We start from the raw sequence: 55202 nt of genomic DNA, 5'->3' as shown, positions 1-55202 counted from the left end.
GGGTACAGGAGTCAGACTGTCCCGTCCTGTGTGTCTGTGCAGCACTGGACACAGGGCGCTGGGCTCCTCCTGACACTTTCAGACCCCTGGGAGGAATGAACAGCTCTCTGCAGGTGATTGTATTTCCTCACCCAGGAGCTGAGGGCCTGGCTATTGTGAGGTGATATGGGGGCTGGGGGGGGTGACTCAGTGCTGGAGCCCCGTTCCAGGTGCACAAGGGCCATGCAATGTCCCGTCAGGGGGGTCAGAGTCCAGGGAGGGGTCGTGTCCCAGGGATCCATTGGGATGGGCCACCCGCTGGAGAGGGATGATTCCCAGTGGCACTGGGAGGGATTGTGGACGGAGGCCCCTTTCCCTTCCCGGCAGTGACTGGCTCCATTGAAATGATCTGTGACACTAGGGATGTGATCTGAGCAAGCCTGGCTCGTGCTTCGGGCCGGGTCTGGGGCCCACCTGTGGGTGCAGGTGGGAGAAGCTGGGCGGGGGGCAGGGGGAGTCTGAGGGCAGAGTTGAGGTTATGCAGTGGAGCCTCCCTGACATTAGTGGACCAAGACCAGCGTGTCTGGGACTCTTTCTTTAGGGAAGAGTAGAGGGAGGATTCAGGCTACAGAGAAGGAAGATAATTCTGCGCAGCTGATATTTATATTCGTGTTTCTATTCCTGTTCCCAGTCACATGCCACTTTCCATTTACACTCGGGTTGTAAACTCGGTGGGACTGAGGGAGGTTTTATGGTCTGTGTCTGCACCGTGCCTAGGACTATTGGAACCTAGTCTGTAATTAAGAATATAAGAAGGCCCAGACTGGGTCAGACCAAAGGTTCATCTATCCCAGTGTCCTGTCTGCCGACAGTGGCCAGTGCCAGGTGCCCCAGAGGGAATGAACAGAACAGGGAATCACTGAGTGATCCATGCCCAGTGGCCCATTCCCAGCTTCTGGGGACACTAGGCCCACAACCAGCACCAAATCTATCACTGCTGAGCATCATCATCCAGATCATTTACTTAGTTAATTATTAATAAGCAATGAAGTGTAGAGAGAAGCTTTCTCCTGGTTGTGTTTAAAGAAGTTGTGTGACGTGAATGCTACGTGTTTCTAAACCATCCCAGGATGTAATATTCAGGGATAACAACAAAAACAACAACAGGAATTTTTCCATTCCCACTTCCATTCAGACAGGTATCAGCATTCAGGCTGAAACACAGATCTCCCTTCCCATTACACTCCTGTCCCCTTTCATCCCTGCCAAATAGCCAGGGCCTGAGCAGGGGTGTGGGGCTTGTGAGGAACAGACTGTGAACTGCTCTGACATCCCAGAGATGATGGTTGTGATGTCCCTGTGCCACAGAGCAGGGTGATTGTTTTCCGTTCATCTTTCTCATTTTTTCCTTATTTTTAATTGATTGCTGTTTAATTACTTGTATTTGCTTTGAACTGTACGTGATGATCAGTGGGTCAGAGAAGCCTCCAGTGCAGAGAGAGCCCCCCGGAGTGGGGACACACTGGCCCCGGCCCTGAGAGATTACAGCAAGGTTGGGGGTCGAGCCCCCAGGAATCCTGGGCCCAGCCTTGTCGGAGTTACAAGGACTCTGCCCCACAGGAGGTGGAAGGGGAGCCCTGGAGGTCAGGCAGGGCTGTGGGAGCAGGAAGTGGGAGTGAAGACTCAGATCCTTTCACTTGCCCACTTCAGGGCGTAGTGTATAAGCCAGGGATGTTCCCCACAATAGTGGGACCATCCTCCGCTTACATCTGTAATAGAATATCTGGGACCGAGTGAATCCGCACCACACCATCCGCACCACCAACCCCGTTCCGCGGATATCTTCCACCCTCTGTGGCTTCTACGAACCAGGCGCGGGTTTCAGGTGTCCCTCATTTCAAATGGAATGGACTTACGCTGTCTCCTGATTGGTCCCCCATGCGCCATAACTGGGTTAGCCGTCTGGCCTGTGTCAGCATCACACCAGCTGGTGCACTTTCTCTGGCAACCGCCGCGGGGAGGTTTTTTCGCACTCAGGCCAGCTCCGCCGAAACTGTTGCAGGGGGGGTGCTCTGCACTAGTGTCAACCGGGCGGTGTCCCGTCCGGCTCGCAGACCGGTCACGCTTTGCAGCTACACCTAGGGTGCTGGGAGTTGGTCCCTTGGCGACTGGTTCGGACGTCCCGGCATGGCGCAGCCGCGGAAAGCCGCCTGGAGCTGCCCCTGGCCCTTTGGAACTGCGTCGCCGTCGTTCTTATGTTGCTACTCCACTGCTCCTGCTGATAGGGAGTCCTGGGACTCCCACCAAGTCCCTGGGCCGGGCTACCGGGATATATTTGAGGGAAATATAGACAATTAAGGGAAACAGTCGTTATCTCGGGCACTCAGCACACTGGTCCTCGGCTTCCACAACCACAAGGAGAGAGAAACACATGGAGAGAGAGAGAAAATACCTTCCAGAGCTGCTGCAACGAGACAGGGATACTAGCACGACTGCATTGGAGATTCCTGTCTGAATATCCGCAGATGAAATTCACATCTTTATCCCTTTCCTTAGCTCCCAACCTAGCTTTAACCTCAAGGGTGAATTCTAACCCTGACCTGAGCACTCACCTTCACCTTGACACTTCATGTGTATCTTAAATCTATGGTATTAACTCTACCCCCCAACTGACCAGTAACCTGAAATGGAACTTCTGAGCCTGCCTTCAAATGTTAGCCCTAACCCCACATGTACAGCCTGGACCTAATGCTAAATGCTGCCCCTCACCCTGACAATAAAGGCAAAACCTGACTCTTAATTTGACTCGTAACAGAACACAAACCATTATCCCTGTTGTTGTTTAAATACCCCAGAGTGGGGCCCAGGGATATAGCCAAGGCGGCGCCGGGATTCCCTGGGAGAAGTGGTGCCAGAACCCAGGCCCCAGGACTCCAGTGCTTCACCAATCCGGGGAAGTGACTCGAATCTGAAGCAAAGTGACCACGAGGGGACTCTGAGCCACTCTCCTTATGTCTGATACATACAGTACTTGTATGTATGTGTCCGTTTGTATGTTTGGGTTTATATGTGTTTAAGTGAGAGTTTTCTGAGTGTTTATGGATGTATCTGTGTGTGTGTGTGTGTCTCTGTGTGTATATATGTTTCAGGGTGTGATATTTGTGTCTTTGGGCTTACTTATTTGTGTATAGGTGTGTATTTGTTTTTTTGAGTGATTGTGAAAATTTATGTGTCTGTGTGTGTGTTTTTATGCTTCCTCTGTATGTTTACTTATGTGTTTTTGTGCAGCAGTGATTGCGTGTGTGTGCTTATGTGTGTTTGTGTATTTTTCTCTATGCGCGTCTGTTTTGTTTGTGTGTTTGGAGTAGGAAAAAATCGGAGAGAAGGAATAAATATTGCCAAATCCTTGTCTAATGCTCAGAGGAATTCCAGGGGGCGTGAGTTAAACCGGTTATGAAACTACCCCAATCCGCAGCTATTTATAGCTTGGGAGACTTTCTCTGTGTTGAGCGATGTCTGACCCACTGCCCCGCCTGGATTCTCAATGGCCCATTTCCATATCCAGCCTGACTGGGATAGTCCCGGCCTCCCGGCAGTGCTGTGGGGATAAAGGCGATAACCATATGTGAAGGGCGGAGATGCCACGGTGAGGGGCCCCACATCGGTTATAATGAACTAATCACCTTCCGCTGCGTTAATGCGCTAAATATCCCAGTTTGCTGAAAGGGCCAGAGCCTCTCTGGTGTAAATCTGGAGTAACTCGAGTCTAGTGGAAGCAGCTATGGTGACTTTACACTGGTGGAGGATTTCACCCCATGAGAAATTCGCTCCATCCGTTGGGTCTGATGCAAATCCCAACCAGGGCAAGAGGGTGAATCCCGTTGACTCTGATGGGCACTGGATCAGTCCTGCAATGCGATCAGGGCTGGCTCCAGGCACCAGCTGAGCAAGCTCATGCTTGGGGCAGCGGATGGGGCGGCACAGCTGCTTTTTTTGTTGTTGTTGTTCGCAGCTTCAGCCGCTTTCTAGGCCCCAGGGGAGCCAATGTGCCGGATAAGCAAGGGGAGAGCGACTCAGAACAGGACTCACTCCAGATTGGGGTTCAGAGATGAAGCGAGGGGATCTCTGCACCGCAGGCCCAGCGGAGCTCTGGGCAGGAAGGCAAGACACATTGTCAGGGAACGGAAGGGTTAAAACTGCCGGGAGGTTTGTGTTACATTCACCCGGGTGCCGGGTCTCCTGTGTGAGCCTGGGGCGATGCGTGTGTCAATGCTGCCCCCGCGCAGCTGCCGGGAGAAGGGCAATTCCACAACCTGGGTTTTTGTATGATCACAAACCGGTTTCGTGTCACTGTGTGTCTCTTGCACAGTAATAGCGGGCGGTGTCCTCGGGCTTCAGGCCGGTCATTTGCAGATACAGCTCACTCTTGGGATTATCCCTGGAGATGGTGAATTGCCCTTTCACTGAATCAGGGTATGCAGTACCCAAACTAGGGTTTATATGAGCGACCCATTCAAGTCCCTTCCCGGGAGCCTGTCGGACCCAATTCATGTGGGCGCCTGTGAAGTGAACCTGAGACTTTGCAAGAAGAGGGTGGAGAGAGTCTCCAGGCTTTTTTCACATCCCGCTCCGAGACTCCACCAGCTCCTGGGACCGGGCACTGAGAATAAAGACATGGTTAATAAATGATGGTATAAAACAGCAAATAATGTCAGTATTGTTCAACTCGCCAGTTATTCAGAAGGAAGGAAAATACCTTCCAAAAGCTGCTAAAGAAGAAATACTAAATAGGAGCAAAAATCCCATTTCCCTGGAGCTGGAGGGAAGCGTCTCAGGGGGACTGGCTAGTCACTGCAACAGACCCAGGGCGTGGGATTGTGTCTCTGGTGCAGCCATGGGCAGAGGGAAGACAACAGATTTAAACAGAACTGTCTCCCTCATTTGACTTCCCACCGCTTGATAAAAAGAATACAACACTCCTTCCCGGAACAATCACCCTGTCTGGGCCTGGGGATCTCGGACAACGGAGGAGAACCTGTAACCAGAGAAATAAGGATAGATAGATAGAAGCTATTGTCAAGCAATGGTGGTCTCCCTTGCCCAGGTAGTCCTGGCTCTGTCAGTGGGCTGGTACCAGAAACTGCTAGGGCAGAGGAGTGAACAGGGCAGGCGAGCATTTTCGAAGCTACTCCATCCCCAGTTTTTCCACGCTCTGCTTCTGGCAGTCAGCGATTTTAGGGTCCCTCGAGCATGGGCTGCGTCCTGGCCCTGACTGCCTATTAGCCATTGAGCCTCCACTCGAAATGTATCTCCTGCTGTTTTGAGGTCCCGTTTACCTTCTAGCCACCACAAATCAAACAGTTCTCGTGGGCACTGAGTTCCCTGGCTTAATGCGTGGGCCCGGCTGTGTGTGAAAAGCACTTCTTCTGTTGTGTTAACTCAGGCTGCTGATTGATTTCATCTGGTGACCCTTGGTTGTGCAGTTGGGGAAAAGGGTAAAATAACTGCTTGAGCCCACGTGGCTGGCAGCTTCTCAATGCAGACCTGCAGGGTCATGGGAATGAGAGTTTGAAAGCATGGGGAGATGACCACATTGCACCGTTCCCCTTTTGTCCTAAGGACTTGGGGGATTAACTTGAGGAGTGGGTCTCCAGATCCCACCCGGGCTGCAGGAGTCAGACGTGTCCCGATCTGTGGTGCTGTGCAGAAGCCGGCACAGGGGCGCTAAACCCCTAAGTTAGAGTTTCGGACCCCCTATTAATTTTCATCTGGTGACCCCTGGTTGTTGTGTATTTGGGGAAAGGGTAAATAACTATTTTTACTTGCCTAGGAGACCACGCAGCTGCGGATACTCAGTTGCCAGAGCCTTCAGGGTCTGGGGATTGAGGATTTAGAGAGCAGGGGAGATGAGTTGAGCCTCAGATTTGCACCTTTCCCTTTTCCTAAGGACTGGGGAATTCAACTGCGAGTGGGCTCCAGAATCCCAGCCCCGAATCGTCACAGAAGAGAGCGACGGACTAGAGCTGTTGAGCAGCAAGGACTGTGTGCACTGTGTGTCTTTAGACACGGAGCCTGATACTTGAATCAAGGCCCTGTAAAATTCATAGTATCACCCTCAGCATACAATTTGCTTGGGGCCTTGTCAAACTTGAACACCGATTTTCCTACCATGCGCACAGGATAGCAGCCGCTTGGTTAAAGGGGACTGGAAGACGGTTATTTAGTGTCCCTGGAGTCTTTGATGTTGAGAAAGTTGGGCGGTCATCACCTCCAGAGAGGTGCAGCAATATTGGGTCCCAAACACGGCCCTTGGCACTGTGTGCCACTGGCGACAAGCGCGGTCCATGTGTAGGCGAGAGAAGAAAGGAAAAATCCATGTTGCGTGTGGTCCTTCGGCTCATTTGAGATAAAGTATTTCCTTGGCATGTGTGAAAGCAGCCGGTAGTTAGGCACTGCAGGTGCCCATGGGACAGGAATTTGGCCTTTGGACACATTGGTACATTTCTCTTCCCCAACACTCCCCCTTTCTTAGCTGGGAAGCAAGTGAGATGGGGGGAAAACAACTGGTGTCCGTTCGTCTGCCCCGTTCTTTTTGGGTGGGAATGACCTGTTTTCTACGAATGGCGCAGTGTGCGACAGAAGACTCACAAGATCCGTGCCCACTCGTGTCCTGTGCAGTGCTGGGGGTGCCCCTTTCAGTGCGACAGCCCTTCTCAGGATCCACTCTCTATCTCGGGGTCAGGCGCCTCCCACCACCTCCTGGAGCCGCACCTCTGTGAGCCTTAGCACCTTGTCTGTCCGCAGTGTTGGGCCCCTCAGTGAGTCCACGTATATCTGACCCCCTAGGTCTCCTCACCCCTGAAGGGGTGAATCGCAACCCTGTTGTCTAGACCGAAGTGACTCTCAGCCAGCATAAACAGAGGGGTTTATTGAGAGTTGAACACAGCACAGGAAACTCTCAGGGCCTCAAGCCTGGCTCCTCAGCCCAGCAATATGCCCAGTCCCTGCCATCCAGGGTGGCTGCCTGCTTCCCCCCTTCAGCTGAGCCTCCAAATATCCAAGCGGCCCCCAATGCCTTGGCCTCAAACCCAACCCCTGTCCAATTGTCATTCTCGTCCAGGTAAAACAGGTCATAAACAGGAAGGCCTGGGTCTCTTCTCCTCTCAGCCCTCCTCTGGCCCCCCTCTGGCTGGAACCAGCTGGTCAGGTCACCAGGGTCCTCTCTTCGCAGCCCATTATCCTCCCACTGGCCAGAACTGACTGTGGACTCCTGAGTTGGAGCGTTTCGGGTCACCAAGTCACCAGTCACTGAGGTCTCCATCCTGCAGTCATCGGCGAGGGGTCCCCAAGTTCCCTCTCTGGTCCTCTGTAACAACAAACTCCCTCTCTCCTCACCTTGTTTACAACCAGTAACACCCGGAGACACTGAGTCCCCCTCCCTCTGCATGGCAACCCACAGGAAAAACACAGAAAACCCAAGAAAGCCCCCCAACTTCATCACACATAGCTATTCTGTCTCTCCAGTATTGCTCCTGGTGCTTCAGTTGAAAAATGTTGGTTGGTTGAGCCAGGCCGGCTCCAGAGGCTTTGCCGTCCCAAGCAGCCCATATAAAAAAAAAAAAGCCTGGATCTCCGATCTGCGAGGCAATTCAGCTGGAGGTCCTTCGCTCTGGCGGGAGTGAGGGACCCTCCACCGAATTGCCGCCGGAATACCTGAAAAGGAACTAGGTGCCTGACCGCGGATTGGAGTTGGCTTGCCACCTTTCGGCCCAGCAACCTTGCTTGGGAAAGCTGCATGCCTGGGGGAAAGCCGGCCCTGGCTCCAACACGTTCTTGGCGTATCTATAAGGTGCCCACAGGTGCCACTGTTAAGGTGCCACTTTGCTGCATACAGATCCAGACTAACACTGGGCTACCCCTCTGATACTGAACAATAATAAAGTATCTATGAAGTTGCTGCGCCTTTCAGGAAAGAGATAGCTGTGATGTGTGTGTCGAGTAGACAGCGAGCTAACTTTTCCGTGTGCATGTACTTAGCTGTTCATGTGTAAATAGAGGATGGAGCTGTCTTTCTAGGTTGTGAATCCCTCTCCCCCACTGTGCCCCTGGTTGTAGGCCAGTAGCTGTTGGTACAGAAGTATGATAGTAAAGTGTCCGTTCTCACTTCTTCCCGAAGCCTTTTGGATCCAAGGCGTGTAGAGCATTCGACTTACATCCATCTACAGGTGTGTGTCAAAACTTTTTCACTGCTGAGCAGATTGGGTCCAGGACAATCTTCCAAAAGACACCAGGAGAGGAAAGTGATCAGTGAAAAGTGATATGAATAGTGAATAGTAAAATTAAGAAAGGTCGGGTAGGTAGGATGCTGACTGCCTTGATGTGAACCTTATGAGGCCATTCCCAGCTGTGCAAAGAGGAGGGAGAAATGATTTGAAGCCCCCTTTTGCTCTTACATTCCTATTTGTCAGAGAGGGGAGTTGTATGTCGGATTTCATTTTTGTCAAATCAACTTCCCAGGCCAGTCCTGAGTGACAGCAGGGATGACTCTGTCCTCTACATGTAGTTTCAATTGTATGTTCAACGAACGTGAGAGGTCCAGTCGGGTCAAATGAAAGTTTCATATGATGCAAAGAGCATCGTGGTGGATGGGAAGGGGAGCCCCAGAGTCAGGTCTTTGTCTGAGGTTCTACTTGTCAGTATTAACCAGGAAGTGGAGCTGGTCAGCTTTGCATACACTGGATTGACCGAAGGGGTTTAAGCCAAGAAAGCAGGGAGTGTGTGGGGCCTGGATAGTGTATGGAGCGCTGGGTTGGTGGATAGCCAGAGAAAATCTAGCACAGGCTGGGAAAGGGTCTCTCTTTAATGAGATTGCCTGATACTTGGATCAGAGATGACACACACTATGCAGTGAAGGGCACCAGGGATGAACTAATTGTCTGGGAATTATGTACATAAAACCTGACTTTACCTCCTGGCCTGGGACCCTTCCTATTCCTGCGCCCAGTGGGGTATTGTTTATGGATCTGCAGACCCGCTGCAGCCCCTGGGATAAAGGAAAAGGGAATCTGCAGCTGGTGTTTTCTGTATTACCATTATAGGTTTCGGTTCACTATGTGCCTTGCCAGTAATTCTGGTGGTGTCCTCGTCATTCAGTTGCTCATTTGCAAATAAACATTATTGTTGGGATTGGCCCTGGAGATGATGAACTGCCCTTTGACAGCATACGTTGTAGTAATGGGAGAGGTGGCTTGAATTTGGGTGACCCACTCCAGGCCCTTCCCAGGAGCCTGAGGGACCCAATTCATGTAGTAATCACTGAAGGTGAACCAGAGGCTTTGCAAGGAGAGTCAGAGAGAGTATCTGGATTTTTTCACACCCATCCCAGACTCCACCAGCTGGTCATGGACACTTGGGAATATGGGACACGTTTAGAAATGGTGTTGAGAACAGTAAACAATATCTCCCCTTTCTCTGCAATGCGTTGAAGAGGGACAAATACCTTCCAAAGCTGCTAGAACTGAAAACCAAATGGAGCCAGCATCTCATTTCCCCTGGTGCTGGAGGTGAAGTTTCTCAGGAGGATTGTCCCATCACCTGCACGCAACAGACCCAGGGGCTGCCGGACTGTGTCTCCAGGTGCTGCCTGGGGCAGACAGAGGGACAGATTTTGAACAAAAAAACTCTTCTCAACTATTTGCATATTCCCTTCCTTATAAGACACAAGTTCCTGCCCTTTGCTTTACTCTCGGTCTTGAAGAAGAGAACTCAGAGGGCCCCTTATTCTGTGTTGGGAAGCGCCTGGGCTGGGGGATCATGTCTGTGCTTTTACCTAAAGGAGAAGTAAAATGATCTCACATCCCAAGATATCCTTCCTTGGCCTGATAGAGCGTGTTCTGGGCTCAGGGAAAAGCTCCTCTCATTCCTCACTTCCTTTGGGTTAGAGTGTGGGAGACACGAGTATTTGGCCTCAGGACCAGAATCTTAGAAACTGTCTGAGGACAAGGGGAAGCAGGTTCAGCTTTTTGTAGCCTGGGAGACCTGACAGTGACAATTGGCTGGTAGCTAATGCAGGGTGGGAATGTAACACAAGCCTTGGGGAGTCCTGGGCCAAATCTCATTCAGTGGGAGCTGCATTCTGTGACCCTAGTGCCCACCTGCCCCCCCACCAACAGGCCTCTGCTTCTCCCTCAGCAGCCGCCTCTCCCTGAGCTACCCCATTAAATCCAACCGTGTTCCTGTCTACAACCCTTAGTCACGTGACTGTCCCCAATGCCCTCAGTGCCAGCGCTGGGCTGAGTGATGTCATCATGGTCCGAGGGGCGGGGTCTGTTATCTCCATGGTGACTCTGTGACATTATGGAACTTTACTGTGAGTCGGGATGTCTCAGCTCCACCCCCTGACACAAGCGGAGAGTCTGGGCGGTGATTTCCCAATGTTACTTGGGTGAAAACAGTCCACGAGCCACTTTGGAAAGTCCCTGCGGTGCCACATTCCCAGATTCGGCGGAGCGGGGTTTGTTCAGCTGCTGGGTGATCTCTGCCCACAGCCCCGCCCGGCCTCTGAATGGCCCATTTCCATATCCAGCCTCCATCTCTCCGTGCCTCAGTCTCCCCTCTCTGAACTAGGGGCTGGGATAGTTCCGGCCTCCCGGCGGTGCTGTGAGAATAAAGGTGATAACCGTGTGAAGGGTGGAGACAACAAGATGAGGGGCCTCACATCGGTTATAATGAACTAATCACCTTCCGCTGCATTAATCCGCTAAACATTCCAGTTTGCTGAAAGGGCCAGAGCCTCTCTGGTGTAAATCCGGAGTAACTCTGTCTAGTGAAAGCAGCTGCGGTGACTTTACACCAGCGGAGGATTTGGCCCCAGGAGCAATTCGCTCTATCCGCTGGGTCTAATGCGAACCCCAATGCGCTTGTTCCCTTTGCACTGACAGACGCTGTCCTGTGAGTCTGACACCGAGACGGGCACCGGGGGAGCCAACCTGTCACGTCTGCGACGGGAGAGCGACTCAGAACAGGACTCACTCCGGATTGGGGTTCACAGGTGAAGCGAGGGGATCTCTGCACCCAGCGGAGCTCTGGGCAGGAAGGGGAGACACATTGCCCGGGAACGGAAGGGTTAAAACTGCCGGGAGGTTTGTGTTACATTCACCCGGGTGCCGGGTCTCCTGTGTGAGCCCGGAGCGGTGTGTGTGTCACTGCTGCCCCCGCGCGGCTGCCGGGAGAAGGGCGATTCCGCAGCCTGGGTTTTTGTAGGATCACAAACCGGTTTCGTGTCACTGTGTCTGTTGCACAGTAATAGCGGGCGGTGTCCTCGGGCTTCAGGCCGGTCATTTGCAGATACAGCTCACTCTTGGAATCATCCCTGGAGATGGTGAATCGGCCTTTCACTGAATCAAGGTAACTTGTACTACTCCCATCGTAGCTTATAGAAGCGACCCATTCTAGCCCCTTGCCAGGAGCCTGTCGGACCCAGCTCATGCCGTAGTCACCGAAGGTGTAGCCGGAGGCGAAGCCGGAGGCTTTGCAGGAGAGGCGGAGAGAGTCTCCGGGCTTTTTCACATCCCCTCCGGACTCCACCAGCTGCACCTGGGACCGGACACCTGGGAATAAAGACAGGCCATTAATATCGGTATAAAAACTGCGGTAACACAATATTCTTCTAACTCTGCCAGTTACTCAGAGGAGGAAAATACCTTCCAAAGCTGCTAGAGCGAAAATTACAAGGAGCAAAAATCCCATTTTCCCTGGTGCTGGAGGGGAAAGTTCTCAGGGGACTGGCTGGTCACTGCACAGACCCAGGGGCTGTGGATTGTGTCTCCGGGTGCAGCCTGGGCAGGGAGAGGCAGAGATTTAAACAGGAAAGAGTCTCCCTCATTTGCATGTCCCGGCTTTATAAGAGACACACACTCCTGCTGCCAGTGATCTGAGTGACTCGCCCTAGGGCTCCGGGTGCAGGAGTCAGACTGTCCCGTCCTGTGTGTCTGTGCAGCGCTGGGCACAGGGCGCTGGGCTCCTCCTGACACTTTCGGACCCCTGGGAGGAATGAACAGCTCCCTGCAGTGACTGTATTTCCTCACCCATGAACTGAGGGCCTGGCTATTGTGAGGTGATATTGGGGCTGCGGAGGGACTCAACTCTGGAGCCCCGTTCCAGGCGCACAAGGGCCATGCAATGTCCCGTCAGGGGGGTCAGCGTCCAGGGAGGGGTCGTGTCCCAGGGATCCATTGGGCTGGGCCACCCGCTGGAGAGGGAAGATTCCCCGTGGCGCTGGGAGGGATTGTGGATGGAGGCCCCTTTCCCTTCCCGGCAGTGACCGGCTCCATTGAAATGATCCGTGACACTAGGCTCGTGCTTCGGGCCGGGTCTGGGGCCCACCTGTGGGTGCAGGTGGGAGAAGCTGGGCGGGGGGCGGGGGGAGTCTGAGGGCGGAGTTAAGGTTTTGCAGTGGAGCCTCCCTGACATTAGTGGGCCGAGAGCGGCGTGTCTGGGAGATTTTCTTTAGGTGTGAGTAGAGGGAGGATTCAGGCTACAAAGAAGGAAGATGATTTTGCGCGGCTGATATTTAGATTCGTGTTTCTATTCGTGTTCCCAGTCACACGCCACGTTCCATTTACAGTCGGGTTGTAAACTCGGTGGGACTGAGAGAGGTTTTATGGTCTGTGTCTGCGCTGTGCCTGGGACTGTGGGAGCCTAGACTGTAATTTCAGGGCGGGCTCTTGATTTTTTGCCGCCCCAAGCAAAAAGATTTTTGGCTGCCATCAACCCCAGTCCTGGGCTCTCACCCCTCCCCCGCTCTTGTCCTCCTCCATCCGCACCCCCGCCACCCCAGCACTGGGCTCCCCCCTAGCAGTGCTGACTCTGCCTGCTACCCCCTGGCCTCCAGCTGGTCCTGCGCTGGCAGGGTCTGGGTAAACCCTCAGCCCAGGCTCCTTCCAGCCAGGGCTCCTGGCTCCAGGACTGTCTAGGACCCGGGAGGGCAGAGCCGGTGACCACCCTGGCAGGGGGCTGAGGAGCTGGGGCAGGGCAGCCCCAGGGGGAGCGGAGGTCAGGCCTTTCACGGCAGCTCCCCACCCTCTATGGCCCCGCTGCTGCTGCTGCTTCTGGCCGCTCTGCCGCCGTCCCTGGGGGGCTCGGGCTGCGGCACTGGAGGGTTGGTCACCTTGTGGCACCTGCAGGTGGCTTCATGTGCCGCACGGGGCGGCCCCCAACCCGAGTGTCCAGCCTGCCCGGCCCAGCCACAAGGTGTGGGAGCTGTTCCCCCTCGGGGCGAACCACAGCAGCCCCAGGGCGCCCGGCGCACGACGTGGTGCTGCTGCTGCCAGGGCCGGCTCTACGGGCTTGGTTTTCTCGTGCCTAGAGCCGGCCCTGGTTCCAGCTCCAAAAGTGGCAATGGGCACTTGTCAGAGCGGTTTTATGCTGAGATCTGGCCAGGGCCTCTGTGTGAAGCGTGCCAGAGCTGAAGGGAACGCCCTGGGACACAGGACTTCTCCTGTGATGTGTTGTGTTTTGTTTTGTTTGTTTTTTAAATATAAAACCCGTTTTACTTTCCTACGCGGCAGGGAGCTGGTGCAATCCGTGGTGTATTAAACCGCTCTCAATGTCTGCATGGAAACAGCTTCTCCTTTCTGTACCAGTCTCTGCTTTGCTCCGTGTCGCTGTGTCCTTTCTCCTCCTGACGCAGTAATAGGTGCCGGTGTCTGCAGCTGTCAGCGAGCGGAGCTGCAGGGAGAACTGGCTCATGGAGATGTCTGCGGAGATAGTGACTCGGCCTTGGAGAGATGGAGCGAAGCCTGTCTCCCCGCTATTGTGTGGGTACACGTACCCCACCCACTCCAGCCCTTTCCCGGGGGGTTGCCGGAGCCAGTGCCAATGGTAATGCTGAGTAGTGATGGAGAACCCGGAGACAGCACAGCTCAGGGAGAGGGTCTCTCCGGGCTTCTCCGCTCCTGGACCGGACTGGACCAGCTGCACCTGAGAGAGGACACCTGGGGAAACAGGATAAAATACAAGGAAAGAATTAGCAACTAAAAGAATCCATGGGTCTGTTCCTAATGCCCCTGCTGCCCCATAGACACTCACAGCTGGGGGTGGAGAACAGGGACAGGAAAAGCAGCAGAGATTTCATTCTTGTTTCATACAATTAGGTAAACTCCCTGACGGGCAGGACCTGGCAGTTCTAGGTCTGGGGGTGGGGAGAGACTGAGCCTCCTAGAACCGGGGGTTTGTATTTAAACAGGAACACACACACCCCCGGGCAGGGACTTGCATGCGGGTTCCCCGGGTGGGTATAAGAGCTGGCAGGGGGTGAGCGCTCAGTACATGGCGATGTCCCCTCAGGGACAGCTGTCCCCTTTACACCTGGAGAGACCCTGCGCTCAGCTCAGCGCACATGTAATGACAGGAGAAGGATCTGTGAGGGAAGGAAGCCAGGTCCTGAGGACGGGGCCTTGGGATGGACTCAGGAGAACCCACAGGTCTGGGAACTGGCAGATGGTCTCGCCGAGCTGGGCTACACTAATTGGAAGGCCTGTGTTTTGGGGGTCCTGTCTGGTGAACTGGGGACTCACACATCCCCTTCCTGTCTTAGGGCGTGATCTGAAGCCCAGTGAAATGAGCCAGTGTGTTTCCATTGAAGAGCAGGGGTGGCTACAACATGTGCTGAGCTGCTTGTCCCTGAAGCCATCTTTCCTCTCATAAGCCATGTATCTCGGGGATGATTTTCAGAGATAATGGGCACCTGCAGCTCCCACTGATTTCAGGTAGAGCTCAATCTGTGCTGAGTGAAGATGAATGAAATTTACTCCCCTGAGTACAGCTGGTGCAAGGGTGTTTTCACGCCCTAGAGGAAACTTCCACCTTGTGCCCCCCACAGCAAAACGCCTCCCCCCCGCACCTCTGCCTGCCCTGGGGAGCCCTGCAGTAGCTCCCTGCCCCAGCTCACTTCTGCTCCGCCTCCTCCCACTAGCACGCTGTTGCATTGCCGCTCCACTTCTCTCTCCTCCCAGGCTTGTGGCGCCGATCAGCTGTTTGGTGCCCCAAGCCAGGGAGGGAGAGAAGCAGAGCGGAGCGGTGTGCTCAGGGGAGGAGGTGGAGCAGAGGTGAGCTGGGGCGGGGAGGAGTTCCCCTGAACGCAGCCCCCACCTTACTTGCTGCAGGAGACTCTCCCCGCACCCCCCTGCGCCAGGTCCCACCACCGAAATGCTGACCACGGGTTTTAATGAACCACTTAATTTGAACAGTCCCTCCAAGATGTGCTGAGTGTTACTTTGTGGGCAGTACCCCAGGAGCCCACATTTGAAATCCAAGTATAGAGCCAATATTTATATCTTCATATACAAAAATGATACATGCACACAGAGAGCACAATCCTAACCAGCAAATCAAACCTTTTCATAGACATCCCACTCCACAACCTTTGTACAACATTGCCTGCATATATAGAACAGTGGTTGCAACAATCATCTATATGGTCACATTTTAATCAGTTAACATCACACACCCCTGTTTCCATATCCCCCTCCTGGTGACACATCAAACCTCTTCACTTAGTGAGCCCAATTTACCTGCCTGGGGATTCAGAAAGTGGCACAGGGAAGCGAGGAAGGATCATTCAGGGGGAAGGGCACCCACCTGGGACCCTGCATGGCCAGGCTCTGTTCCCTGCCCTGTCCGAGACTTCCTGTGCCACTTTGGGCAAGTCACGTGGGGCTGAATTTTTCTACATATTGACGCATGAAGCGTGATTTTCTAAAGCATCGCAGTGCCCAACTCCCCTAGGTGCACCTCAGTTCTCAGTCTGTGAAATGGGGATAATGGGACTTTCCTGCCTCACTGGGATGAAGTGAGGATAGATGTGATAAAAAGTATGAGGTTCTTAGATATGATGGTGACTGGGACAGGTGGGGGGGACGTATGTATCTAAGACAAACAAATCTGTTACTCTGGGTGTGCTGCAAAGATCACTGACATGGCTGGAATGAGTGCGGCCTCCCTTGCCTTCATTTGACCTTGGGCCATTTCCCGATGCAGCAACTGCTGGATATTCCTTCCCATAGGGAAACAGCTGGTCGAGGGACTTGATTAACTTGGACAAAAATGTCTAGTATAAGAAAAGCATCTCACATTCTTTTAGAGCCTGACGCAAAACCCTTCCCAACCCCAGGGAAACCATCCCACTGAGAGCAACATGAGCTATGTCAGGCCCTGTGTTCATAACCCTGAGGCCGCAAAGTTGTTACTTGTTTCTTGAAATGTCAATTGTAAATGTCTTCACCAGAGGCAATGGACTCATCACTAGAACAGAGCTAATTCTGGTGAAGCGGATGCTTCCTTCAGAGGATCAACAGCTGTGATTGATGCAGAAAACTCTCGGAACTATCAGATTAGTAGAAGAGTCCTGGGCAGATTCACTGGTGTGGGTAAAATACCAAACCTCGCTGATTATAAGAAGACTATTGATGGGTTTGAGCAATGAAGGATTTTGCCCAATATTAGTGAAGTCCTGGGGCTCAAAGACTCAGTATAATTTCTGCAGAAGTTGGGCAAGATAATCACAGTAAAGACGATGGTGATAGTAAAATCTATTTCCTATTCAGTGGTTTTCATCCACACATTTCAGAGCATTTTACAAAGGAGTTAAGCAGCATTATCCCCAATTTTTGCCCAAGGGGAAACTGAGGCAAGTGACAGTGAAGTGACTTGCCCAAGATCACCGAGGAAATAAATGGCATAACTGGAAATAAATTCTGTCTCTCTGTTTGGTGCTGAGCACTATGGGGAAGTGCTGTATGTGCACCTGCCATGCACTGCACAGTAACTGGTAGATAAAGGCAGCCGACCAGCTTTCTAAACTGGTTGAACTGCTCACTCCATGTTTGGTCAGACTCTGTTCTCTGTTAGGCACTAGAAATCTTGAATAATTCAGTTTAGTGCAGGGGATGAGTTCCAGATTTAGGACAGGGTTACTAAGAGCAGAATTTGACTAAGTCTTTTCAAATCCAGTGTCTGCACCTTTAATACAATTAGAAATTGTCTGAAAGCTTTTTCTGTGTGTATTTTCATGCATGTTTTCACGTGTACATAGTTGTGTGAATGCTTGAAGTTATGGATGTGGGTGTTCAGAGAGCTTGTGTGATTATGTGTTTGTGTGTAGGTGTTGGTATGGGCAGGGCTGGCTCTATAATTTTTGCTGCCCCAAGCAAAAAAAAAAAAAAAAAGGAAGCGAAAAGCCACCCAGACTGTGCTGCCCCAAGAATGGACGGAGTGCCGCCCCTTAGCATGTGCTGCCCCAGGCACGTGCTTCCTCCGCTGGTGCCTGGAGCTGGCCCTGCCACTGAGTAGCTGTTGCTGGACAATATGTAATAGTAATCAGCCACTCCAGCCCCTTTCCTGGAGCCTGTCGGATCCAGTGCATGGGGTAGCTGCTGAGATCGAAGCTGCTCATGGAACAGGTCACTTTAGTGGATTCTCCGGACTGGACTGGGTCAGAACAATCTGTGCCCGGGCCCCTGGAGACAAACAAAGTGGGTTGTTAAAAGTAATGTTTAAAAACAGATTAGAAAGACAGACAGATACACTAGAGAGAAGGAGACAGACCAGTATGTAGACCAGGGTTTCTCAAACAGGGGTAATCGCTTGTGTAGGGAAAGCCCCTGGCGGGCCAGGCCAGTTTGTTTACTTGCCCCATCCACGGGTCCAGCCGATCGCGGCTTCCACTGGCAGCGGATCGCTGCTCTGGGCCAGTGGGAGCTGCTGGAAGTGGTGCGCGCCGAGGGACTTATTGGCTGCCACTTCCCAACGCCTCGATTATATTTGTTGTCTTTCTTGCTGACCCAATAACTCTTGCATTAGTTATCCAGCATGAAACAGCTTCAACTGGGGAGAGAGAGGAAGTCCCACATACCATAACATTGTATTGCCTAGTGCTGAGGATACTCACCTGAGAAGCAGCAGAGCCTTGTTCAAATCCTCCCTTTTCCCCTCCAACAGAGGGAGAATTTGAACAGGGATCTCCGATATCCCAGATCAGTACCCTAACCACTGGGCTAGAAGTGACAAAGGAGCTCCTCCTTCTACCCCAACTTTTTGTGTGAGCTCACCTACCAGATAGGGCCCCTTAGGTGAGTTAGGTGGAGGAGCTCTGGGATGTATGTGTCCGGATGCCTCGTCTGAGGCCACAGTGCGCATGTCCAGAGACAGAAACTTGGGAACCCTACGAAGGCTGCAAGTTGAATTTAGATGCCTGCAGAGTTTGGGAGAAGCTAAGTGGAGGTTTAGAGAATCCTATTGGGGCCTGATTCTGGGATTTTGGCACCTATCGTGGTTAGGAGCCAAGGTCCATTTTTTGTATCTCGCCCCTGGCTGCTTTTGAATATCTCACTAGGTTCCTATCTGCATTTTTAGGCAAATAAATACCATTAAAACTCTGGCTCGGAGTGTTTGGAAATAAAGGACTAGGGCTGTCATCCAGCTCTGTGTGTGTGTTTTTAAAGTCTGGGTTGTAACTGTTCCTGTCCTCCATGGGCACCATGGAGTGATTACAATGGAAGCATGACACATAGCAATTCTTCTGGGTTCTCCTTTAGACAGTAGTAGTTTTTATCACACATTATTTTGAGATGCTGGAGAACTATGAATGTGCACGATGGCCCAGATTCTCATCTCAGGTATGCTGGTGTAAATACAGAGTAATTCCCCTTACTCCAGTGGTGTATCTGTTATCAGAACACAGCTCAGTATCTCAGTGATAAAAACACACTGGTTCAGATGCACCCCTGGTGTAACGACAGGGAAAAGAGACGAGGTACATCAGGGAACATTTTGGACCATGCTATTGAAAACTCACTGCAACTTACAAGCAATATTTCAGAGGACATGACACAATCAATGTTGCTGTTAATTAATACCTAAATGTTCTACCTGCAAACCCTTCATTACCAATGGGATATATTAGTGAAGACACAGTTTAGAGTCCATCAAAGGATTCTCATGTTGTGTTTATACATCAGTTATTTAAATTCCAAATTCCCCAGTTGCAAACAGGCTAGGACAAGATGCTCAGAACAGGCAGCTGGGCTTTTCACTGATATGAATCCTGGTGCTTTTGCTACTATCTAAATGCTGGTAAAACATGATGACAATTTCATAGCTTGGGCCATTTCCTAGTGGACTCATGTCAAAACCATAGCTCCAGCTCCAGGCTCCTGTGTGAAGCCAATAGGTGGGGCATTGATGACTTCTGGTGGAGTTTGACCTGTTCCTCATCATTAGTTTGTTTATCACTCCATACCCTTAGATTCGGTAGGAGTGACTATCAATAGAGTAGTTATAGAAATGTAAGTATATAGAGTGACTAACCAGCTAACTAACACCACCCCAAAAATGGACTACTTAAACACTCAAGCATATTCATTAATAATCAACCATTTTCTTTCAGAAGACATTCCAAAATTCATGTTTATTTATAGCTGAGATTTTCATAGAAAACAAAGGGAATTGGGTGCCCATTTGCCGTAAAAATCACTCAGAATTGGGCTTCTAACTCCCATAGGTCCTTTTAAAATCCAAGGTGGTTTAATGGGTAAACATCATATTATGTTTATTCACAGAGTTCCTCCAGATAACAAGAACAATGTAAGTTCTTCTAGAGTTATTTTTTTCTGGGTAGCTTTATTTATTATTTTAGAGCACACACAGGTATGCTAAAATCTTAAAAGAAAATTACTATTCCTTAAAAAATAAGTTTACAATCTCAATGTATGACACTTCGAGATACATCAAAACTTCAGCAATTGTATGATATACATAAGTAATAAAATGCTTGACATTTCTTACCTAGATGAGGTTTACATGGGCTTGAATCTATTTACCTCAGCTGAATGACTTTTGTTTTACATTGGTTTAAGCTAAAGGGGAATCTGGACTGTTGACTTGAGTGAACTTTTCATAGAGTCAAACATTTTAAGGTCAGTAGAGGCCTTTAGGGCAATACCATGTGTAGAATCTCAGCTGGTGTTTCCTGAATGAAACCCAGCAAGTTCAGGTGAACATGAGGATACTTTTCAGAGAGATACCCCATCTCTCTGGAAGGTGTTCCCAGAGATAATCCACAGATTCCAGGGCCAGAAGGACCATTGTGATCATCTGGTCGTATCTCATGTAGAGCACAGTCCAGAGAACTTCCCCCAAAATAATTCCTTTTGAACTAGAGCAGAACTTTTAAACAAAACAAAACAAAACAACAACAAACAATTTAGGTCAATGATTTTCCTGTCTCCATTATTTTCTCTTTGGAATCAGTTGTTTTTCATGACTTCCCCTTTGAGGTTAGTGTAGAAGGGTTTGGCCGGAGCTTGTCCCTCTCTGGGGTGGCGGGGAACAACACCACCTCACTACATCCATCTGGTTACTTCGTGGAACTAGTCTAGAGCAGTAAAGGCAAAACAATGGTTACTTACACCCAGTTGCTGGGCAGTAGCGACTCCTACGCTCCTGTTCTTGGGCAGGGATGGAGCAAACTATCAAGCAATAAGCCCAGGCTTTGGGTTAGAGGGGACAGCAAAGAGTCCATGGCTCATGCCCACATGTAGGGCTGAGCAAACAATTAAGTTGAACAGGCTCAGGCCCTGGGTCAGGGTGAGGCAGTGCAGAGTCTATGGCTTGGGTCCTCGGGCAGGGCTGAGGAAACAAGTAAGTTCAGGGGCCCAGGCCCTGGGTCAAGGCAGGGCAATACACTATACTATGAAATTTGGTCGATTTAATAGAAGTTGATTTTTTAGAAATCGATTTGATACGGTCGATTGTGTGTGTCCCCACTAAACGCAGTAAGTCAGCGGTGTGCACCTACAGTATCGTGGCTAGCGTTGACTTTTGGAGCATTGTATTGTGGGTAGATATCCCACAGTTCCTGCAGTCTCTTCCGCCCATTGGAATTCTGGTTTGAGTTCCCAATGCCTGATGAGGCAAAAACATTGTTGCAGGTGGTTCTGGGTATATGTTGTCTCTCCCTCCCTCTGTGAAAGCATCAGCAAACAATCATTTCTTGCCTTTTTTCCTGGGTTGCCTGTGCAGATGACATACCACAGCAAGCATAGTACTGCAGTGCTACACAGAAGCATCCCCTTGCTTTGCCATGTGGATGGGAAATGGTGCAATGAGACTGCTAACCGTCAGCGTCATCTTGGGGGTGCTCCTAGGCCGACCTCAATGAGGTCGGTCGGGGGCAACTGGACAAAAATGCGAATGACTCCAGGTCATTCTCTTCTTTAAGTTTCATTTAATTGAGATTCAATCCTGCCGGGAATATCACGCCAGCTGGAGGTTTCTGCCCCAGGCTGCTCTCCCAGCAGGCAGCACCAGGCCGTCACACCTACCCCAGCCTACCCCTTGCTTCCATGGCTCATGAAGCCTGGAAAGTAGTAAGGAGCAATTCAACTATAGGCTGAACAAGTGCAGAATGGTGGTAGAATGTGCCTTTGGACGTTTAAAAGCTCGCCGGCACCATTTGCTGACTAGGCTGTTTGCAATTAGAAGAGCAGAGCAAGGTGCGTTGCGCATCACAGAGGCTTTGAAAACCAGTTTCATGACTGGCCAGGCTTCAGTGTGACAGTTGTGTGTGTTTCTCCTTGATGAAAACCCACCCGCTTTGTTGATTTTAATTCCCTGTAAGCCAACTCTGTAAGCTATGTCGTCAGTCACCCCTCCCTCCGTGAGAGCAACGGCAGACAATTGTTTCGCGCCTTTTTTCCATGCAGACACCATACCACAGCAAGCATGGAGACTGCTCAGATCACTGTGGCAGTTATGAGCACTGTAAACACCACGCGTGTTATCCTGCAGTATATGCAACACCGGAAACTTCAAAAGCAGGCGAGAAGGCGACGGCAACGTGGTGACGAGAGTGATGAGGACATGGACACAGACTTCTCTCAAAGCACTGGCCTTGACAATTTGGACATCAAGGTGCTAATGGGGCAGGTTCATGCCGTGGAATGTCATTTCTGGGCTCAGGAAACAAGCACAGACTGGTGGGACCGCATAGTGTTGCAGGTGTGAGATGATTCTCAGTGGCTGCAAAACTTTCACATGCGTCAGGGCACTTTCATGGAACTTTGTGTCTTGCTTTCCCCTGCCCTGAAGTGCCAGAATACCAAGATGAGAGCAGCCCTCACAGCTCACAAGCGAGTGGCGATAGCCTTGTGGAAGCTTGCAATGCCAGACAGGTACCGGTCAGTCAGGAATCAATTTGGAGTGGGCAGATCTATTGTGGGGGCTGCTGTGATCCAAGAAGCCAATGCGATCACTAAGCTGCTGCTATCAAGGGTAGTGACTCTGGGAAATGTGCAGGTCATAGTGGATGGCTTTGCTGCAGTGGGATTCCCTAACTGTAGTGGGGTGATAGATGGAACCCCTATCCCTATCTTGGCACCAGACCACCAAGGCAACCAGTACATAAACCACAAGGGGTACTTTTCAATGGTGCTGCAAGCACTGGTGGATCACAAGGGACGTTTCACCAACCTCAATGTGGGATGGCCGAGAAAGGTAGATGACGCTTGCATCTTTAGGAACTCTGGTCTCTGTGAATGCCTGCAGCAAGGGATTTACTTCCCAGACCAAAAAATAACCATTGGGGATATTGAAAAGCCTGTTGTTATTCTTGGGGACCCAGTCTACCCCTTATTGCAATGGCTCATGAAGCCGTACACAGGCAGCCTGGACAGTAGTCAGTAGTTCAGCTATAGACTGAGCAAGTGCAGAATGGTGGTAGAATGCATTCTTTATTAATTAATCACACAAATGAGGGGATAACTGTCAAGGTAGCTCGGGAAGGGTGGGGGAAGAGGGAAGCACCAGATGGGATGGTGGAGGAAAGGAGGAGGGAAAGACAAGGCCACACTGCACTTCAAAACTTATTGAATGCTAGCCTTCTGTTGCTTGAGCAGTCCTCTGGGGTGGAGTGGTTGGGTGGCCAGAGGCCCCCCCACCACGTTCTTGGGCATATGGGTGAGGAGGCTATGGAACTTGGGAAGGAGGATGGTTGGTTACACAAGGGCTGCAGAGATGACCTGTGCTCCTGCTGCCTTTCCTGCACCTCAGCAATATCCCGGAGAATATCAGTTTGATCCTCCAGTAGCCTAAGCATTGCTTCCTGCCTCCTCTCATCACGCTAACACCACCGATCATCTTGATCCCACCATCCCTCCTCCTGCTCCTGCCACCTGTCCTCATGTTCATTTTGCACTTTCCTGCACTCTGACAGTTTCTGCCTCCAGGCAGTCTGCTGGGCTCTTTCAGTGTGGGAGGACTGCATGAGCTCAGAGAACATTTCATCGGGAGTGCATTTTTTTTGCCTTCTGATCTTCGCTAGCCTCTGAGATGGAGAAGATATGGGGAGCGTTGAAACATTTGCAGCTGTGGGAGGAAAAAAAGGGAAAGTAGTATTTAAAAAGACACATTTTAGAGAACAATGGATAGACTCATTCACAGAGAACCAAGCTATTAACATTACATAGCAAATGTGCTTTCTTTACAAGGTCGCATTTTGCCTCTTATATTAAGGGCCTCTGGTTTGGTGTGAGAGATCACAGATGCAGGGCTGGCGGGCAACAGAATTCGACTTGCAGGCAGACAGAATAAACCACAGTCTTTTGGCTTCTTTAACCTTCATAACATGTGGGAAGGGTTTCAAACCGCAGCGTCTTCATTTCCCACACCAAGCACCCATTGGGTTGGCCATTTAAAATGGGTTGGCCATTTAAAAGGAGGGGCTGCGGTTTTTGGGTTAACGTGCAGCCCAATCCCAACTAACCCCTCCCCCCACACACACAAATACCCAATTCTCTGGGATGATAACTTCACCCCTCCCCCCACCACATGGCTAACAGCAGAGATGATTTCTGTTCAGCCACAGGCAAGCAGCCCAGCAGAAACGGACACCTCTGAATGTCCCCTTAATAAAATTCCCCTATTTCAACCAGGTGACCCTGGGAGTATATCCAGGAGAGCTTCACTGAGATGTCCCTGGAGGATTTCTGCTCCATTCCCATACACGTTAACAAACTTTTTCAGTAGCTGTACTGGCTGCCAATGCTTCCCAAGTCTTCAGGGTAAATTAGTCATTAAACATGCTTGCTTTTAAACCATGTACAATATTTACAAATATTTACACTCACCAGATGTGCTTTCTCCACCTTCAAGGTCGGGGGGCCCACCTTGGGTGGGTTGCGGGGGTATTGGCTCCAGGGTGATAAACAGTTCCTGGCTGATGGGGAAAATGGTTTCTCTGATTGCTTGCTGTAGGCTATCTTCAACCTTCTCCTCCTCATCATCTTCCTCATCCTCCAAATCCACATTCTTATTGCATGAGAATCCATTGACGGAGTTTACGCACAGGGTGGAGCAGTTGTAGGGGCACCTCCTAGAATGACATGTCTGGGGCTCTGCCCCAGAGCGGCCGTTGTGCTTGAGCTCCTTAAGTTTAATGCGGCTTTGCTGGGGAGCCCTCTTACAGCCTCTGACCTTCATGCCCTTGGAGATTTTTTCAAATATTCTGGCATTTCATCTTTTGGAACAGCGTTTGGATAGCACGGATTTGTCTCCCCATACAGCGATCAGATCCCGTACCTCCTGTTTGGTCCATGCTGGAGCTTTTTTGCGATTCTGGGACTCCATGGTCACCTGTGCTGATCAGCTCTCCACACTGGGCAAACAGGAAATAAGATTCAAAAGTTCGCGGGGCTTTTCCTGTCTACTTGGCCAGTGCATTGGAGTTGAGAGTGCTGTCCAGAGCGGACACAATGGAGAACTCTGGGATAGCTCCCGGAGGCCAATATCACTGAACTGCATCCAGACTACCCCAAATTTGACCCAGTGAGGTCAATTTAAGCGCTAATCTCCTCGTCGGGGAGGAATACAGAAATTGATTTTAAGTCAACAAAAATGACTTTGTCGTGTGGTTGGGTAGATAGAACTAATGCTGCTAAATTCGACCTAAACATGCAGTGTAGACCAGGGCTTCAGAGTCTGTGGCTCAGGCCCTCAGGCAGAGCTGAGCAAACTAGTAAATTCAGGGAAGCCCAGGCCCTGGGTCAGTACAGGATGGGGCAGTACAGAGTCTATGGCTCAGGCCCTCAGACAGGGCTGAGCAAACTAGTAAATTCAGGGAAGCCCAGGCCCTGGGTCAGGATGGGGCAGTACAGAGTTTGCGGCTCAGGCCCTCAGGCAGGGCTGAGCAAACAGTGAAGCACTAGGTCAGGCCCTGGTTCCAGAGGGCCTGGGGAGAAGGGAAGATGCGACTTGCACATTGGGTGGCAGGGACATGCAAGCCCACCTGCCCCACTGCGTCCCAGCCCGAGGCCCTAGCAGCAGTAGAATACCCGCTGCTGTGTCAGTGGGGATCCAGGCCACAACATGTTGACATGGGCTCCGGGTGTGCTTCAGCCAGACTAGGGTTGTCTGCCCCCGGGCTGCTTCCTACCTCCCCCTCCAGAGGTACCTGCACCTGGACTGTGTCTTCCAAGGAATCAAGCAGCTTGACAGCTCCCCAGGGTAGCAGGCTTAACAACTTCCCTGGGGCCTGGTCGCATCAGGGCTCGGCTGGTCTGGCCAGTCCTCGGGTCAGTCGCAGACTGCAGGAGTCTCCCCACCAGGAGCTGGGCCACAGGCGTCTGGCCTCTCCAGTGGCCGCGGCTCTAGTGAGCTCTGGGTTGGGCTTTTGTACTTCCTGTCCTGCACCCTGACCTCTGGGGAGCGGGCGCAAGCTCCACTGGCTCTGCCCACTATGGTGTTCGAAGGGGCTTGTCCCTCTCTGGGGCAACAGGGAACCACACCGCCTCACTACAGTTAGTAATAAAACTACCCTTGTACTATTGTTTTTCCTTTATAAAAATAAATATTCACTTCCTTTATACAATAATTTCACATTTCCCGCCAGCAGAATATCAAAGGAGATTACATCATTTCATATGAAGGAAAAATTACCAAGAAGGAGAGATGCTAATTTCTGTGAAAAGGAATAACAACAAAATACACCAAGAAGTGCAGCATGATTGAGACATCCAGGAAGGAACCCAAAGCTCAGTTTACCGAGATAATTGAAGACTATGAATAGTACAAGAGAATGGAAAGTGCAGTGCAAAGACTGTAGTCTGGTCTCAGAAAAGGTGATGGAAGGGTTAGGGTTAGGGTATGGCTGGCAATAGATCATCTGTGTGAAAGTGAAAGCAGTGCAGTTTCAATGAAATAATCTGATTTAGAAATGAAAAATTCCTGCTCAGACATCCACAGTGTCAGGCAGAATAGGCTTGCTTGTTCAATCCAGTGGGAAAGTCAATGAAGGTAGATGGTGTGACACTGCTGACCGTATTCTTCACAGGGATATGGTTGTGACATGATTAAAGCATAATCATGATGCATTTTGTGCAAGATGGGTCATTGAAGGTGTCATTGGAAAAGTTATGATTTGCTGAATATGATTATCCTATTTGTATTCCTGTATCATTTTTGTATCTGAAGTTATGAATGTTGACTGCGTATCTCTATTTCAAATGTAGTTACATCTGGGTAACATCCACTGGTGAAGATGCTTTCAGTCTAGAGAGCTGGTTGGGAAAGGGATTTTCAGGGTAATGAGCCATTAGGGAAAACAATTGGCCTTAGGAGAAGCTTATCTTCCACCTGGTGAGCCTTCTGAGAACACTCCAGAGAGCCTGTACGTAATGGTAGCCATAACTCTACCAGGGCAGGTGACCAGATCATGTGACTCTGGATTCCATCTTGGGACATCTGTATTTTTTTCACAAACTGGTCTGGTAATGAAGTTTAGAAACAAAAGGTTCCCATCCTATGCTAAAGCTATATAAGGCAGGGAGCAATATCAGGCCACACAAAAGGACTCCTGGAGAGACCTGAGGAACAAAGACTGAACTGAGGGAAGTGCTGGACCCAGGTTAAAGAGATTTCTAGCCTGCATATGGAAACCTCGAGAAACCTAGGCTGCAAAGCAAATGCAGCTTGTGCCTTGAGAATCTGCCAGACTGCTGGTATCATCAGTCAGGGTGAGAAACTGCTCATTCATAGTCAATCTAACTAGTAGGTTAAGCCGAGTTTGATGTTTTAATTGCTGGATATCTGCTTTGATCTGTTTCCTATCCCTAATGGTCACTTTTGTAGTTAATAAACTTGTCTGTAGTTTAACTTAAACCAGTGTGACTTTAACTGAAGTGCCTGGGGGAAAATCTCAGCTTGGTTAGCACAAGTGTGCATATTCCCCTCCACAATCAGGGAGAGGGAACAGGGTAACAAATTCATACTGGTCAGTGTTTTGACCAGGGCAGGGTGGTACAGCTCTGGGGTCCTAGGCTGCGAAGCTGGTGGTTATCTTGTCTGTAGCTTTTCTACTGTTGGTTCATGCAGCTGCTGATCAGAGACCCTGCATGTAACTGCAGCTGGGTGGGTCCCTACCTGTGTGAATACTGGAGGAAGTGTGAGAAAGAGCCCAGACTGGTGGGTCAGCGGGCTCAGTGGTAGCATGCCGGGGGGAACCAATCACAGATGAGTTATAGCAAAACATGCCTAAGACAAGGGGTTCTCAGACTGGGGGTAGTGAGGTGATTAAATGGGGGGTCAAAAGCTGCCAGCATCCATCCAAAACCCCATTTTGCCTCAGAATTTATAAGGGTGTTTAATATATTAAAAAGAGTTTTTAACGTGTAAGGGGGGTCACACTCAAAGGCTTGCTGTGTGAAAGGGGTCAGCCGCACAAAAATCTGAGAACCCTGCCTAAGACAGAGCAATGAATGGTTCTCAGGTTTAAAACATAAGAATGGCCAGACTAGGTCAGACCAAAGGTCCATCTAGCCCAGTATCCTGTCTGCTGACAGTGGCCAGTGCAGGTGCCCCAGAGGGAGTGAACAGGACAGGTGAATCGTCCAGTGATCCATCCCCTGTTGTCCCATCACCTTTTTAATGCACCATGTTGTTACTTGCTGAGATAAACTTGAACTTGGCACTGGTTATCTGGGATCTTGAAGGATATCTGATAATGAACCAAAGTGCGGGAAGGGATATTTATATTATTCATCAACACTAAGTAAAATTTGTATTGGTTGCAATGTAATAAGAGAGAATGGATCTGTTGACTGGGTTTGTGCACCATAACCGATCCATCTCCCCACCAGCCAACTTCAATCACCGAGCCAGCCCCCCTTACTGGGTGAAGTTGTTCACCCTGTTAGGAGATGCAAAATCAATTCTTATCTCCCTATGCTTCCCCAAATAAACGCTCCCAGCCAAAATCCTTTGTATCTTTATAATCAGGAGCCAGATCCAAAGTTCCCTTGGGTCCCGTTTAAGGGAAAAGACTCTCAAGTCCTTGAACAACAACGCGGATCATTTCAGGCCCAGAAGGGCAAAGCATCCCTTATTTTTCTCATGTCTCTAGTGGTAGGATTCAATGTCTCCCCTGCCCCATTCTCACAATACACTATCATAGCTACATTGCGTTGTCTAACAGTACAGCAATACAGACATTCTTCCCTGTCCCCATTCCCAGCTTCTGGCCAAACAGAGCTTATGGACACCATCTGCCAGCCTGGGTTAACAGCCATTTAATGGACCTGTCCCTGTGCATTTATTCTCGGTATGGTAGTTGAGTGTGTATTTTATTTTTACCATGTCGAGTTTTATTGCTTTTAAAAAATTTTGAAGCAAAATAGTCTCTGTTCTCATGTCTCATCTATCTGTGCGCACTTTTCGGTTTCCTTTTTTCATTCATGTCCATTGCGCACACTCATATAGACATAGATTATGTAAGCGGGGGAATGGGTCCCGCTATTGTGAGAACTTTCTTGGCTTCTGCCACTATCCTGGTGAAGTGGGCTACCGAAAGATCTGAGTCCTCGCTGCTCCACTTCCTTTCCCAGAGGCCTCTGTGCCCTTGAGGACTCCCCTTCCACTTTCCTGTCTGGCAGAGTCTTCGTAACCCCAACAAGGCTGGGCCCAGGATTCCTGGGGAACTCAACCCCCAACCCTGCTGTGGTCACCCAGGACAGGGGCTAGGGTGTCCCCACTCCGGGGTGCTCTCTCTGCACTGGGCACCTCCCTGACCCACTGATCATTTCATACAATTTAAAGAAAATGCAAGTTGTTTAATCGACAATTAATTTTAAAAAGAATAAGGAAAAGTGGGGAAGGTTAAAGGAAAACACATCACTCCCTCTGTGGCAGGGACCGTCACAAACAGTGTCTCTGGACATCAGGGCACTTCACAGTCTGTTCCTTGTAGGTCCCAGGCCTCCGTCTCAGGCCCTGGCTGTGCTGCAGGGACGCTGCGGGTTGGACACTTTATCTGGCGGTTTCCACACACCCTCAGGCTCTAAGTGGCAGGACTCTTCTTCCCATCATCGCCCCCAGCCCGTCGAGGTTACAATCCCCCCCAAGTCCAGCCTGCAGGGCCTCTTGGCTGAGGCATCTCCTTGTGCTGGGCCCTCTGCCCAGGGTCCCCCTCGCTTTCCCCAGCTCTTCACCGCACCCGGCTCCGGACTGCTCCAGCCTCGGCTACACACTGCCTCAGCACGGCTGCTGCTGCTGCTGCTCTGCCTTCAGCTCCCTGGACTGCTTCTCTGGCCCCTCTGGCTCTGGGCCAGCTCTGCTCCCCAACTCAGCTTGAGGCCCTTCTTTCTCCTTAGCTCTGCCCCGCTCTGTCTGACCCAGGCAGCTCCAGCTCACACGGAGAAGGGGACCCCCCTGGCCTTCTGACTCCCTGATTAGCCTGCGCGCCCTGTCAATCAGGCTGACCTGGAGCATTGGCCTCTCCCCATTGTTCCTCAGGACTGTCAGTCTCAGGCTCCTGATTTCCCATCGACCCCTCCCCTTTTAGTGCTGAGAGCCAGCAACCAAAACACCCCAACTGAGTGTTAGTAGGGGGGCAACAGTCCCCTTACATTTATACGGGTGCAACCGAAGGCAGTGGCTGAAGAGATCAGAAGGTACGATTATCGATACATCAAGAAATGTGTAGGGGAAAAGCAAGGAAGAGATTTCAGACTTATTCACTCTGATATCTTTGCTTTAACAGCAAGGATCTGCTACATATCTTTAAACATACACCTCTACCCCAATATATCGCTGTCCTCATGAGCCAAAAAATCTTACCACGTTGTAGGTGAAACCGCGTTATATCAAATTTGCTTTCATCCAACGGAGTGCTCAGCCCTGTCACCCTGGAGCTCTGCTTTACCGCGTTATATCCGAATTCGTGTTATATTGGAGTAGAAGTGTATCTATATTTTATTGCGCATAACATTTGGATAAATAAACAATCTCTCTCTCTCTCTCTCTCTGTATTTTTAACTCATTCTCTCTATATATCTCTTTCTTTTTCTCCAGTTTTTCATTTTTCTCCAAGCACATTCTCCCTTCTGGATAAAAATGACTCTCTTGTTTCTCTCTTCATGAGTTTTCATTTTTATTTCACTTACATTTCTTTATCTGCAGATGGATTCCAATCTCAGTTGCACTCGTGTAAATCCACATGAAGCTGATGCAACTTAACCTGGTGTAATTGTATACAGGAAACTCCCCGTAGGTTGTGTTTAGGAGCAGTTATGGTGGGGTTTTGTATGTCTGTGTCTGTTTCTCAGATGCATCTATAAAATGGGGCAAATTTGTCTTCAAATCTACTCTGATAGAGGACAGCTGGATAGACCTTCATGCAAACCTCAGCCTCTTTGGTGTTTCAGTATGTGCCTTATGGGGTGTGTTTACACTGCATGTGGCAAGTGTAATTCCCTCTCTGGCAAACCTACACACTCTATCTTTGACTGAGCTACTGAACTTTGTGCTAAAAATAGCCTCCACAGCAGAGACTAGCTGCCCAGGGCCATCCCAAAGGACTGTGTGTTCTGCCGTGTTCTCACTGCTAATTTTATCCTGCTAGCTTGATGACCAAATCTAGTGTATGTACATCTATCCAAGCTGGGAATTACATCTCCCAGCTGCAGGGGAGATATATCCATGGTTGAACTCTAAATATTTTTCACTTCCAATCTATTGATTTTTTGTTGTCTTCTAGATTTCTTGATATGATATGATTCTTGATAGGATAAAGATATTTCAAAATCCCAGCCTAAAAGTCTCTCTTTAAAGTTCAAGAGAGATTCAGGGAGGTAGAAGGGTTATTTCTGCAATTCAATAGGGTTCTATGCTCTTGGTTCACCTATATTGGAAACTTAGCCTCTTAATTATAGGAGTCTTCCTCTGTTTAGTGACAGCTTCACTTTTCCAGTAGAAAGATGCCATGGTACGCGGTTACCCGATCTTGGTTTCACCGAGTGTAATCGACAGCACAACCTGACCATGTGCACTCCATCAATACTTAATGATTTTCTTCTTCTAGATATATATTATGGGAAAAGGAGAAGGAAGAAACCAAACACCCATCATGGAATTCATCCTCTTAGGATTTGGGAGTGTCTGTGAACTGCAGCCCCTTCTCTTCCTCGTGTTTCTAGTGATCTATGTTGTGACTGTGGCGGGGAACATCCTCATTGTTGCGCTAGTTGTGACTGATCAGCACCTTCACACCCCCGTGTACTTTTTCCTGGGGAACTTGTCCTGCCTGGACATCTGCTACACCTCAACCATCCTGCTCAGGCTTCTGGCCAATCTCCTGACTGGGGACAGAACCATTTCTATTAAGGGCTGCATTCTGCAAACATATTTCTTTGGTATCCTGACAACTACAGAATGTCTGCTCCTCACAGCAATGTCTTATGATCGGTATTTAGCGATATGCAATCCACTCCGTTATGCAGTTCTGATGAATAGCAGGATTTGTTGCCAGCTAGTGGTAGGGTCCTGGATAAGTAGCTTTCTAGCCTGCACCACAATAAATATTTTCTTGTTCGAATCAAAGTTTTGTGGTTCAAAAGAAATTGACCGTTTCTTTTGTGATTTTTCACCAGTGATAAAGCTGTCCTGCGGTGACACCCAGACTGTGCAACTGCTGACATTTATTGTCTCTGCCCTAGGGACACTTGTGCGCTGTCTACTGGTCTTGATATCCTACTTTCGCATCATCACCACCATCCTGAGAATCCCGTCCACCACAGGGAGGCAAAAGGCCTTTTCCACCTGCTCCTTTCACCTCATTGTGGTTATAGTTTACTATGGGACGCTGATTACCGTCTATGTGATTCCAACAGACGATAATCACAAGATCCTACACAAACTATTCTCTGTCTTCTACACAATCCTGACTCCCATGATCAACCCTGTAATCTACAGCCTGAGAAACAAGGAGGTCAATGAGGCCCTGAGAAAAGCAATTCTTAAACTAGTTGCATTCAGAAACAGGCATGGAAGCTTAAAGGACAAAGTTTAACATGTAGTAACTCCTCGCTTAATGTTGTAGTTATGTTCCTGAAAAATGCGACTTTAAGTGAAGCAATGTTAAGTGTATGCAATTTCCTCATAGAAATTAATGTATATAGGGGGGCTTAGGTTCCAGGGAAATTTTTTATTTTATATATATTATATGCATTTATATTATACTCTCTGTGTGTGTATGTGTATATATATGTATATGTTTTAAACAAACTGTTGAATATTGTACACAGCAATGATGATTGTGAAGTTTGGTTGAGCTGGTGGAGTCAGAGGGAGGGATATTTCCCAGGGAATGCCTTGCTGCTAAATGATGAACTAGCGCTTGGCTGAGCCCTCAAGGGTTGACACATTGTTGTTAATGTAACATCACACTCAACAAGGCAGCAGGAATGGAGGGAGAGGAGACAGTGTGGCAGACAGAGACACACACCCTGTGGGTGGGTGGGAGAGAGAGATGCTCATTGCTTTGTTAAGTACGCTGACCCCACTCTAAGTACATTGCCTTTAAAAAGATCCAGAAGTTGAGATAATAGCAGCGGCCAGCAAACTCTCTCCATCCTGCTGTACTGTCCTGTACAGCCCTGTACTGTCCTCACCCTGCTCTATGTGGAGAAGGGGTAAGCGGGGGACAGGAGCATGGTGGAGGGGGACACCCTGACATTAGCTCCCCTCATCCCCCCTTCCCTGCACAGCAAGCAGGAGGCTCCTGGGAGCAGCTTCAAGGCAGAGGGCAGAAGCAGCACATGGCAGTGGGGGGGAGAGACAGCTGGACTGCCGGTAATTGCTAGCCTGCTGGGCAGCTGCTGCACAGAGAACTTAGGGGAGTGAGGAGCTGATAGGGACGCAGCCAGTCCCCCCTGGTTCCAAGCCCCCTGCCAGCTAGCTACAAGGGGCTGCTCTTCCTGCAAGCAGTGGACAAAGCAGGCAGCTGCCAAACAACATTATAAGGGAGCATTGCACAACTTTAAACATGTTCCCTGATTGATCAGCAACGTGACATTGAAACAATGTTAACTGGGATGACTTTAAGTCAGGAGTTACTGTACAGTAAAATAGAGATGAATTGATATAGTTTTAGTCATGGCCCATTTGAGTCCTTGAGAACAGGATTACCCCTCATTCACCTTACTTCATCTTTCTTTCTGTTACGCTGATACTTTTTCAGCATTAATCTTTCATGCATTTAATACACATTTCTTTATACAAAACTTGATACTGTAAGAGATATTCTTTATGACATTTTTTTTTCCAGAAACACATTTCAGTAAAGCACTCTGCTTCATGCATCCAGACATTCATCCATACATGTATGCTAGTGCCCAAATTCTGCAAGGAGCTTAACATCTTTTGAGTGGTTCTGGGTCTCTTCCACTCCCACTGAAGTGAATGACATTCATTCTCCACTGGTTAGGATCCTCTCTTGTCAATTTTCAGAGTGGTAGCTGTGTTAGTCTGTATCAGCAAAAACAAGGAGGGAGTCCTTGTGGCACCTTAGACACTAACACACTTATTGGCATAAGCTTTGGTGACTAAAAACCCACTTCGTCAGATGCCATAGAGTGTTGAAATACAGTAGCCATATTGTACACAGTAATGAAAAGATGAAGTTGCTTACCAGAATGGGTGGTCAGTGCTAACGAGGCCAATCAATTAAGGTGGAAGTGGCCTATTCCCAACAGTTTCATTACTTATGTAGGTACTGATTAAGGCCAATGCATCAAAAGCGGATGTTATGCCCATTTTCCAATAGTGACAGAAAGATGTGAGTATCGAGGGGGCCATGTATTTGGATCTGTAAAAGCAACAAAAGAGTCCTGTGGCACCTTATACGACTAATAGATGTTGGAGCATGAGCTTCGTGGTGAGTACCCACTTTGTCAGATGTATCCTGATTCAGATGCATCTTGTCATGCTCCAAAACGTCTATTAGTCTATAAGGTTATGCCACAAGACTCTTTGCTAGAAGGTGTGAGTATTCAGCAAGGGGAAATTACTTTTTGTACGTGACCCAGCCACTCCAGTCTTTAATCAGGCCTAATTTGATGTGTCCAGTTTGCAAATTCGTTCCAGTTCTGCAGTTCTCATTGAAGTCTGTTTTTGAAGATTTTTGGTGAGAATTGCCACTCAAGGCTGTTCTTGAGGTTCAGGGAGTATGAGAGTGCTTACCACTGGTTTTTTGAAGTTACAGTTCTTGATGTCTTATTGTATCCTTTATTCTTTTGCAGTAGCAGGACTGTCTGGTTTTGGGCCAATGTACTTAGGCAGAGGGCATTGCTGGCCACATGATGGCATATGCACATTGGGTATTGTGACAGTCGTGAATGACCCGATGGGGGCTGATGTGTTATGCGTCCTATGATTTATGTCCTTGAATAGATAGCAGACAGAGTTGAACAATGCGGTTTGTTGCAGGATTGGTATCTAGGTAGTGTCATGTTGTTGTGTGGTGTGTAGTTGCTGATTGAATATTTTCTTAGGTTGGCAGCTGTCTGTAACTGAGGACTGGCCTGTCTCCCAAGGTCTGTGAGAGTGAGGGAGTGTTCTTCAGGATAGGTTGTAGATCTTTAATGATGTGCTGGAGAGGTTTTAGTTGGGGGCTGTAGGTGATGGTTAGTGGTGTTCTGTTACTTTCTTTGTTGGGCCTGTCCTTTAGGAGGTGACTTCTGGGTACCCTTCTGGGTCTGTCAATTTGTTTCTTCACTTCAGCAGGTGGGTATTGTAGTTTTAAGAATGCTTCACAGAGATCCTGTAGGTGTTTGTCTCTGCCTAAGGGATTGGAGCAAATGTGGTTGTATCTTAGATCTTGCCTGTAGACAATGGATCATGTGATGTGGTCTGGATGAAAGCTGGAGGTATGTAGCCCTAATTCATGAATTCATTTAACTCAAATTAGCTGAATATTTTCAGCAAAAATCCATCAAAATCTTTCAGGATTTAGATGCTGGGCACCAATCCTCCCCTTTATAATATTTAACTTTGTGGTTACAGCATCTCAGTGTGTGTGTGTAAGACCCACGTTCAATATCCCCCCACCTGACTGGGGGGAAGTCTTCAGTTTCCCACACTGCAAACAAGTGCACGGACCTATAGAATAGTCTCTGCACAAGCTCTCTCTCTCTGTCCTGGAAAAATGGTCCCATTGGATATAAATAATTAAATAGTCCTTGGAACAAGGAGTTAAACTTTCATCTCCCACAAGCAAACTGTCTGTCTTAACTACCAGACTAAAGAGTCCTCCTTGGACTTGTTTTCTGGCCCAACGACTATTCATTCTCATCATGATAGTCAATGAATAGTCATTGGACTAGGAAAAGCAAGTGCGAATGACTTCATACCCTGGTAGTAAGGCTTTTATTTTCCAGAACTGCCAGAAAAATGAAAAATCAGTGTTTCACTGCACTCTAATTGTTATCTTCTGTCACAAAACAGCAGGCAGGGCAGAAATACATGCTGAATGGGTTTTCCAGCAAAGGCTGAGTGTCTTGTGGTTAAGACATAGGTGCGAGAGACACAACTCTTCACTTCTTTTCCTAGATCAGCCACATACTGCCTATAGGCCAGAAACTTTGTCACAAACTAATTCATCCTTATGCAGAGTGAGGTGTGTTGAAAGCTGTATTAAAATTAGAAGCTGTCACTCCATGTGTAAGGGATTTTTTTTCTGGTCCCTCTTGCACGCAGGGACCTTTGTATGGAAACCTATGTCTCTAATTATTATGAGTCATTCTGAGCTTGCCACCATAGAGTTATGACTCTCTGTTGTGGGGAGGAGCCTACTTTGTCCCTCAGTGTTTGTGTTCTTGCATCTTATGGGTCTGAATTCTAAGAAATAAAGTGATGTTACAGTGCAACCTTCAAGCAAGACTGTTTTACGTTTTTATCTAACTGTGAACATAACACAGAGATGGTTGAAAAAAGAGGTGGGAAAATGGGATTTTTTTCCTCATTTTTATTTTTATTTTTTTTATTTCATTTGGCTGATATTTTTCAACTCTGTCATTGTCACAGACACTGGAGGAGGGGTTTTAAAGGCACAGACAGGAGTTGCGCATGAGGAAAGACAATGGGAGATAGGTGCATAGATAGATGAAAACTTTGCTGGGTATGGAGGTGTGATGGAGCTTGTCTGTGAGCAACCTGGAGACCTGTGATATTAATGGGAATAGGACACAAGTCTCCTGAGTCCTGGCCACTGTCTCTCATGACAAACACCAGTGTATCAAAGGAAAGAACGTAGGCTCAGGCTGTCAAATAATTTCAGCCCCTTTGAAAATCCCACCAAATCTTGGATGAGGGCAGGATCTGTGGGGATAACTTTTAAATCACCTAACTTTTCCTAGCTGAAAAAGGTGGATAAATCTTGATTCTCTTCCTTTGCCATGTGCTTTTCAAACAATGAATGAAAATTGCACTATGGGAGATAAGGCAGCAATTTTAAAACCACCAAGAGTATTTGGATGTTCACAACCAGCTCAGTGGAAGTACAAGTTAAATATAGTGCCCATCTTTAAAAAAGGGAAGAAGGAGAATCTGGGGAACTATAGACCAGTTGGCCTCACCTCAGTCCCCTAAAAAATCATGGAGCAGACACTCAAGGACATCATTTTGAAACACTTGCAGGAGACGAAGGAGATCAGAAACAGTCTACATGGATTCACCAAGGGCAAGTCATGCCTGACCAGCCTGATTGCCTTCTATGATGAGGGAACTGCCTCTGTGGATATGGGGAAAGTGGTGGATGTGATATACCTTGACTTTAGCAAAGCTTTTGATACAGTCTCCCACAGTATTTTTACCAGCAAGTTAAAGAAGTATGGATTAGATGAATGGACTATAAGGTGGATAAAAACCTGTCTAGATTGTCGGGCTCAGTGAGTAGTGATCAACAGTTCAATGCCTAGTTGGCAGCCGGTATCAAGCAGAGTGTCCCAGGGGTCAGTCCTGGGGCCTGTTTTGTTCAATATCTTCATTAATGATCTCAATGATGGGATGGACTGCACCCTCAGCAAGTTCGCAGATGACATTAAACTGGGGAGAAAGGTAAATATGTTGGAGGGTAGGGATAGGGTCCTGAGGGACCTAGACAAATTAGAAGATTGGGTCAAAAGAAGTCTGATGAGGTTCAACAAGGACAAGTGCAGAGAGAGGACCCCGGTGACCTGACCAGCCAGTTCCAGCCAGAGGGGAGCTGCGAGGAGAGGGGACTCAGGCCTTCCTGTTTACGACCCTGTTTACCAGGAGAGAAGACAATGGACAGAGGTGGGGCTTGGGGCTGGGGATATCGGAGGCCCAGCTGGGAAGCAGGGGGGCTTGGAGCTGGCAAGGGGAAGCAGGCAGATCACTGGATATGCTGTGCTGAGGGGGCAGGCCTGAGCCCTGAGAGTTTCCTTGCGTGTTCAACTCTCAATAAACCCTCCTTATTTTATGTGTGAGATTCACTTTGGTCTAGAGAACAGAGGACATCAACCCTTCGCGGGGTGAAGAGGCCCGGGGGTCCAAGTGCGTTGGACTCCCGGAGGGGCCCACGGTAGAGACAGATGTTGCTAAGCTTCAGAGAGGTGCGCTCCAGGGGTGGAGGGGCCTTGATCCAGAGAGATGGACTCCGAGAAGGGCTGTCTCACTGAAAAGGGGCACCCCCCGGACTGCACAGGGCAAGAGTGGGCACATCGTTGAGTCCGTGACAAATCCGTTGCTTTTTAGAGACAAATTCCCTATCGAGTGTTCCCCTGCCACTAACTCCTGTCTGCTATCCCTCTGCTCTTGTGAGATCCTTGGAGCAGCCATGATCTGCGGACATGGCCTGATGCTTGAGGGTGGGGTAGGGGGAATATTCCTGTCTCTATTCTAGGCTGATGGGGTGACCTTGGGAGAGACACACATCCCTGTGCCTCAGTTTGTAGGTATAAAATGGGAAAACAAATTTTGACCCTCAAGTTGTCAGTGCTTTACGATCTAGGAATTGGAACGCACTGTAAATAGTAGCTTGGTGGTGTTACTACTCATGTCTTAAATGTTCTTTGTCCAGAGGCAGGAGAAAGCACATCCACTCTAGAGAACCTCCACGGGGGATATAAGCTGGGGGGAGATTTCCCTGTGTCACTGAATCAGAGAGACGTCCCAACACCGGCTAAACTTTGCTCTTCACAGCGTAATGTGCTAGTCAGCATAAGGGGGTCACTGGTCCAGTCCCTACTTCCGTGTTGGACGATCCCAGCCAGCGCCGATAAGAACACGCAGCTATTCTCTCTTGCGCAATGCTCTCTTTTGTTAACACTTGCGTGTGTTTTGTGGACGGAGTGTAGTTCTTTACTGGGCATTTTCAGGCGGGAATGAAAGCTCACGGCACATGGGCTGGTTGCAAGCCGACACTTGCGTATAAGTAATTTAAGAGTTCGTGCAGAGCAGGACTCGAGTCTCCTCCTGAATCCCAGAGAGAGTTCCGAACCCCGGGCTGTTAGTTGACTCGCTTTCCTGCTCTCTCTGCCCAACACATATCCCCAGCCAGTCACCTACCGGGATTTCGCCTTACTGGTTCCGCTTTGACGGGCCTCGGGGCGAGCTCGGTTCGCCAACCCGGGAACCTCAGGTGCTGATTCGGGCCCGTTTCATGGGCTTGTCTAGCACTTGCGCTCCCTAGCCGGGGACGCGGGCCACCGGGCACTCGCCGGCTCCTGCCCGGGAGCGGGGCCGCCGGCGTTGCAGCGCTCGGCCGGGGTCGCTGGTGCCCGGCCTCGCGGGCTGTCCGCGCGGGTAGTTGGGTCCCAAGAACTCGCCAATGCGCTCCGGCCGGGGGAGCGGGGCCGCGGAGTTGCGAGCGCTCCAGCCGGGGGATGCTGGGCCACCGGACCTCGCCTGCAGCTCCTGGTCAGGTCAGCTGGGCTCGACTCACGCGCCTCAGCAGGGGCCTAAGGCGGCCTCGACCGGGTGGCCGCCCGTCGCGCGCTCCCAGCTGGGGTGCGGGGCCGTGGGGATATGCTGCCTCCGCACGCCAGGTGCCTGGGGCCCTGGCAGCCTTGTCTGGCCACGGGCTTGCACGCTTTGGCTGGCCCGGGGCCCAAATTTGGGGGCATCCCGTTAAGTCCGTCTGGCATTCACTTTGGCTCTGACCCCAGGGGCCGGTGCCCACTTTACGGCGAAACTAGCCGTTGCCTAGGACGTGCCCAGACTTTGGGGCGCGCACAAAGTGGTGCCCCCCCCAACTTTTTTTACTGGTTGCAGGCCGCTGCTGCCTGGACGTGGCTGCGCTGCCGGCACGCACGCACGCTGCCTGCCCACCGGCACGCCCAACCGGTGTCCCCGTCGGGCGCCGGCGGTCACCGCGCGCCTGTGCCGGCCGCCCGGCAGCCCGGCGCTCCCCCCCCGGGGTCGGGAGCCGCCGCCGCGACCGGCACGCCAGGGCGCCCCCTCCCCGGTCACGGACGCCCGCCGCGCGCCTGGCGCCCAGGGCGCCCCCCACCCCGGGTCCAGCGATGCGCCGCCGTGACCCGGGCGCCACGGGCGCTCTCCCGCCCTGGGTCGGGGCCGCTTGCCGCGAGCGCCAGCACGTCCCGGGCGCCCCTCCCGGGTCCGAGCGCCCCGCCACCGACCCGCAGCCACGGGCGGCCCCCCGCCCCAGGTCAGCAGCTGCCGCCGCAGCCCGGCAGCCCAGGGCGCCCCCCCGCCCCCCGGGGTCAGGGAGCCGCGGCTCCAGTGGTCCTGCCGCAGTTGTATCTGCGGATGGTCTGCCGGTCCCACGGCTCCGGTGGACCTGCCGAAGGCATGCCTGCAGCAGCTCCGCCAGAGCCGCGAGACCCGCGCGCGGGGCGGTGAAATGTCCCGGCGCCTAGGGTGCCAGAAACCCTAGCGCCGGTCCTGGTCTGACCCTAAACACACGTTGAATGAAAGCCTGCGGCATTTGGCTGTCTAGCTGCCCAAAGCTCCTCCCAGAATTCAAACCTGTATTCTAGTTCTAAAGCTCCGGAGGGATTACAATAGAGATTTGGTGTCCATATCTGAAGGGCAGCTTGGAAACCGACAGCCTGGCTGTCAGCGTGGGGTTTAAATGACATGTTTTCATGTCAGTTCTATCAGCCTGGGATATTGGGAGCTGGAAAGGGGGTGGGGGGTGATGAAAGCAGGGTGCAGTGGAGTGAGGGGCACAGAGGGTGTCATAAATATAAAGGGAAGGGTAACAACCCTTATGTCTGCAGTAACATCAAATCCCTCCTGGCCAAAGGTACAGAATCACCTACCTGTAGGGGGTTAACCAGATCAGTGAACCTAGTTGGCACCTGACTAGAAAGACCAAAGGGGGAAAGAAGATACTTTCAAATGGGATGGGGGATGTTTGTGCTTTTTTTGTGTGTGCCCTTTCAGGACAAAGAGAGCGAGACCAAGGCAGGATAAAACAGCTCCAAGAAGATCCTGAAATGATACTTCTAAAATTACAGAAATTGTAAATAATAGCAAGGAAATGTGTTAGATTATCTTTTGGTTTAGCTTGTGAATTTTCCCTATGCTAAGAAGGAAGTTTATTCTTATTTTGTAACTGGGAAGCAGAGTCAGAGGGGAATCCTCTGTGTTTTAAAATCTTTTTATTTGCCCTTTAAATTTATCTTCCATCCTGATTTTGCAGGTATGATTCTTTTACCTTTTTTTTTAAATAAAATTCTTCTTTTAAGAACCTGATTGATTTTCAGTGTCATAAAAAAGCAGAGATTTGGTCTGTGCTCACTTTATTAACCTATTGGTTGGTGTATTCTTCTCATGCACCCCCCCCAGAAGTGGGTTAAGGGGCTTGGGGGGATATTTTTGGGGGGGGATGGAGTTCCAAGTGTCCCTTCCCTGAATGTTTGTTTAAATCAGTTGGTGGTGGCAGCAATACCGTTCAAGGACAAGGAAAGGAATTTGTGCCTTTGGGAAGTTTTTAACCTAAGCTGGTAGAAATAAGCTTAGGGGGTCTTTCATACAGGTCCCCACATCTGTACCCAATAGTTCAGAGTGGGGAGGGTACCCTGACATGAGTTTTCTCCCATCACATGTCAAACTGGTGTTGAATGTGATTCTTTATTTGTACACACATAATAGACTGCTCCCTTACCCTGCCAATGCTTTCCAGGGGAGAAGATACCTTCCAGAGCTGCTACAAGGAACATTAAATGGAGACAAAGTCTCATTTTCCTTGGTGCTGGAGGGGAAAGTTCTCAGGGGACTGGTTGGTAACTGCACAGACTCAGGGGCTGTGGATTGTGTCTCTGGGCGCAGTCTGGGCAGAGGCAGAGACAGATTTAAACAGGAAACTGTCCCCCTGATTTGCATATCCCACTCCTTATAAAACACACAAACTCCTTCCCTAGGTGATCTTACTTCTTGTCCTCCTATCCTGGGCGGCGGGGTGGGGGGGGAGGTTAGTGTGTTGCACTCTGACCCAAATCCCTTTTAAATCAAAGGAGTCACTTGGATTTGGGGTAATTAAGTGATTTGGGAACCTAACTCCAAATCACTTTCTCTAGGATTTAGGCTGCTAATTTTAAATCACTTCTGAAAGTTGGACTTGGTTCCAGGTCACGTAAACTGTTGCCCATTTCTACAATGGGAATTATATTTCTCTACTTTAAGATTTGCTAATGAATGTGACACACAAATACTGAGGTGAGGCTGGCCTTAAAATACCTGTTCTAGATTAAATTAATCATGTGGGAATATTGGCTATTGACAAACAACTGGATTTGGCAGCAGTTTTGATTTCAGCTATTCAGCTCTAATTTTTTTTTAATTAAAGTTAATGTTTAAAATTAAATATACACAAGTTAAGAGGAAGATATGGGGTCCAGCTTGAGTTACGAGGGATTACAGGTATCGGGTACAAGGATGAAGAGATACATACATATCACATAACCAACATAGACCCAGATTGGGGTGTAGGAGTTTTTAAAGCTTCAGTGGATAAGTGGCCTCTGGTATGCCACGCATGGAATGTATAGTCCAAGTCAGTATCAGTGTAGCGCAGGGATCGGCAAACAGGTTTGGCCAGTTGTGGCTCCCACTGGCCGCGGTTCACCGCTCCAGGCCAGTGGTGGCTGCGGGAAGTGGCATGGGATGAGGGATGTGCTGGCTGCTGCTTCCCGCAGCCCCCATTGGCCTGGAGCAGTGAACCACAACCAGTGGGAGCCGTGATTGGCTGAACCTGCCAGTAAACAAACCGGCCCGGCCCACCAGGGTGCTTATCCTGGAGAACCGCATCCCAAAGGTTGCCAATCCTGGTGTAGCGAATAAGTACATGGGTGGAATGCATCCCTTGGTTCGTCAGGGAAGGAAGTGGGTTATTTCCCTGGTTGGCAGTCTCGATTACTCAACCTGGCATTGACGGTGTCCCATGATGTTTTCTGTGTAGATGTCTCTGGATCACCTGATGGTGTCAGATACCAAGAGCTGTCTCATGAGCCAGTCGTAGCATCACCTGACTCCACATGCTATCAGTACTAGCTCATTGTGGGGCTCCCATGAGCCCAGGGCTCCCAAGATCAGGGTGTGTATCTGTACCTCGCAGCCCTGGGCTCTCAGGATGTCTACCAGCAGGGTGTATTTCAACGCCTTCCATGCTCAGGCCTCATGGAAGGCCAGTGACCTGTTTTCAAATGGCACCATGACATCTACCATGAGGATCTTCTTTTCTGCATCCATCATGTTGATGTCGGGTAGCAGTTAGCTGTCTGTCCCGGGGATGGCGTAGTTGACAGTGATCTTCCCCAGGGACAGCGGGATGGCTTTCACTAGCCGGTTCTCGATGGCTTGTGGTGGTGCCGCCAGGCTCCGGAGTGCTATTTGCTTCCACACGGGATGTGGGGTAGGATCTCATTGGTATAGCCACACTTCCTGCAGAGCTTGTTCCGGTTGCCATGGCAGATGGCTCCATTGAGGGGAATACAGTTGAGTCGGGCCCTGTGGATGAACTGCTAGTCGATGAACCCGGTGAAGTTGCTCCCAGGGAGGAAGTGGTTGCTTGCATCTCTCTTGCTGGACACCTCAAACACCTTGCCCTGGTCTGGCTTCTGCTTGAGGTTCTCGGCATAGTGGCAGTGGATGGCATCTTTGAGGGTTCCTTCCACCATTGTTCTGGTGGTTGGGGTGATGATGGTGTGATCCTAGGTCTTTAGGAGCAGCACCAGTATTCCCAGCTCCTGGCGCTCCTCATGCCACTTCCAGTGGCAGACGAACGTCTTTCCTAGGTGTCTTGAGGTGCTGTGGGTGAGGGACTAGAGAGAGGACAGGTCTCCCCCTGCTCTCCCCAATTCAGCCTCCAGGGAGCCGCTGAGGTAAGTGGCGATGTCCTGCTCAGAAGGGGCCCTGGTGATGCGTTTCCTGACCACGTCCCTTATGGTTTCCCACATGATGCTCCTCACCATTGGGTTCGGGCATGTCAGGAGGCGGAAGGTGTGGGTGATCACAGCCACATTGCACAGGTCACCCATCTGAGGTACGTTGGTGCTGCCCTGCTTGTGGGAAATGTAGATGATGTCAATGCTGGACCTCTGGGGAAAGTAGAGCCACTTCTTCACCAGCTATCTAATGGTGCTGTTGGCCTTGTTCAGGGGCACTTGGGCCATGGCCGATCCCATGAGGACAAGGAGATGCAGGGGATCAGAAAGGTTTTCTGGGCATTGATCTTTTGCCAGGGGACAAACAGGAAGGAGTTAATTTGTGCCACATTCCCCAGGATCTCTGCGATGGTGTCTTTGGGGGTCTGTCGAAAGCGGACTTCTGTGGGTATGCTCAGATGTTGGTATACCTCTTCCTCCTATGGGGATGCCGTGAGCTCACCCTAGATCAGGAACCATGATGCTTGGATCAGAGCCCTGACACCACCACCAACGTGGAGGGAGGCGCACAGACTTGTGGCTATGTTAGTGTGGTAAATGAGGGTGGGAGCACCCTTTTATGGACACTCAGCCAGTCAGCTATAAAATCCTTCTTAGTATTGGTATTCTACTTGCCTTACTTGTAAAGGGTTAAGAAGTCTCACTGAAATGCTTAGGTAAAAGGAAGTGAGTTGGCATCTGGCCAAAAGAGCCAATGGTAAAACTAGAAACTTTTAAAATTGGGAAATGCAAACAACAAACAAACCAACCACCTTCCCTTGTGTGGGCCATTGTTCTCTCAGCTGGGGAGGCAGAGCAGCAGTTGTAAGGAGCTTGGGCCAGGGATGAACATTCCTTAGCATTCATACCTGGAATTATGCATTTGGAACTACAAATATATAAAGAGAATGACAAATGTTAGCTAGATGCAATCAAGTTTGTCTCTTTATTTTGGGCTTGTAGATTCCTCTGTGCTAAACACAGGTGCTTGTGTTTTCTTTTACACCCTTTAAGCTGGACCCCAGGGAATCCATTCATGATGTTTAATCTTTTTTCTAAATGCTCTTTAACATCTAGCAGCAACCTGATTTTACAGATGTGTTTTACTCTTTTTTTGTATATATAAAAATGCCCTTTTAAAGAACATGATTGGATTTGTGACTCTTAGGAGGTAAAGAGGTCCGTGTGCATGTTATTCAGTTAGCTACTAAGAGGAACACAGAGGTTCCAGGTTCAGCTGGTGGCAACAGCTGATTTCCTTTTCTCTTTTATTTCCTCAGCTCTTTCCCAGAGGGGAGGGGGGATGAAAGGGCTTGAGGGTACCCACAGGAAGGAATTCCCAAGTGCACCTTCCTAGGCTCTCAAGGGGGTCCTGCATTTGCGTGGAGGCAGGGATGGGACTCAAGGCCAGGGGATCTGGAACCTTGGGAGTTTAATACAAGCCTGGAGTGGTAAGTATTTTTCAAGGCCTTTACAGGCCTCACCTTCTGCAGTCGGGGTGCTGGAGCAGGGAATCAGCCTTGAAGCCAGTTAGTTAGATAATGTTTGTAACCACAGGTCGCTGAGGGACTTCAGGACTCTCCCTTTTCAATTATGCACACGGCAGCCTTGGAAGGCCAAGATAAGGCTAATGGTTACAGATGTTTAGGGCAGGTGAAAACCATTCCCCATTAGTGATTCCCGTGTAATCTGTGCTGCCAAAAGGACTCTCCAGGGTTTGCCCCCAGTGCCTCTTTCTTGGCCTCTCACAGCACAGGACTGACCCTGTCTCTGTGTCTCCAGCGGGGGCTCTGTGCACATGCAGGGAGGATGGAGAAGGCCAGCGGCATGGGGATCACATACAGAATAAAGGCGAATATCTCTCTACAAGCTTTACACGGTTTTTAATATTTGACCATTTTAGATGTGGCTTCAGGTGTCACTAATACTTTTGTCCCTTTTCTGCCTTGGTCTAAGACGTCACTAATAACATTTGCTTTGCGTTGTTTAGATTAAACTGATTTAGGGGAGAAACCAATATACAAGAGAGGGGCAGAGGAACATTCCCCTGTGGTTCGATTCTCTATAACTGCTCCTTGCAATGTTTGTGCAGCTGGTGTTTACCGCTGGAGGAGGTAGGAGAATGGACTAGTTTAGTGCCTGTTCTCATCCACTGTGACAATCCCCATCTCCCAACGGAAGCCTCCTTTGTCCATTTGTTAACTATTTAAACAAGTAGCCACCTGCTTTTCCCTGCGGCTGCCCTCGCCTTGGCAGCGGGATAGGGTGGGGGGAGTGGGGAATTTGGTCAACGCTGCCTCATTATTTCCCTTCAAAGTGCTCCTAAAATCCTCCTCTGCCCTGGAGCATAAGGAAGTATTGACAACAGGCTGATGTTTTGCCGAGAGGTCCCTGCCGACCAATATTCTCTCATTGGTTCCTTTTCTCCCCTCCTCCATGTACCACTCCCTGCCCATCTGTTGTCTCTTGTCTTACAGGTCATAAGCTCCTTGGGGCTCTGACTGGCTGTTTGATCTGTTTGTGCAGCGCCTCGCACACTAGAGCCCTGGTCCATGACTGTGACTCCTAGAGGCCATCATGCAAAATAATAATTGACTTCACTTGGAGCAGTAGGAGCAGCTACTCCCTCATGCCGGAGAGAAGCAAATAAACGATTCGTACTAATCAGCGCTTAACTGTTTTTCTTTCCCAGCCTGTGTTTGCCCGAGGCCAAGGAAGACAAAAGCGCAGGAGAGAGAACCTGTCCCCTTCTGCACGCGTGTGTTTCAACGATTGTGTCAGTCTTGGTGCAGGGAGAGGAGCACAGGGAGGCGGGCCGGCCTGTTTGCTGCCAGGGGCTCCCTGCTGTGTGTAGCGCCGGAGCGCCACCTGCTGGCGCTTCTTTTCCCGTTTACACCGGGCGAGGTTTGTGTCTGAGCTCAGCCCGGCTTCTCCTCGCCGTGTCTCTCGCACAGTAATACAGGGCGGCGTCCTCCGCTCTCAGGCTGCTCATGTGCAGGTAGAAATTGGAGCGGTCCTTGGAGGCTGTGAATCGCCCCTGGACTGCCGGGGAGTAGCTCTTGTCAGACGATGAGTAATAGGAGATCAGCCATTCCAGCCCCTTTCCCGGAGCCTGTCGGATCCAGAACATGTTATAGCTGCTGAGATCAAAGCCGCTCACGGTACAGGTCAGTTTGGCGGATTCTCCGGGTTTCTTAATCTCCGGGCCGGACTGGGTGAGAACCACCTGTGCCCGGGCCCCTGGAGAAAACAAAGCGGGTTGTTAGAAGTAATGTTATAAAAGCAGCAGATTGCGACACAGACAGTTACCCCAGAGAGGAGACGAGCGCTATGTGGAGATTCATCTAACACTCCGTAGTGTGGACTCCCGGCGGAGCTCAGTGTCTTCCCACGCAGGACGGATTTATTCTACAGCACTCCCGCGTTTAGCACACACAGCTCTACTGACTCGCTTAGAGAGACGTTTCTAGACAACTTGGGAAAACCCTCAGCCCAGGACTGCAGCGCGATCTCAGACCGACAGTGAACAGAGAAACAAAACCCACGGCGAGAGCGCCGAGCAGGAAAAACGCAGATGTCAGCGGACCCAGCGCATGGTGATGAATGGTGGGAGCGCACGCCGGCTTAAGTCCCTGATTGATTGCGGGGCGTTGGCTGAGATTGCCAGGAGTCGTGGTTAAGTACGGAGTCGGCTGTGCAGCTTTGCATAATTTACGGGGGGCCGGGGGGTTGGAAAAAAAAATTAAAAGGCGCTGAACCAGAAGCGGGCAGCGGGCGAGAAGGGCCGATGGGGCGTGGCGCAGTGAGGGTCGGGGGGTGACCTGACATAGTAGAGAAGAGACCGGACTCTGAGCCGGAGAACAGGGGTTAGGTGAATAGACGAGGCGGAAGAAGGATTCCCTGTCCAGGCTTGGGACTCGAGCTACACCAATCTGAGAGCGGTGCGTTCTCACCCGCCTGTTTTGGCGTTTTGGTCCTGGGTCCCAAACCCCCTTCTCACAGGCCTGTCGAAGCCCCTTTTGCGTGAGACCTCTACCCGGCCCCCAGGACAGCAAGCTGAAAGCGTGGGACATAAAATAGGCCCCCTCAGAGTCCTCTTCTGACAGCTCCAGGGCTTCATAGTTCTCTGCAAAGTGCACGCGGGTGTTTTATGGGCTGTGAATCAGGGACCCCGGGGTCAGTTTCGTCTCTGCTACAGACTACTTTTGTGACCTCGGGCCAGTCACTTAGGCTGAGATTTTCAAAGGAGGCGGAAGGAGGGGGATCAGACAGGGGGTTGTGGTGCAGGAGGGGTGCGGAGCTGAGGGGGCTCAGGCAGCGGGGGTTGGGGGAACAGGAGGTGTGTGGCAGGGATTTGGGCTGCAGGGAGTGGAGGGGCTCAGGGCAGGGAGCTTGTGTGCAGGAGGGTGGTGCTGGGAGTGCAGGAGGGGCTCAGGGCAGGGGGTTGCGGGTTGCAGGAGGGGATGTGCTCATGCCAGAGGAAGGGCTCAGGGCATGGGTTGGGGAACAGGAGATGTGCGTCAGGAGTTGGCAGGGGCTCAGGGCAGGGGGTTGTGTGCAGGAGGGAGGTGGGGAGTCTGAGAGGGTCTCAGGGCAGGGGGTTCGGAGTTCACGGAGGAGGTGTGAGGCGTAGGAGGACTACAGGCGTGGTTGTGATTGGAGAGGGGCTCTGGTGAGGCTAGGCAGAGGGTTTGTGGGGCAGGAGGGGGGTGGAGATGTGTTGAAGGGGCTAGCAACAGGCGGGCTCTATGGAGGGGTGCAGGGGAGGGTGGCACAGGGTGGTGCAGGAGGTGTGGAGTTGGGAGGGGCTCCAGGGCACAGGGGTTGGGGTGCGGGGGGGAAAAAAGATAATGGATGGGAGTGTGGGAGGGGCTCAGGGCACAGGGTTGGGGTGCAGGAGGGGGTGTGGAGTGTGGGAGGGGCTCAGGGCACGGGGTTGGGGTGCAGGGTGTGGGCTCTGGTATGGTGCCACTTACCTGCAGTTGCTCTGGCTCTGAGGTGGATGCTGCTGGCACAGGGGCCAGGGCAAGCTCCCTGCCTGCCCACACTACCCCCACCCTGCTCCGCTCCTGGAAGCGGCCAGCACCACGTCCCTGTGGCCCCTGGGGGAGGGCAGGCAGAGGGCTCTGTGCACTGCCCTCGTCTGAGGGTACCTCCCTCGAAGCTCCCACTGGCCATCGTTCCCCAGTCCCGGCCAATGGGAGCTTCCTCCGCTTAGCTCTGCGGCACTGTGGGGGTGGCAATCCTGCAGGCCAGATCCAAAGCCCTGATGGGCTGGATCCAGCCCATGGGCGGTAGTTTGCCGTCGCCTGAGCTAGGCCTATTCACTTGCTTTTGTTCCAGTTTTCATTCACTAAAGCCCCAATCCTGCAAACGCCTCTGCCAGGGACCCATCCACAGGAACAACTCTTTGCAGGATCAGCATCTAAGAGAGAGTAAATAGCATGAAGCAGCTTCTTAAAGTGACACCGGTGAAAATACAACTACAGATCTATATCTTCAAACCTTGGATTGCTCTGCTTTACCCATACGGTCACTGCCAGGTAGCCACAAGCCCCCATATGCCAGCAACTAGCCAGAAATCTTGGCACTCCCCCCACCCAAAGCCTAATTTCCCCAGCTCCCCACCACTGCAGCCTGCTCTCCCTCGCCCCTCCAACTCGTGCAGCTGGCTCCCCCAACCCCGGCTGGAGCTGGGACACTCCAAACCCTCCACCCCCACCTCACCCGACTGACCACCACATATCTCCTATTTCTCCCATCACCTCACCTTCCTCCATCTCCTCTCCAGGGTCCAGGAGGCACCTAATTACTGGGGCCAGCCGATGGGGCTCCATTAATTAGGTAGAACAGCCTTCATTAGAAGAACAGCGGGCATGTCTGACCGGTGCTCCTGCGGGAGGGGCCGGGCTTGGGGCTGGCTCCTGTGGCTATGGGGTGCCTCCTGGACTGAGACCAGGGGGCCCAGTGGGAGACACTGGCTGGGACTGGCCCTTGCGGCTGAGAAGGGGCCAGCAGAGGGGTGTGAGAGGAGCCGTCCCCTGTCACTCCCCACCTGGCAGGTGGGGCTGCCCAAGAGGTAAGGATTCATGTGTACAGGGCTGCAGCAACTCCCCTCTAGCTTGTGGCAGGGAGCGGGGGGACTGGCTGAGGGAGAAGCCTGCCCAGGCTGCCTGCATAGGAACAGTTTGAAGTCAGCTGTTCACTCCAGGGGATTAGGGGCCATTTCTGGCATCCTTCTTAATTTCACTCACAGTTGTTGGGGCTGGAGGAGGAGCGAGGAGAGAAACTGATGTGACAGTGACTTTTCCCTTTCCACTGGCTTGTATTAGCTTTGGATTTAAGCTGTGCAGCCAAACGCCAATTGTATTCTGCCCCTGCCTTGGTCTCTCACACACACCCTCCCCAGTTCCCAGCAACAGCCCTGAGTGAAATTAACAAGGATGCCAGAAATAGCCTCTAACCCTGTCTGAATGGTGGAGTGAACAGCTACATTTAAACGGTTCCTATGCAGGCAGCAGGCGACCTGGGCAGGCTTCTCCCTCAGCCAGCACCCTTGCTCGCGGCTGCAAGCTAGAGGAGAGCCCCTGCAGCCACTGCTGTGTGTGGGGCCGGGTCTGGGGAACGCGGAGCCTAGTCGGCAGCCTGGCTGGAGGAGGAGGGACGAGAGAACTAATGTGACAGTGAGTTTCCCTTTCCACTGGCTTTCATTAGCTTTGAGTTTAAACTGCTTTTTGTGCAGCCCAAAGAGGCGAAAGCAAGCCAGTACTGTATGCAGGGGCGGCTCTATGTATTTTGCCACCCCAAGCATGGCAGGCAGGCTGCTTTTGGTGGCGCGCCTGTGGGAGGTCCCCAGTCCCGCGGCTTTGACGTTCTCATCACCAAATTACCACCAAAGCTGCGGGACTGGCAGACCTCCTGCAGAAATGCCACTGCAGGCCACCTGAGTGCCACCCTTGCTGGGACCGGCAGGGAGCACCCCCATGGCTTGCCACCCCTGGCATATGCTTGGTGCGCTGATGCCTTGGGCTGCCCCTGCCTGAATTCTCTACTTATTTGTGGTATGCTGCTCCATCTTTTTTTACTGGCACTTTGTACCAGCCCGTACAAATTTACTTTCACCTTTGTCTCCTTTAGCTGGCCCCCAACCTGCGGGCTCTGCGCCGCCTCCTACAGCTAGCCCATCCCCCCAGCCAGCCCACCTGGCCCACAGACTCTGTGCTGGTTCTGGTGGCCAGCCTCATCCTCCGGCCGCCTGCCCCACCCCTCCCCAAGCAGCAGTGAGCGGTACGAATGCAGGATGGAGGACTCAAGAGGAGCAGGGGGCACCCACGCAACCGTTGGCCAGAGAGAAGTGGCGGTTTCCTCTTCAAAGCATCAGTTTTCCCCCCTGTCTGTGCGGCCTCCCTGTGCTCCTTCAGCCAGAGTTCGCTGCCACCTGTACCTCCCACCAGCTTCCCTGAGGCCAGGACCAGTTCAAGGCACCAGCTAACGAAGCAGGTGAGTGGGTAACCAATACCAAGGGGTGGCACTCCGGCCTCTATTGGGACCGCATGTGTGGGTCTTCAGCAGCAATTCTGTGGCAGGTCCCTCAGTCCCTCTCCGAGCAAAGGACCTGCCGCCGAATTGCCGCCGAAGGATGGAGTGGTGCGATCTCACTGCCGTGGCTTTTCTTTTCTTTTTTTTGACGCTTACCGAGGCAGAAAACCTGGAGTCAGCCCTGGTTACATGGAACAAGGAGGAATACTTTATGGAGGAGGAAGAGGAGGAAGAGGACAGAATCTATTTCCCCCCCAAGGTAGGAACTATTCTTAATGCAGGATCCAATAGCCTCCCCTGACTCCCAAGGCGGGCTCCTGTTCCATGACCCTGGAGAAGGTACTTCTGGTGAGTGAGAGCCTGATCGGAGCCACACATTGGGGAGTGGGGGGAAACCCAGCTGTGCTGGGCTGTTTGGGTTTAGTTAAAGGGCTCATCCCTGCTCAGAGCCTCATCGGAGCCACGCGGTGGGTGCAGGGGTGTGTGTGTATGATGCAATCATCCCGAGAGCCCGCAGACCTCCTCAGGCATCGCTTGCTATGGGAAAGGGGGCCCAGCAGTTTGAAAGCATTGAAATGAATGCAGAAGAAGCAGAACCCCTTGTGCCCCTAGAGCTTACCATGGCTCCCTGCAAGCTGAATTCTGTTGCTTGGCTGTGTGTGATGGTTCACTCACACCAAAGTGGCAGGCACTTCAGTATAAGAGGCAAAATGCTAACTTGTACAGAAAGAACATGTGCTGTGTACTATGAATTGCCTGTTTCACTGAGGAGTGTCCCCTTTGTTCTCTGAAATGTATCTTTTAAAATACTACCCTCACGTTTTCTTCTCCCACAGGTGCAAATGTTTCAGTATGGCCCCTATCTACTCCGTTTCAGAGGTTGGTACAGATTAGAAGGTGGAAAAAATGAACTCGGGACAACATGTTCGCCGAGCTCATGCAGACCTCCTGCACTGATAGGGCCCAGCTGAATGGATGGAGGCAAACAATTGCGGAGTCCCCCAAAGCATTACAGGAACATGAAGAGAGGAAGGGCACATGCGATGAGAGCAGGCAAGACGCTATGGTTAAGCTCATGGGGGAGCAAACTGACATGCTGTGCTGTATGGTGGATCTAATGCAGGAAAGGCAGCAAGACCACAGACTGCCGCTGCAGCCCCTGTATAACCACCCTCCCTCCTCCCCAATTCCATAGCCTCCTCACCCAGACGCCCAAGAACACGAGGGTGGAGGCTACGGGGACCCACACACTCAACCCCAGAGGATTGCTCAAAGTAGCAGAAAGCTGGGATATGCAAACTTTTGATTTGGTTTCTGGAATTTTCCTTCCCTCCTCCTCCACCCCCCTAACCCAATACCCCCCCCGTTTGCCTTCTGATTTCTCACAATAATGTGTCATGCAACAAATAATAAAGTATGTTTTTTAAGCAATTGTGACTTTATTTCCTTTCAGATATATAGGGGATGGGTGACTTCAAGAGAAGCAAACACAACTGTCACACCGTACCCTGACCAGTCATGAAACTGGCTTTCAAAGCTTCTCTGATGCCCTGCTGGCCCTGCTGCGCTCTTGTAATCACCCTGCTGTCTGGCTGTGCAAAATTGGCTGCCAGGCGAGTTGCCTCAACCTCCCACCCCACCATAAACACCTTTCTCCTTACTCTCACAGATATTGTGGAGCAGAGCACACAACAAGCAGCAATTACAACTGGAATATTGGTTATCCTGAGGTCTAACCGAGTCAGTAAACTGCACCAACATGCTTTTAAACATCCAAAAGCACATTCTACCACCATTCTGCACTTGCTCAACCTATAGTTGAACTGCTCTTTATTACTGTCCAGGGTGCCTGTGTATGGCTTCATGAGCCATGGCACTAAGGGGTAGGCTGGGTCCCCGAAGATAACTATTGGCATTTCAACATCCCCAATTGTTATTTTCTGCTCTGGGAAGTAAGTTCCTTCCTGCAGCAGTTCAAACAGACCATAGTTCCTGAAGATGCGAGCATCATGCACCTTTCCCAGGCATCCCATGTTGATGTCGGTGAAATGTTCCTTGTGATCTACCAGTGCTTGCAGCACCATGGAAAAATACCCCTTGCAGTTTTTATACTGGCCGCTCCAGTGTGCAGGGGCCAAGATAGGGATGTGCATTCTGTCTATCGCCCCACCGCAGTTAGGGAACCCAAGCGCATTAAAGCCAATCACAATGGTCTGCACATTTCCAAAAGTCTCTACCCTTGATACCAGCTGGTCAATGATTGTGTTGGCTGCTTGCAGCACTGTAGCCTCCACAGTAGATTTTCCCACTCCAACCTGATTCCCAACTGACTTGTAGCTCTCAGACGTTGCAAGCTTCCACAGGTCTATCACCACTCGCTTCTCAACTGTGAGGGCTGCTCTCATCTTGCTGTCTTTGCACTTCAGGGCAGGGGACAGCAAGTCACAAAGTTCCATGAAAGTGGCCCTACATATACGAAAGCTTCGCAGTCACTGGGAATCATCCCAGACCTGCAATTCTATGTGGTCCTACCAGTCTGCGCTTGTTTCCAGGGCCCAGAATCGGCTTTCAATGGCCCGGTGCCACCATGATCTCCCAGTCACCACATGCCATGCTTCTAGGAACGTCTGTGTCCCTGTCCTCATCAGTATAGTAATCGCGCTGTCATCACTTCCTCACCCATTTTGCAGGTACTAGGCATACTGCTGGATTATGTGTGAGGTATTTACGATGGCCAAACTGCTGTGGTGAGCTGAACAGGCTCCCTGTTTGCCGCACTATGGTGTTTGTGCAGAAAAAAGGCAACAAACGATTGTCTGCGGTTGCTCTCACGGAGGGAGGACAAGTGAGAACTGTAGCTTTCCCACAGTTCCTGCAGTCTCCGCCAAGCATTTGAATTCTGGGTTGAGCTCCCAATCGCTGATTGTCATGGGTGGTTCTTGTTACATGTCACAAGGTACTACCACCCCCCAACCCCGGGAAAGCAACAGGAAAAAATAGTTTCTCACCTTTTTTCACTTTCACCTATGTCCACTGGCTGCTGCTGGCAGACACGGTGCTGCAGTGCTACACAGCAGCATCCCCTTGCCTTGCCGATGGCAGAGGGTACAATAGGACTGATAGCCATCATCATCGTCCCGTGGGTGCTCCTCGCTGGCCTCAGTGAGGTTGGTCGGGGGCTCCTGGGCAGAGATGGATGCACTCATGGCTGGCCTTGGTGAGGTCGATGGGGGTGCCTTGACAAAAATGGGAATGACTTCAGGTCATTCTCTCTTTAAGTTTTGTCTAATGGAGATTCAATCCTGACTGGAATATCAGGCAAGCCTACTAAAGAACCAGAGTGGCAAACAGCCTCTTTGGGTCAGAGTCCCAGACATCCCACAGAAATGATGAGCTGCATGCCATTCTAGGGGGTACTCCTACAACAACCCCACCCGTTGCTTCCCTCCTCCCCCACCCCTCCCGGTCTCCCTTGGCAGTTATCCCTCCATTTGTGTGAAGAAGTAATAAAGAATGCATGAATTTGAAACAACACTGACTTTATTGCCTCTGCAAGCGGGGATCAAAGCGGGGAGGGGAGGGCGGTTGGCTTACGGCAGAGGTAGGCAACCTATGGCACGGGTGCCGAAGGCGGTATGTGAGCTGATTTTCAGTGGCACTCACTGTGCCTGGGTCCTGGCCACTGGTCTGGGGGGCTTTGCATTTTATTTAATTTTAAATGAAGCTTCTTAAACATTTAAAAAACCTTATTTATTTTACATACAACAACAGTTTAGTTATATATTATAGACTTGTAGAAAGAGACCTTCTGAGAACATTAAAATATATTACTGGCACGCAAAACCTTAAATCAGAGTGAATGAATGAAGACTTGGCACACCACTTGTGAAAGGTTGCTGACCCTTGGCTTACAGAGAAGTAGAGTGAACCATCATTCTGCACTTGCTCAGC

General features: G+C 50.6%; 1 protein-coding gene and 1 gene segment (V, D, J or C); one reads left to right on the top strand and one right to left on the bottom strand.

The window, feature by feature from the left end:
* Window positions 1-11001: 11001 nt before the first annotated feature.
* On the bottom strand, window positions 11002-11805 carry LOC116828717 (Ig heavy chain V region 3-like). The segment is given in 2 exon segments: window positions 11002-11588; window positions 11682-11805. Coding segments are annotated over 2 exon segments (501 nt in total).
* Window positions 11806-31393: 19588 nt separating this feature from the next.
* Window positions 31394-32371, top strand: LOC116828718 (olfactory receptor 10C1-like). The gene has a single exon (XM_032787125.1). The coding sequence runs from the start codon at window positions 31394-31396 to the stop codon at window positions 32369-32371; it is 978 nt and encodes a 325-aa protein (XP_032643016.1).
* Window positions 32372-55202: the final 22831 nt, after the last annotated feature.

This window comes from Chelonoidis abingdonii, chromosome 14, assembly GCF_003597395.2.
Source record: "Chelonoidis abingdonii isolate Lonesome George chromosome 14, CheloAbing_2.0, whole genome shotgun sequence".
NCBI classification, from domain to species: domain Eukaryota; kingdom Metazoa; phylum Chordata; order Testudines; family Testudinidae; genus Chelonoidis; species Chelonoidis abingdonii.
The sequence above is the reverse complement of the archived record's forward strand: the minus strand, read 5'-3'. Positions and strand labels throughout refer to the sequence as shown.

What these genes read in the sequence shown, in the direction of transcription:
- LOC116828718 (XM_032787125.1), top strand. Translation starts at nt 31,394, where the DNA reads ATGGGAAAAGGAGAAGGAAGAAACCAAACACCCATCATGGAATTCATC.